We start from the raw sequence: 72,089 nt of genomic DNA on the forward strand, positions 1-72,089 counted from the left end.
CATTACTAAATCCCATTTCTGCTTCCAAGTTGAATGTGAAGGGAGCCCAAAACATTGATATAAGTCATATAGACGAATCAGATGTTAAATCTTCAATTAATAACATGAAACATACACATTCACTTGGGCCAGACTTTCTTCCAGTATTTTTTTTAAAAGGATGTGTTGAATTTTTAAAAATGCCACTAAGTTTTATATTCAACCTATCTTTAGATACTGGTATATTTCCTGATTCCTGGAAAGTCTCAAAAATTTGTCCCATTTTCAAAAGTGGATCAAAGACATCTGTCGAAAATTTCAGGCCAGTGGCAATACTTTCCGCCCCGGCTAAGTTATTCGAATCGATAATTCATAAACATGTGCTGTTTCAAGTAGAGCCTTTCTTAATATCGGAACAGCATGGGTTTAGAAAAGGTCGATCAACAGATACTAACCTACTGGTACTCACAGATTATGTTTCCAAATCTTTAGATAAGGGCTACCAAGTAGATTGCTCATATAATGATTTCTCGAAGGCATTTGATACCGTAAACCATGACATATTATTAAATAAATTGTCAACTATAGGTTTTTCTTTACGGTTTCTAATATTCTTTGCAAGCTATTTTACTGGAAGAAAGCAATTTGTATCTCATGGAATATTCATGTCAAAATTATTCCTTGTCCTCTCAGGCGTTCCACAGGGCTCTAATTTAGGACCGCTCCTCTTTCTAATTTTTATTAACGATATTACAGAAAATATTCTGCATTCCAGGTCACTTCTTTTTGCTGATGACCTAAAACTATTCTTGGAAATTAAAACTTTAGAAGACTGCATTCGACTCCAATCGGACATTAATAGAATTGTTGACTGGAGTAAACGGAATCGGATCGAATTCAATATTTCTAAATGTTTCATTCTTTCTTTCACAAGGGCACGTCATACTTGGTTTTACCGGTATACCATGAATGCCCGAAGTTTAAAACGTGTCTCCACTATGAAAGATCTTGGCATCATGTTTGATAGTAGGCTGACATTTCATGCTCATATCGAAATGACGTGTAGTGCTTCACTGAAAATGCTGGGTTTCGTCCTACGCACTGCGATGAATTTTAGAGACACCCGGGTTCTCCAAGTGCTATACATTGCGTTGGTTAGGAGTAGGCTTGAGAGTGGGTCGGTGGTTTGGAGCCCACATCAGGTGAAGTATTCCCTCATGTTGGAGAGAGTGCAGAAGAAATTTCTGAGATTCCTCTACCTGAGGGAGTATGGCTACTACCCGTGGCTCTATCCTACTGACTTTCTCTTGGGCATGCTCGGTATGAACCATCTACGGGTCAGAAGAGATGTGCATATTGTATCACACTTCTTCAAACTGATTCGTGGATGGTTAGTAAATCCGACTATCATGGAGAGTATTAGTCTCTATGTTCCTGATGGTTATCTCCGTCACCGACAGCATAGACTGTTTTATCTCCCGGCCTGCAGGACTAACTTGCCAATGGTCAAGCCGGTGGGGAGAGCAGTCTTGCTGTTGAACAGAATTAATTCGGATATCGACATATTTAGCATCGGTGAAGCTGCCTTTAAAAGGCAAGCTCTATTGATGCTGGTATAGTTTATACACCGCTAACTATTATGTAATACCATTTTACAAATATACTTAAAAACGAAATAAAATGTAATTTTGTAATGTTTTTACAGGAATAAACAAATTGAATTGAATTGAATTGAAAGGCCTACTGTGTGTGGTTAATACAAAAACATGTTTTTTAAACTTTATTTGTAAAAAAATAAAAATAAATTTAAACATTTTTACTTTTGACGTAATAATACTTTTTGATTCATAAATATCTGGGGTCGGCACTAAACGGACTCATATAAAAAATAAATAGTAAAAAAACGTTTGATTTATTATTTATTGTTGTAATATGCCATCAAAAATTTACAATAAGTTAATTACTAAAAATAAACTCGTATCAAATAAACACTGTATAATTTACAAAAATACATTGTCAAAAAATGTTTGAAGAAAAACCGAATTCAAAAGATTTAGTAAAATTTACACAAGCAGGTCTGTTAAGTTACAAATTATGTGTGTTATTTTAAAAAAGTGAGCAGAAAATTCTTTATGCAGTTCCTTGATCTTCTACGACTCCTTCATCGTTTTCCTCCAGCGGTTGGAACTGAAACCAAGTGAAAATCACAAATAAATTTTGACATGCAAGTACAAGTCGTACTGGCAAAAGTCAGATTATTTAATAAAAAGTGTATTTAAATGAAAAATAGAAAAGCGCAGGAATCAAAGAAAATGCATTTTAACATGTTCTATTACTGGATTGACACTTGTTGAATGGTTTAGCCAAACAAATAAGTAATGATTTAATAGGGTGGGTTCAAACGACACAATTCTGTGTTGGTAAACATAATTGTACTGTTAGTAAGAGGGTTATTAAATCGGCACGCGACGCGAGATGCTCCAAGGGCATTACGCATGTTCTGATAATAATATCAAACGATGACTTAGGTGTCATGCTTACCCAAGTTTCAACAGCCTTTTTTACAAATCTATTTGCTCTCTTATTGTCAAAAAATTGAAAAAACATTGACCAAACAATTAATCAAATGGATCACATACAGTTAAATTGAAGCACGAACTCGTGAGAGTCTGAATATTTTTTTACTGAATCTCATAGTTCTGACGCGTCATCCGTTTTGCAGTCTAGTATTGCGTTGGAGTATCCCATATCGTTGTGATAAGTACCTATCTACATAAAATAGCTCCACCTTTTCGTTTGGGTAAGTAGGTATGTAAGCAAAGGTGATCTTTCTTTTGCAGTGGTTAGACAGCTTAAAAATTATCTGTGAATACATTACATTCGATATTCTCGTTGAGTTCAGAATGTGTTATTGGATGTTCTTATTGATAGGGAATCCGACACTTCCTTGGCTGGTATGAATTGTTCGAAATTTGGTCAAGAACCAAACATTATAGGTACGATTTCATGATTCCAGAGGGTTGCTGCTTAGTACACCTTGCTGCTGATCTCTGATTTAGATTTGAAATGCTGGTGAGTAGGGATAGTCACTTGGTACTCACTTCGGGGATGTGTGGCAGGGGCGTCCTGGCTGATATGTGCCTTGGCGAGGATGGTGCCAGTATCCGCTGCCGCTGCTTCATGAGCCCCTGCCGGTTGTAAATGTAGTCCCTTGTATTGGGCAGGTCACGCAGCACGCAGGACGAGATGGCAGAGCGGTACAGCAGCATGTCCGCCGCCTCGTACCTGCAGACGTGACAGGCTATAAGACGCTAGACACTCACGTCAGGTAGCGGACTCCGCACAGCGGGCTGGCGCGCGCTGGAGGCGGCCAGCAAACGCCGCTTCTCTTCCATCAGCCCCTCTCTGTACTGGTATATGTAGTCGCGCACGTTGGGCAGTCCCGTCATCACGGAGGCCGACAGGGCGGAGCGGTACAGCAGCATGTCCGTCGCCTCGTACCTGGACAAGTGTATCTCAAATAAAATAGTCTGTCGCGGAGCTTCTCTACCTACTAATACACTTTTGACAAAACAATTGCAAATGCACTTAGTTATCATAAATTAATATCATCCATCCATCGAAGCCAGAGTATAGTATACACAGTAAAGAACCGTCCAGATACTATGAAAGTATCCCTCAACCCTGTACATTGTACCAGGTACAAGAAGTGACGTATTATGTTTTTAGAATATTAGTCAGAATGCCAAAGATCTCTTGTTACATTTTTCACCGAGGGAGGGTAGAATCAAATGGTTGCACTTCAACGAGAAATAAACAGATTAGATAGATAATATGTTGCATAATAACCATTGGTTGGTCCTTTCGTCGTAGCACTCGACGTGCGGCGTGGTGGTGACCCCATTGAAGCCACCGATGGCAAAGATCATCTCGTCAATGACTTCGATGGCGAAGTTGCTGCGCTGGTTGTACATGTCGGGCACGGGCGCCCACAAGCCCGTGGCGGGCTCGAACACCTCGCCGGACGCCATGCGCGACACGCCGTTGAAACCACCTATTACGTAAACCTAAAACATGAACAACCTGCTCGGAAAACGATCAAATTTGTTGGGTTCGAAATAGGCCTTAAAAAATTATATGATGAAAACTAAGGGTGTCAACAACAAAAAAATCATTGTATACAGCGAACTTTCGACTTTAATGATTTACTGGTATGTAGAATTTTATGGCGCGTGGTTACCTAGTAAAATAATTAACCTGGCTAATTTTCGCAACCAATTTTGTCCACTTGTAGGGATCCTCATCGAAAGGCGGGTGAAAAATACCACTTGACTGAACTGAACAATCATTTAGGACGGGTTGTTTCGGAGAATTTGAACAATTCATCAAATTTCAACGTTCCTTTTCAAGTTCTGTGAAAGACTAATTCAAGTTCTGTTTTTATATCATTGTAGGCTAGTTGCTTGACAAAACTGAAATAAAAACAGAACTTGAAAAAGTCTTTCACAGAACTTGAAAATGAACGTTGAAATTTGATGAATTGTTCAGATTCTCCGAAACAACCCGACCTTAGTAAAATATTTTGAATCTGTTTGTTGAAAAATTAAAATGAATTGGCGAATGGTAAGTTTTTAGATTTTCACGGCCAAAAGCATTTTTGTTGTTTGTTTTTGGGGTGTTATGCCGTGTTGCGCTAACTCCTTCTTTAGCCGACGTTTCGGACAGCGTTGCAGTGTCCATCATCAGGGCAGATCCGGTAGATCCGAAGATGTGATCGCAACACAGCATAACACCCCAAAAACAAACAATAAGAATTGGCGAATGTTTGCAAATGCACTAGGACTTCACCCACAGTGTGGAAATTACCAACAATAAAAAATTGGCTTTGAAATTTTTTTAAAATTTCATGTAACCCTGATTTACAATTTCATGTAAATCAGGGTTCATAAAGAGAGAGATAAAAATTATGTTTAAATTCATATATTTAACTAATGTAATAATTGAATATAACGATGTACTGACTCAGCTAAAACAATTGGATCAAAACAAGAGCGGAGGTCCTGATAATATTCCACCTGTTTTCTTAAAGAATTGCGCCACTACTCTTGCATATCCACTACATTTTCTTTTCAACCAGTCATTACAAACAGGATACTTTCCTGAAAAATGGAAATACAGCTTCCTCACCCCGATATTTAAAAAAGGAGATAAAAATGAGGTGAGCAATTGTAGACCGATCTGCCTTTTATCAACTATTCCAAAATTGTTTGAGAAACTTCTTTTAAATAAAATCATTCACTGTATCAAGCCAGTAATTTCACCTAACCAACATGGTTTCACTTCAGGAAAATCTACTTTGTCCAATCTTTTAATTTACCAAAATTATATATCGGAATTCATGTCTAAGAAGTTTAAAGTTTATTCAGTCTATACTGATTTCAGCAAAGCATTCGACAAAGTTCATCTCGATCTGTTGTTAAAAAAGCTTCATAAATTAGGAATAGCAGGGTATTTATACATTTGGTTTAACAGTTACTTAAGTAACAGGCAATTGGCCGTTAAAATTGATGGCTTTATTTCTTATAAATTTACTGCTACCAGCGGTGTCCCCCGAGGGTCACATTTAGGACCAATTTTATTTTTGATATTTGTGAACGATGTGCTCACTATATTCCACGATTTCGAAGTTTCAATGTTTGCGGACGACATGAAAATATATAAAGCTATAAGAAATATGAATGACTGTCAAACATTGTCAAATAACTTGTTTAAACTATTTGTTTGGTGACAAGAGAACTATCGACGACTATAGAATAAAAAATCAAATAATTTATGATTACTTCATCGATGATATAGTTCTAACCGCTATAACCGAGGTGAATGATTTAGGTGTAAACTTTGACCAAAAACTGAATTTTATAAACCATATTGAAATTACATCAAATAAAGCTTTGAAAATGTTGGGTTTTGTTATAAGAATTTGCAGCCAATTTAAAAATATTCAAACCTATAAAAAAATCTATAGATATGTCATTGATTAGGAGTCAAATTGAGTACAACTCGACAGTGTGGGCACGTAGTTATGCTAGTCATTCACTCACGATGGAAAGAATTAAAAAAAAATCTTAAAATTTATTAATTTCAGAATGGGCATTACAAGGGAATCCGTCAACTATGATTATCTACTATGTCAACTCAATTTATTAAAATTATCTGAATGTAGAATAGTTAGTGACCTAAAATGTTTACATAAAATCATAAATTCAATAAATGACAGCCCTGAACTATTATACTTGATTTCTTTACATATACCTCCCAAATCAACATCGAGGCATTATCTACCGTACTGTTGTGATAACTCCAACACAAAATCTCAATTCTATACCCCCGTTCGCCGTATAGAAAATTTGGGTAGTGACTATAAAGATATTGTTGATATATTCCACCAAATATAAACAAGTTTATTTCAGAAAGAAGCATATCAAATATAATATAATTTAACTATAGAAACTAAGTAGCTCTGTTTATCTTACCAAAGTTTTGTAATTTTCCATTATATTTTTCCATCTTGCATGGTGGAGTGTCATAGGAGTGTTGTTTCCTATTTATTTCGTTTTGACATTGTTTTTGTTTAAGAGGTTGTGTTTTATTATGTCTTATTTTTTTTTGAAATTTTTTTTTGATTTTACTTTGATTTTGTTGTGTTCTTTGTAAAACAATAAGAAAATAACATGTAAAAGCCCAGCCGGGCGTGAATTTATAAATAAATAAATAAATATTAGAAAAAAAAACTGATAATGAAGTATATAACTGTAAAAATATAAAGTACATAATTCATTGAGTAAATTTTCTATTTTTTTGTTGAAAATTGTTTATTTTAAGTCCAAGTGAATGCCAATTTATGTTTTGTCTCTCTATATCGTGTAGATTGTAGGGACTCTGTATACCTAGGATCCAGCATAATAGGCCGCTACCAAAACTACACTTTTTATTAAAGACCTTAAAAATACACACAGATGAGGATTAGAGTAGGATAAGCGACCTACGCTTCTTTTTAAAAGTTGTAAATTCACAGCTTGACTATTTCGAACTTCTGACTTCTGAGTCTGATCAATTTTACGTATATCTACTCTACATTAGGCATAAATACGTATTTCAATGACACCATTCACAGACAAATTATGTAGCAAACTCGCCAATTCCTCGCCCACATAATTTAGCCAATGAATATACCAATTATACCGAAATTCAAATTTTATGTTTAAAACATCTAAATAAAAAAAACTAAGTTAATAAGTTTAAAAAATATTTTTTGTAACCCATTGTTTATACACACATATTATAACCCTTATGTACAAAACTGTAACCATTTCAATGTACCCAATGTAAAAGCCCCATCCATGGGCGCTTAAAAAGTGTAAATAAATAAAAAACCACCGCAATTATTTTAAATACATAATTATGATTGATTCATAAAAACTAATCTGCGGATTAAGCACGTGACATCTGTTGTAATTAATTGTTAACGATTTTTATCTAAGCTGTTTATCGTTTATCATGGGACGAACTAGGATATCGCTGATGAACTGTTCGGATTGGGACTAAAATGTCGATAACAATGGCATTTTTTATGTAATCGGCAGGCTGATTATTACAACTTGTCTTACTTTTTGGCAGTAAAATTGATAATTTTAACACCGTAGCTCATTATGTTAGACATTGCGAGTTGTGATAGTTGCGTTGACCTACAAATGCCATACCACAACCAAAGCTCACCGTTCGAGTGTTTTTCAGTTACAGACACGCAGATTTTCCGCAAATTGATGGTTAGGTAGGTACTCGTACTTATAACTTAAAGAATTGAACTGCGTGGGTTTTCGATGCCCTTTACACGAAAATTTAGAAAATATCTGCAAAATGAAAATTAGTTCCAAGAATATGGCCTACCAGGCTTATGTACCTAAACTTCCTTCCTGAATTCAGGACTAGCGCAAATGGTACAGGCTAATCATTGAAAAGAGACCTATGTTTACGTTTAGTGGTGGACTGGGTGGATACAAAATAACGATTAATTATCTTTTGAATTTGACTTTTGTTTTCGTGAATGCATGAATGCAAATCTTGGAAATGAAAATGAACCTAATTTCCTATATTTCATCAGCAGAAACTCGGCAAATAGATTCGTTGTAGATGACAATGCACTTTTAGTGGCAATCGGATGAAATTAAAGCAGTTAATATACGAAATAAATGTCGGTCCTACCCGGTCGGCATTTGTGAGGTTGATAGAATTGGCGACTCCATTTCCTGAGTAGAAAGGTTCAATAATCGGCCAAAACAATTTTTTTTGTTAATTTTTAATACACATTTTAAAATCTATGTATTATATAAATATGCATTAAAAAACTTTGTTTTGTTACGGGTTGATTTTTTACGCTTGAAATTTAATACAAAGGCGAAGCTTCCAGGAACATCCTATTTCTTTCAGTTGACCCAACAAATATAAGTAAAAAAAGGTATATACATTACGTAATGTGGACATACAAAGTGTAAGTACGTATACTTAAATCGCGAATAAACCATTCAGGTACTTTTTTTAAAATTTGGTACTTGAGTACTGATGTTGGGTGAAAATAATTATTTTTAATTCAGTTACTTTCGCTACGCACCAAGTATCTTTGGGGATTTGCGTGGTAAGGGGGGACTGTGGGCGGGTGTCTCAAACTAAGTAATTGAAATTGTTGGACAATTTGGAAAGAACTTCATATTAATGGATTTCAGCACGATGAATGAATGTTAATCAATGCTTAGGGTAGTTATAATACCTTTCCGTGGTAGGCGATGCAGGACACCCCGGAGCGGCGGTAGTTCATGGGCGCGATGTTGGTCCACTGGTTAGTGGCTGGATCGTACACCTCCACGCTGCTCATGCAGTCCTGGCCGTTAAAGCCACCGGTTATGTATATCTTGCCTGCAAATTGAGTCAAAACAAGTTATAATTACGGGTTAAGCCGTGGCGTCGTATCATCATAGCAACTGTAAAAAGAAGCTTCCAGCTTCCGTTAAACATAATCACTGACAGGGCATTTATTATAAATAATTATAAAAGTTTTAAACGCTCCGTTCGAACATCTCTCGGTACGCAGTGTATGCTTGTCACGTCACGCCATCCCGTCGCACGCAATCCAAACGGTAGCAAGAGATAAAATTTAATGGGAAATTTATTTCCCTCCCCTGACCGTCACATCGCAAATTTTACGTGTATTTAATACTTGTAATTATCTATTAACCGACTGCGCCCATTTTATTTTAGTTTATCAAATGTACACAACAGACAGTGTAGTCAAGTTAAAATTTATTTATTAATTAACGTTTTTCGGGCCCTTTTTCGGGGCTTTTACATATGAATATTAAGAAATATACATTAATTATTGTACATAACTAAATTGCTTTATTAACAACATTTTATATTTATTTAAAGAAATTGAAGATGTCCACTGACTTGGTACAATTGTTTCCCTCCATTAGTATTCTGGGCAAAGAGGAATACATATGGTAGTTAGTCCTAGAATTTCTGCACTGAAATTAATCCTGACTTCTAGTATTACGTTGTGGAAACCGGAAGCTTATCAATTCTAGCAATACCGGACTATCAACTAAATCATTTAGAATTTCAAATATGGAATAACTTTACTTTTAATACCTTTTCGAAGGTTATAACTATCAATGTATTATTATATAATTGACGAAGAAGATAATGTTAACAAATCTAATTATTTAAATATCACACAACACAGAAAAATAAATAAAGTGGTTAGAGGCGTTTTCCCGGTAAGACAGAGATTCTGGGTTCGGTTCCCATTTGAGACCGTTAACTTTTTTTTTCTTGTTCTTTTTATGTGTCTTGTTCTGTTTCATGTTTCGTTGACATTTATTAGTATTATCTTATTCTTCAATGATAATTTATTTATCTATCGCTCAATACTTCCGGAATAAGGTCATTACAGTAGATGTTATGTCGTCGACACATTCGCACAAGAGGTCGGGAGAAGGTTAAGTTAGTTTTTTGGAAAGGAATATGGAAAGTTTCAGGGTTTCTTATGCCCATATTTTAAACACTCTTTTTTGACAATGGAAATGGTGATACGTCATATCCTTTATGTGACATTAATGTAACATAGAAAGAAATTATTTCGAAATGTAACTTTTTTTGAAAAATAATCAAAGGTCCTCACTTTTTGCCAAATTCGAACATTTTTTTTTCTTTAAATACTCGATTATTCAAATGAGATTTCTTCAAAAGTATCCGAAACCTCTCATATTATAACAGGCAGAATTGGGTAAAAACCATCGTTAGTTAATATACTTACACCTAGATTTTTACAGAAAATTATTGTGTTTTAGAAATAAAAAGTATATTTTTAAAAATTCTTTTTTATTGATAACGATTTAAATTAGTAAAATTTTATTTATTTAAAAAAAAAAAAATTTAATACTATCATTGTTATTCAATAAAAAAGATGAATTTATAGACAAGTTCTGCCTCCTACTAACCATCTATGAATTTATATTATTTCTATATTTGTAACAAAAATAAAACCATTTATCAAAAGATTACGCGACTAAAAACTTTATCACTACGCGCGTAATGAAAATCTTTTGATAAATGGCTTTATTTTTTCTACTAATGCCCTTATTAATTTCCGCGTAGATTGTCGAAAATTATTAGTGGATAGCAATAATAATATTTGGATGATTTGTGTAGCGCCGTTTTTGTTCAAAATCACCTCAAGGGCGCTGTACAAATATGTAATATATGTCTACAATGATCGTTCTTATTACTAACTACAGACAGTCAAACTGCCAGTATTATCAACTTACTTCATCCACCAGTTCGTTGATCAATAATACAAAACTATGTACAATGCATTTGACCAGTGAACGTGATATTGCGTATATTTATTGCGTGCATATATTTATTTATATTATATACAGGACCATACATACCTGGGAGGTCACTTAAGGTTAACACTGTTTTATTGTTTATTAGATAAATTTAGACACAGTTCGCACACATAGGACATAATTGGAAAACATGTAATCAGAAATGCCATTATTAATTTCGGTATTAATTTAATAATATGTATTTATGTTCTTTAATTAGTGTGTTTAGGAGAGAAAAAGCATATTGAATGTTCGGCGGTCCAAGAATACAAGGATTATCATGTGTCATAATAATTCATATTAAATGTGAATCGTCCCTCGGCATGAGATGGATTTATCATCCTAAATATGCATTCATATTAATTGTCCCTCGACATGAGACGGATTTATCATCCTAAATGTGAATCGTCCCTCGGCATAATGCGGATTTATCATCCTAAATATGAATCGTCCCTCGGCATGAGACGGATTTTGAATAATATAAATCCAATAAGAAAAGTGTAATTAGGATGTATTACACGCATTACAATAATGCTACTCTCAGGCAGGTATATTTAATGTAAGGTTATGAAAGCCGAAAAAAAAGTTATTCCTACTTAAGTGTTATAATATTGTACAGTTTAAATTTGACTAACTGTTGTTAATAGTAATTACACAACAGAACGTGTTTACCTGTAAACAAACCTTTTATTATAATAAAATATAATAATGTGTAACTGATTAATTTACTATAACGTTTTAATTTTTATCGAAAAAGTTTTACATAATTTACTACCAATTTACTTTATAGACAGACAACATAACAATAAAGACTTCCACAGAATCCACGCACACCATATAAGAGAGAAATAAAACATTAGACTAAAAAGATTGAACAAATCCAAAACACAGAATCGTTTACACATAAAGGCTTCCAAATTTATACACGGAGAAAAACGAGTTATGCTGATTTATTAAAAATCTCTTCAATTATTAGTAATCCTGTTAAAAACGGGACTGCAAGCCGCTTCCTGATAAAGTGAAGTAAATTCATAATAATATTGGAACACGTGTTCAAACACCTCTGTTTGTCTTAATAATGTACATATATTGAAAAGTGCAAAAATATTAGGATTTTAATGAACTCGTTTTAGTTTATCAGGATATCTATCAATTCATTCATTAATGGCCTACAATCCCGTTTTTGACAGGAATACGAATAATTTAAAGAGATTCTTAATAAATTAGTAATATTTTTATCACGAAGTTTTCTCCGGGTGGCTGAGTTTCTAGTGAAATTAAAAATGTACCTAGAATAAGCAAATAAAAGAAAAAAAATAAATACGTACGTAATATGTATCGGCAATAAGTAAAGCGTAAAAACTAAAATGTGTGTTTATACTACACCACATGAAGTGGTAAATTTAAAATTATAAATATTTAAGTTATAAATACGAGCATAAAAAAGTCATTAAGTAATATAAAAAAACTTAAAACACAAAGATAACAAATTGAATTTAAATATCAATGAAAATAAATAAACCAGTTTAAGTTGTCTATATAAAATCACAAGTGTAGCTATATCAGCCACCATTAATTTATTTACTGTTTTTGTGTTTAATTCGTACAGTTCAATTCGAACAGTTTGAAAATGGCTTTGTAAGTCGAAACAGCAACAAAAACCAAAAAATACTTGTAGTACTTAATAATTATATTATTAAATTTGATTTCAATTAAATTGAAAAAATGAAGTTCTACGAATAAAACACAAAAACAATAAATAAATTAAAGGTGGCTGATAAAACACGGTTTAGGTGAGTTATTCCTGATAAAATTTTGCGCACTTGAACTTTCTGAAATGTTTGCCTTTTTTTACTTTTTTAAGAAAATCCGTACCATAGAGAAGAACACCCTTCCGTTCAAATTTGAATGAAACAAATAATATCATCACTGACTTAGTAAATTTTAGTTCTAGACCATTTAGCACGCGCTCCTTCTCTCTTACACTTGTTTTAAATCGTATATTGCCATCCCATTTGAATTTCATAATTATGGTGAAACAGTTTTTTATTGTAAATTTAAGGGCCAATTGGACAAAATTTTTGATCACAAAACACGCGCACATGACTTTTCTTGTGTTGTTCATTATGCTATTGTCGGTGGCGTGATACGCCTCATGAAACGACGTATAATATGTGTTTTACCTTCAAGCGTGCAAGCGCTGGCGTCGGACCTCTGCGCGTTCATGCTGGAGACGAGCGACCACTGGTTGGTGCGGCGGCAGTAGTGCTCGGCGCTACGCTGGCGGTGGTGGCCGTCGTAGCCGCCCATGGCGTAGAGCACCTCGCCCACCACGGCCACGGATACGTAGCAGCGGCGAGCGTTCATCGGAGCGACCTGCGGGACAATTCTCCTTACTGGGATCAAATGTCTTACTAGGCGCCCTGTTTTACATACATATTTATATTAACATTCATAATTAGTGGCGAATGTGAAATTACGTGTATCTAGGTAGATAATGTTACAAAGAACAGTTTTTTTGTATTGCATTAGATTTTAAAGCAGAATATTGATTCTTCTTGATAAAATTTTGCACACTTGATGTTCTACTTATACAGTATACTTATACTTATACAGTTAGAAAAAAACTGCGTAAAACCAGGGCAAAGCCGAAAACTTCAGTTTAATATTGTAATGTTTGGGTTCATGTAATATTTGATGCAATCTGTTGATTGGTTCAATGATATGTGATAGGTGTTCAAAAGTTTACAAACATATAAATAAAATTGAATAGTGATAATAATAATAAATATTAATTAATGATAATTTTTGGTTTAATATCACTATGGTTTGTTTGATGAAGATCTGGTCTTTGCTGATGATTGGGATTCTAAGAGGTGTGCATTTTTGGTTTATTATCACTATAGTTTGTTTGCTGAAGATCTGGTTTTGCTGATGATTGAGATTGTAAGAGGTGTGCATTTTTGGTTTAATATCACTATGGTTTATTTGCTGAAGATATGGTGTTTGCTGATGATTGGGATTATAAGAGGTGTGCATTTTTGGTTTAATATCACTATGGTTTATTTGCTGAAGATCTGGTGTTTGCTGATGATTGGGATTATAAGAGGTGTGCATATTTGGTTTAATATCACTATGGTTTGTTTGCTGAAGATTTGATTGGAAGTGGTTGTGCGGCGGATTTAGCAGTTCGAGTTATAATTTTATCCTTTAGTTATAACGACTATTTTTTTTTGTATATGTGAGTTTTCATTGTACTTGTAGAAGAAGATGATAGTTGGTTTTTAAACTTGGGTATTTATGAGACTTATTGCAATGTTCTTCGCAATTCTGACCTCGCTTCTGTAAATATAAAGCATGAGGGCACCGCTTCGACAACGGACTCGTACCAGTACTTCGTTTACCCGAAGTCAGGGAAGGGATCCGGTTACACACTTGTTCCTGGGGGTGAAAGATAATAATGCACCCATCTGTTGGAAACATCGCCTTATGGGGTCTGCTCACCCTCATATTGCTGGTTAACAGGTTATTATTTTCTGATTTCCGTGGTGTCAGTTGACATTTTTTTAGAATGACCATGAATGAACGGCAGGATAATATTTCCAAGTTTAGTAGTAAGTAGTAATACTACAACCAATTATAGTGCCTTGTCACTTTTTTCTTGCATGTAAAGTTTGAAAAAAACGAAGCAAATTTTCAATATTTGTACTATAAACCAATAAAGCTCGGCGCTCAAAGTTCTCATAAAAAACTACATCCAAAAATCCCATCAACTACCACTGTCTTCAAACCATCTATATTATTTGATTCATATTTTTAATATAACATCTATAATTTCGGCAATATATATATTTTTATTTTTATTTTGAATATCTATTTATGTGAGACTTCTTATCATTTTTACTAATGTATCTTATTTGATTATATGCTTTTGTTGTAACATTTAATATTTTTTCTTTTTTCGTTGTATTATGTTTCCTTTATTGTTTTAATTTTGTAGAATCTATAATAACTGTGATACTCTACTATTAAACTTTGTAGTGTGTAAAAGCCCATTAGGGCGTGTAATAATAATAATAATAATAGCGGTTAGAGTCTACTACTTTAACTAGATATTATAATCTTCACAAGTAAAAAGGTTTCTCTTTAAATAATAATAATTACACATATCTAACCTCCTTCCAAGACTTGCCAACGGCATCAAAGCACCGGCAGGAGTTGAAGTAATCAGTGCCGTCGAAGCCTCCGATGACGTAGATGCAGTTCCCAATGACGGCGGTTCCGTGGTACGCTCGGGGTCCTGCAGGGTCCACTTCCTCTACCTTTAATAAATCAACAACATCCTAACATATACAACACCTTCAATTGTTGAAGAAAATAACATATTTAGTAAAATAATATACATTATTAAGTTAAAAAATTATGAAGTAACATTAACACAACTTATAGTCGACAAACATAAAGATTTTTTATTTTGTGGAAATCAACGTACCTACATGAAGATCAGGAAAACATGATGTAACACCCATACAACAACCTACAGTCCGCCTCGGGACAAGAATACCTAGTGAAGCGTACTGTGAATATAATACTTTACTATATATATTTTTAAACAGTCATTAATAAAAAAATAAAAAATTACCACCTTTCGCAGACATAACAAAACATGTATTTTCTCAAAACTTATAAACGTTATCAAATATTTTCGTTTATCATGATCTAATCTAGAAGTGCGCGAGATGTCCCAAATGATGTCTCCTTTCCACAAAAAAGTTCACAATTGAAATTCTTCAAAAGCAAATATTCTTTTCGCTGAAGCCACGGCCGACACTAAATAATGTTACGTTTATAAAGTTGTTGATCAAGTAATCAACATCATTGTAGATGGTGGATTTGTGAAGATGGACACTGTCCAAAACGTCGGCTAAAGAAGGAGGAAGCAAAACACGGCGAAAAATAAATCACCAGAAAGCTTTGTAGTTGAATAAAATTAGGTTAGGTCACCGAACAAAAAATCAGTGCGTTAGTTTATATCAGATTAGATTAGAATAGATTTCATAATTTTAGGTTACATTAGGCTATGTCAGGTAAGGTGAGGTTAAAATAGGTTGGGTTGGATTATGTTAGGTTGGGTTAGGTTAGGTTAGGCTAATAAACAGCGTACCTTGATCCACCGATCAGCCCTCGTATCATAGGTCTCGATGAAGGCGGTGGGCGAGCCCCCGCTCCAGCCCCCTATGGCGAACAACACTTCGTGCGGAACGCGCGGGCGAGCCAGCTGCGGGGTGGCAACTTCTCCGTCGCGCTGTCCGATTGTCTCCAGGTCGTACATGAACTTCAGCGTCTCGATGATGATGGGGCGCGAGCACTCGTTGCCCGCCACGTAGGGGTGGTTCTTGACGCGCTCGAGAAACACCTGCAAGGAGAAATGAAACTGTGATGCGTGCTCCAAGATCTATCTGCAATACTACCAGATAAGACTGCCGAGGCGAGAACCATCGCTGTATCCGGAATTATGTTCCGGAGATCTGGAATCACTACATTGCTATCTATCTATGTAAATAAAAAAGTAAATATTCGTTTGTTCAAAATCTTAAATCTTCACCGATTGCTTTGAAATTTTGACACAACGTAGCATTCAAATAGGCGTGTATTTTTATTTACCTGTATTACATAGATGTCACCTGTGACGGGTAAAAACATGCTTTTTTGTGTCTAACGTAAAAGCGACACGCGATACTTTTTCTCTATCATCACAGACAGACTAAAACACAGCAACGCGCGGCTGCGTACAGGTAGTTCATAATAAATATACCAATCCTAAGAGAAAGTCCAGTTATATTCAATTTTTCAATTAAGTCCTAAACCCTGTATCTAAATTTCGCCAATAAACAATTAGATAATGTTAATTAAGTGTTAATCTCAAGTGACCTACCAGGTAAGTATTGTACTGTATATTTTCTCCATAAATAGTTAAGTAATAACACTGTAGAAATGTATTATAAGTTTGTACAGCGCCCTTGAGGTGTTTTTGCACAAAAACGGCGCTATAAAAGTCATCCAGTTATTATTATTTATTATTATTAATAAAAGCAATGACTGGGTGATACAATGAGTTTCTCCCCTAAAAAGCAATGACTGGATGATACAATGAGTTTCTCCCCTAAAAAGAAAGTCAATATTTTTTACAAATGTATCATATGGAGCTTGAGGACATAACTTTTAGAATTTTTGAAAAGAACAGAATAGTACCGAAGATATTTGCGAGATTTGATATATTTGTTGATATTTGCGGACGGCCGAAAAGTTTGTGTCATCACGCTACATCCGCAGCGGTAATGAAACATTGTCATTCCAATTATCATTTGTACCATTCCATACGTTTTATCCAAGTTCAGTTTGAAAGCTCATAACTTCGTCATTTTGGAGATATCGAAAATCTAAATTTATTGTGGTTAATGACTCTTTAAACATAATACTTATTCATCAACAACAAAAAATAGGAGTTGACCTAGTTATTAATAGTTAAGAGGTGGCACTCGAGCTCACTTGTCTCAGATGTGTCGCAGAACATGAAGGTATTCTTCCAATCTCTGGAATGGAACACGGATAAGTAAAGGTTTATTATCAACATGATTCTATATTTCTGGGTGGAATTTGTCATCCTGTACAGATGTTCCCTAATTTCGTCTTCAGTTCTCTGGTCTTCCCATCCTGCTCCGATATACTTTCATGCTGTCATTCTAATATTTCCTCGTTTTACCTCTGGTTCACTTTCATTGATTGTGACTTTTGGATGTCTCTCATCTGGCATCTAACACTACAAAGCCTTGGACAGAGCATTAGTACGATTTAGCATGAATGACACTGAAGCCAAATCTATGGTGAGGGAAAATCGCATAGGATCCATCTTGTATGACATACTTTTGAAATGTGTTGTATGCAAGGTGGTATAAAATGAACCATTTAAAAATAATAATATTATTATAAGCCATAATTAGTCGCCTGTGATATCAATACAAATTCACTAAAATGTATGCAATGTACATAATCGGAAAAGTACTGTGAATGAAGTACTAGTACATATTGAATTATTTAGCGGGTTGGAAATAAGCCGACGTGGCTTAGTGGTCCAGAGCGTCTGACCGGACATCAGAAGGTGGGGGTTCAATTCCCGTCGGCGGCATTTATTTTTACTCGGGAAAAATTTTCAATTTGTATTGATATCACAGGCGTCTAATTATTGCTTATATTAATTTATTATCCTATTATTGTAGAAAGCAATCACTTTGTGGTTTAACATATTTAATAAAATAAAATACTTTTCAATATCGTGGTTTTAAAACAAAAAAGTATTTTATTTTATATATTTATTATCCTTTGTGCTATGCGCTAAAAACCTTGTCTTATAAACATTCGTTTTTCAAAAAACTTAAATAATGTAATTATATTGTTTATACAATTATAACGGTTTATTTTGTTGGACAGGGTATAGAAAATGTCATTAAAAAAATTAAGTAGGTAAAGACAATTTTCATGCATCTTCCTCCTCACCCCGCGGCTTCAAATTGTTCTCGAATTAGGTTCATGATCTGGCGTCCATTCGGTATGGCCACCAGCTCATTAGAGAATCCTTCGATAGCTTCATGCTCAATTACTCCACCTAACGAGGTAGCTACATTGTGATTGTTGTCATAGTACCTGCGTGTCCAGCAGCCCCAGTCTGATGTTGGCCATGAGCCCCACGAGGTGGTGCCGGCGCGTGGTCGGGTCATGCTGCACCCAGCGCAGTGCCGCGTCCCACACGGCCTCCTCGGTGCGCGCGTTCAGCTCGTCCTCGGCCAGTAGCGCGCGCACTTCTTCGGCGGGCAGCTTCACAAACTGCGGACAGGTTGTGCCCACCTCTACGAAATGCCGCAGCGCATGGTGTCGTGCGTCCTTCTCCAGCTCCTTGCAGGAATACTGCCTGAGATAAAATTATTATTACCAAATTGAAAATTCTCTTTCACAAGGTTTTACTAAGGAATGGTTTTTAATTATTATTTATTGTAATTTTATATAATATGCACAACATAATACATACCAAAATTATTATAAATAGGGGTTGCGTGTGAATTCGTGTTGCCATTAAGCTTGGCTGGTCGCTATTAATTTCTACTAGACGTATATAGCCTGTTTTTAGGAAATCATTTTTTACTGGGTACCAAAATATTGAGTTAAGTTGTAGTCTTTTTTTAAAATTATATATTTTTTTAGATTTATTAGATCTTAGAAAAAAGATAAAGATGAAATTTTAAAAAAGGAGAACAAAAATGGAACGAAAGAAATTAAATTACGTTTTAAGTCATGTTTGCACATAAATTATTACACATTGTATATACAACGAAAAATAAAATAAAATATAATAAAATCATTATATATATATATATTTACCAAATATCAGGTACCTGGTTTACACTGTTCAATACTACTCACTTACCAAATTTAACTTATCTCATACAGTGTAAATCCTTATATATTATATGTTACCAGGTTAATTCGGTAAATTCCGAATATAATAATGCTACCAGGTTACTTTTTCTACATTGTCACAAGTACAAACCACAACAACAAAAATTTTCTCTTATACTGTAAATCCGAATGTAATATATGTTACCGTGTTAATCTTTAATCCACTAATACTGTAAAATATTTTTTTTCTTCATTACACAACTTAGTTGAAGAGAAAAATGAAATTTTTTGTTACATAAATTATGTACATTTCTTAAGGAATAATATGAACTTCACCTGTCAATTTGTCTGTCCTGGAACGGGAAACTTTCCTAGTTGGACAGGCAAAGCTTCCTAATATGTAATTTGTACTATCTTTAAATAAAATTAAAAAAATAAAAGCATTTTTTCGGACTCCTTTCTTCCATGTCAATAATACATTTGGTATTTTTTGCCAAAAGATGATATGCGCAGTTTGTTACCTCGGGGGACAGTTTGTTGTATATATTTGGTCCAATACAGGTGTGTATTTGTTACACTGTGGTAGGACTCACTGGGATTGTCATATGTAAGATTAATGAAGAGGGTTACAAAGCATGGTCTTGTACCCCAAAAATAAATCACTAAATCTCAAATCATAGGTAAGAAGATAGTTTATATGCACCGTATATACTATAATAATTCATGCTTTTACCTTCAACAGTATATCATGCGTGGAAAAACCTTAATAATATTACCCATGCATCAATAATCGAAATTATTATATTTAAGAATAATAATTTAATATTTATTTATTTAACTAAGTAATCGCAAAGAGAACCTTGCAAACAGCATCGTGCTCAGGCAGTTGTCCGGCCTGAGCGCCGCCCTCAGGTAGTCGCAGCACAACTGCAGCACGTCCAGGAAGCAGAGGTAATCGGCGGCAGCCAGCAGTCCGTGCACGTTGGCCTGCGTGATGGTCACCTTGCGCACGTAGGCATACTCGATCAGCAGCTGGAGCATCTCCGAGCTCACCCCCTCGATGGTCACATCGCTCTTCTCGCGCGAGTGGAGGGTGGTCGTGAACAGGGCCCTGAAAGAAAATAACGATATTATATACTGTTTTGACACGTCGCTCTTCTTGGGTGTGTGGAGGGTGATCGTGAACAAGGCCCTAAGAAAAGAACGATATTATACACTGTCTTGACACGTCGCTCTTCTTGCGTGTGTGGAAGGTGATCGTGAACAGGGCCCTAAGAAAAGAACGATATTATATACTGTCTTGACACGTCGCTCTTCTTGCGTGTGATCGTGAACAGGACCCTCAAAGAAAATATCGATATTATACGCTGTCTTGTCCAGTCGCACTTCACGCGCATGTGGAGTAAACAATAAATTAAATAATAAATACACTTTGTAAAACACCACTTTTACAAAGTGTATTTTTCATTTAATATACATATAATGTCACATCACAAAGTGTTTGCTTCCTTCGATAAAATAAATTTAATATATATGTTGTGTAAAATAACTGAAAGGTATAGACCTAGAGGCGGAAGTGAATAATCTTGTTCATGTTTGCTGAAAATGCGGTATTTATTTCACGCTATTTAAGATCTGCAGCATCTCGTGTTTGATGAATGAAGCGTGTGCTAATGCAAGTCCAAAGTCATGGTATTTGAAAATATTTGCTTTCCAAAAGGTGAGCAATGGAGCAAGAACGTGGAAGATATGCTGCTTCCCATGGTGTTCAAATAGCGAACTAGTACTGCAGCACGATGCGCTGATAATAGAATACATGTATTGGATACTTACAAGAAGTAGGAGCTGGACGCAGAGAGAATGGCGCGGTGCACGGGAAATGCGAGCCCATCCTGCGCGCGTACCATGGCGTCGCAGAGCAGTCGATCCTCTCTGAGCCGCTGTAGTGCCTGCAGGGACTGTACGGCCATGCAGCCCGCGCCCGCGGACACCTTCACGTCGGCCCCGCCAGCGCCGCCCCCGCCCTCCGAGCAGGGGCCAGCGCTCGCGCGCTCCGGGCCCGCCAGCTCGGCGCTCTCCTCGGGCTCGCCCATGCCCCCCCGCCTCTTGCGTCCGCGACGCCTGCAACCAACAACGCTGACAACTGAAAACTGAAAGCTGGATACAGAAGACTAAAAACTAACGCCTGAAAAAGATAATGGAAAATGGAAATGAAAACTGACAACCGAGAACATTATCTGAAAACCGTTACTGAAAACAGACAACCGGAACTGACAGCTGTAACTGAAAACTGAAACTGAAAACTGTCATTGAAAACTTTAACTTAAAATTGTAACGGAAAACTGCTACTTAAAACTTTATTTGAAAACTGTTACTGAAAACGACAACTGAAACCCACAACTGTAACTCACAACTGTAACTCACAGCTGTAACTGAAAACTGAAACTGAAAACAGAAACCGGAAAATATAACTTAAAACTGTATCCAAAAACTGACAGCGGTAACTGTCGACTGTAACTGAAAATTGAAACTGAGTACTGAAACTGAAAACTATTTCTGAAAACTGTAACTGAAAACCAAAAATTAAAACCGTAAGCGACTAGTAGATACATTTAAAGAAATTTCGCTTTTTCAGCCCTTCAAAAAATATGTCATTTAAAGAGGATTTATCTTATAGTACTGTATTGTAAATTGTTTTCAATTATCTTATTCTGATTCAAAAAAATTACGTAAATAAAATAAAGTAATATATGAAAAACAGAAAAGCATGACCTCAAGTAGAATAAAATGTCATGAGAAAAAGGACACATAAAAGAGTATACTTTTTCCTACTTTATTTGCAAAGGAAGAAACACATTATAATACACAACATTAAGCGACAACGCAATATGTCCACAGCTGTGATCTCAATCGCACACCATTATCATACACGTTTATTTAATTAATAAAGACTTTGAAATAAAACAGAAGTCGAATTCCAGATCCCAAATATTACGACCAAACATGACACTCGGTTCCCAGAACTATGTCATGAGAAGTAAGTTACGTGAACTTCTGAGAAAAACAAATCAAAACATAAAATTTAAACGCATCTGTGAAATAATAATAATCAAAGGCGAGGAGTTTACAAGAGTAGGTATATTTATCCAAACATAATTATTACGATACACGTGTTGCTGTTTTCATTTATTAAAATGGTGATTTATGAATTTCAGCGTTGCCCAAGCGAGCTGGGACCGCGTTTATATTACGTCGCAATCATACTTGACGTGAATTTAGGTGGGAAAAAGTCCGTGGGGCCAAATGAATCATTTTATTCATTAATCACCACGAACTATGAGAAACTTATTGGAGCATGGTGTAAAGGCATGCCGATGATAGGTCCGTTGTAAATTGTAACCTTTGTCTTAATTCTCATTGACGACGTGTTTTACAGAACGAGAGATTCTAATGTAGCTCTTAGAGGCAGGATAATAGTTCAATCAATCATTCATATTGTTATCACAAATATCAAAACATGAAGAATAACACACAATTTTTTAAAGATACAAGATTAAACATATTTATTTCTAATTATCAGGATGATAATATTTTCAAACAATGCCGTTTGCAACTGTGCGTAGTAAAAAATTTTTGTATAAAAGTGGTGTTTACTAAGTTATTGTTTTTTTTAATAATTTACTTAAGTTATGCATATTTGTGAATGCTGTGTTCATTGTAATTGGGGTCACGTTCATTGTAGGAGGGAGGAACCTGAAAAGATCTGTGTTGTAGGAGGAACGCACTTGAAAAGACCTGTGTTTTAGGATGGTGGTACTTGAAAAGACCTGTGTTGTAGGCGGGAGGCACTTCAAAAGATCTGTGTTGCAGGAGGAACGCACTTGAAAAGACCTGTGTTTTAGGATGGTGGTACTTGAAAAGACCTGTGTAGTAGGCGGGAGGCACTTCAAAAGATCTGTGTTGCAGGAGGAACGCACTTGAAAAGACCTGTGTTTTAGGATGGTGGTACTTGAAAAGACCTGTGTAGTAGGCGGGAGGCACTTCAAAAATCTGTGTTGTAGGAGGGAGGTACTTGAAAAGACCTGTCTTTGGGAAGGAGGATTCAACATCTCATCTCTTCAAGTCTGCATTCGACTCCGATCTTCAAGTAAAACAACCTTAGCGTTCCCACCTGACGTTTATGTTTTAAAGTTTGTAATATGTGCTTAAACATATGTAAGTTTTCAAAGAATTGCTCATTTTTCAGATATTAATCAAAATAACAAAAAATCAATACATATCTACTATGTTACTTAATTAAAAAAATAATAATATAAACAAAATAATTGTTTGGATGACACTTACGTATCGGTAACTATATTGTTTCAGATATGACAAAACAAATTTCCGTGAATAAACTTAATAATACAAATTAATGTAATTTGTTAAATAAGTATACTAATTTGCATCTAGGGTTAAACGACAGACATGTGATTTTTTGAACACGTGATAATTTTATACAAACTCTAATATTTGCCAAAAAAGTTATACAAAATACGTTTATAAAAATGTCCTAACAATTGATAAACGCCTAACACCCGGTACATATTTTGTACGAAGTAAAATTTTGATTTTCGAAAATATTTAATTTTTATAAATGTACAGGTACCGCAAGAGGTACTTAAAAATAATGCAAGTTTAGTTATTACGCAAGTAAAATAATACAAATTTTAATATTCTTAAATACTTACACAAATTTCTAAGTGAAGTTTTAACTGATATCTGATATTTTTTTTTTTTTTTTATTGTGTTTATTTCTTGCTAGAGCAATCCCGATGAGTTACAGAACTCATTTAAGGCAGGAGGAACTTACAATTCATATGTAGGAGGTAGTAGGTACAATTTTACAACGGTATTTTGATATCAAATATAAGTTTCACATTCAATACAGCATAAAAATTAAAAATTAAAATAATGACACGTTAAGTAGAACAAACAACAATAGAAAACAAGTACAGAAAGAAAAAAAAACATGGATAAGACACAACAAGAAACATATTTTTTCACAGTTAGAATTTTCATTTTTAAATGTAGTTAAAAAATATTCTTTTAAAGCATTGCTTTGCTATTTTTTATTATGGTGGATGTGTTTGTACATATCTGGAAGCGAATTATATAGTGTATAGGCAATATAGTTCAGTGATTTTAACCCATATTTTGTAGTGTGTGTTTGAGGAATGCGGATTTTATTGTTATTTCGAGTATTGTGGTTGTGGATGTCTTGATTGTAAAATGGCTTGATGTTGGTGTGAATTGATTTTTGGGTAATTTGTAGGATGGTTCTTGTGATTTCATATTTAGGAAGGATTGTAATTGGAAGGATACCAGAAACTGAAAAGATGTCCCTAACATGAGTGTCCCATGGAAGTTCAAACACATTTCTGAGAGCTCGGTTTTGAATCACCTGCAGGTCAGCTATCAATTTCTTTGAGGCAAAACCCCAGATACAGCAGAGATAGGAAAGGTGTGAATGTACCATGGCATAGTATACTGAAGTTAGTAAAGGAATGGGTAGTAATCCTTGAAGCCTATATAGTACACAAGTTATAGGGGTAATTTTCTCTTTTATATGATTTATATGGAGATCCCACGAGAGTTGGGAATCTACGATCAGACCCAAATATTTTGTGTTCATTTTCTTTTCGAGGCAGTTGTCTCCAATTTTAATATCGAGGCTGAAATTTTTCTTGTTACCTTTTTGTTTTTCTTGTTATTTATTATTGTAGTGTTTAATTTCGGAGAACAGCATATTTATTTTTAATTAAAAATTTATTACGTTATTATTAAGTTCTGCAAGCATTTTAGTTTTTATAAAAACAGGGAAAAAAATAACATTGCAGATATTTATAGCTATTTGTTCCACATTATTTCAGGAAAATTCTCCAAATAAGGCTTCAAAATCGAAAAATCAGGCAATCGAAAGACAATTGGTTGTGGTAAAACATTGCTGCAGTAGGCCACCAACAAGCAGGGGCGTCAACAGCTTCCAAGCTTAGGAGGGAGGGGCAGCTTACATCATGTATAGAGCTTACAGGGAAGGAACAAGGAAGTAGTCAGAATAAACCCATTGCTCGGAGCTATGAACGGGGCCGTCTTGCACTGTACCAAGAATGCACGGATTGCAAAATGGCCACTCTCACATTTAAAATCTTAAATAGAAGAGCTGACGACTGCTAACGAAAAAATATTATAAAGGTATGTTTATACGATAACTTTCTAAAAAAAAATTTATGATAGCATTTTAATTTGGCCCTAATTTTATTTTTCTAGTTCCCAAGTAACAGAGGTATATAAATATAATTTTATTAATTTCCTTTAAAAAATAATTAACTTTTTATTGAACGGTGCTGTCTTTTATGTAGGTACCACACATTTTATGCCGGCACTGGGCTTTGTCCCATAGCTTAAACAAATCGTTAAAACATAAAAAGATGCCGGGAAATTTTCGATTACCATTAAAATAATAATAAAAATCTCATAAATTACTGCGGATTATATTTTAAATACCCATTTTTATCACCGACTCAGTAATTATGTACACGATATTAATCAACATGATCATAATGTTAAGTTCTCTGTAACGACTTGATATTGGTGACCATTTCCCAGTTAGTATAATACGTTTAATAATCATAATGTAAAGTTCTTTGTAACGACTTTATACTGATGACCATTTCCTTTACCTCTTTACCTGTATTCAGTTAGTATAATAGGTTTATGGTATGTTCAACAAGACAGGTAGGTAGGTACTTTCGCAGATATTGAGGCCAAACAAATAATTCTACATTCATGCATACTAATTTCGGTTGTGTGTCTGTTCGAAACTTAGGAACTCGGATTTGCTTTGAATTTAAGTATCATTTTCAAAATTGGAACTGTAAGGAAGCGATAGAATAGGTAGGAAACTACCTATAATAATATATTCTTAACAGAAAATTTCCACAATTGAAAATATAATAATGATAATGTGTTTTATTATCTTCATTTTTTGTAACAAATAGAGACAATGATATCCTCACTGGGATCTTCCGTGCTGAGGATTTCATTTAGATATTAGTAAAATTTAGTAGTACCTATATATAATATTAAGTAATTGTAAATATATTTAATAGTGTTTTATTCTGAAATAATTATAAATATATTACATGGTGTGTTTTTGTTCAGTTGAGTGGTTTCTGTTTCAGTTTGTATTTGGTGTCAGTATATTATCTATTTCTGATCTCTCTATGTTTTGTATCCTGCTTTTTATTTGAGATTTAAATATTATAATATTGTTGTGAGTTTTGAATGAGAGTGGTATTTTGTTGTAGAGTTAAGTATCAAAGTAAAAGAAGCTTTTTGACCCAAAGGTTGATTTGTTGTTTGTCCATATGTTTTGGCCATGAGATCTACTGTTTGTAATACTTGTACAGGGTTTTCCAATAAGAGGTGTTATTTTTATATTCAATCGTAAAAGATCAATTGTTTCGTTGCTTGTGTGGCACGTAGCGCCGTCTTGTTGAAAGTAAACGTTGTCCAGATCAATACCATCCAATTCCGGCCATAAAAAATCATTAATCATCTCTCGATAGCGATCCATTCACCGCAACTGTTGCTCCAGCCTCATTTTCGAAAAAGTAAGGTCCAATGACTCCGCCGGACCATAAACCGCACCAAAAAGTCACAAGTTGAGGATAGAGAGGCTTTTCAATAATAACTCTTGGGTTTTTCGAGCCCCAAATGCGACAATTTTGCTTGTTGGCGAAGCCACCGAGGTGGAAATGGGCCTCATCACTCAAGATGATTTGCATTTGATTCACTCAAGTGAATTTTTATAATTTCAATGCGTTTTTGAAGCGTGTATCGTTCCATTTTTATTAATGGCGTAGTTTTTACTTGTCAAATGTCAAAAAATAACAGCTTCAAAAGTAACATCTACCGAAATAGCGGGCAAAATAACACCTCTTATTGGAAAATCCTGTATATGTGATATTTCTTATTTCTTGTGTTTTGTATAATATATAAAAATGTATCGCATTTTTTCACTTTGAATTTCTCTAATCTGTTTTTTTTTTTTTTTAAAGAAATACAAACATTCCCGCGTTACGAATAACCCAACAATGTTTGAAAATCTCCTACTACCACCACAGAAAGCCGAAAATGTTGCTTGTGTTGTGATGGAGGACTTAGCCAGCCGAGGAATCGAACACGCGACGCTCGGGTGAGACCCAAGCGCTATGCCCACTCAACCACTGACCGATTTGTTTTTAATATTTAAAATTTTGTTAATTTTGTATTAACATAAGGTAAAAGGGATTTAACAATACGTACTACAAAATAGAACGGAAGAAACCACAGGTTTACTTATTTGACGATCCAAGTGGGAATTTAAGTTACGTAGAAATAACTATACCTACGTAAATAAATAACGATAAAATAGAACGGATGTTTCAGTCAGATTTCAGAGTATACGACAAAATGGAAATCTGTACAGACGAAACTAGGGCAGGTGCACCGAGAAAAAAATTCCTTACTGAGATTCATATTGAATATTGCTAATTTATTGAGAAAATCTTCAAATTATTCGTAATCTGATTAAAAACGGGATTGCAGGCCCTTAACTAATGAATTGATAGGTTTCCTGATAAACTTTTAGTAAAATACCAATGTGTTATCTCTCATTTCGTTATTGTATATTATCAAGGCAAAATTTTAACCCGAAATTTAAAAATTTTAAATTTTTACCAATAATTTGAAGAGATTTTCAATAGATTAGCAATACTAATTTTTCTCCGTGTACGATAAAATGCATCGCAGCGTTTAGTAGAGGAGGTCTTAAGGCCTGACGCAATTATCATATTAATTATCAGACAAATTAACGAGTGGGTAAATTTAAATAATTATTATTTAAGTTAACTTAGTACACTTCCAAGTATCATATCAGCTTAAATTAGCTACCCACATAAATAAATGTCTACAAAAGGTACCCAATAAAAAATAAATTATTAATAATTAGGAGTTATGAGAGAATTTCTTCTCATAGATCTGAATAAACTTTTTTAATGGATTTTTACATTTTTGTTTTAAAATCATTATTCAATTTAAAATTTAGGTCTACAACATGATAACAGTAAAAAATAAAATAAAACCTTTTTTTATGATTTTATTTGAATTGTTTTTTTTAAACATTATTTTTTCATGTTATTCAAGGGAAACTTATAAAATAATTGTTTTTAATATAATAATTTGTTTAGGACGATGTTATTTATTTTAGAGAATTTGGACAATTCTTTGAATTTCAAAGTTAGGATGGGTTGTTTCAGAGTATTTGAACAATTCATCAATTTTCAAAGTTAGAATAGGTTGTTTTAGAGAATTTGATCAATTCATCACTTTTCAAAGTTAGGATGGGTTGTTTCAAAGAATTTGAACAATTCATCAAATTTCGAAGTTGATTTTCTTGTTCTTATTTTTTTATTTTTTTATTTAACGCCCAGAGGGCTTTTACATGGTTGGTAGTATAATTTCAATTTGACAAATACTTTCAAACATAAAAAATAAGAATAAAATTACATTTGATAAAAGCTATGCAACAAGTCATACAAACACATGAAACAAAAACAGAAAATTACAGCTATTTGTTGGTTTACATGATGTGTTTAGGAGTATTGTTGAAATAAATGTTTTAAATGATCCACAAAACTTGCCAAGTTGGTATTGAATATGTCAACCTCACCCAAGTAATGATTTCCCATGGTGTGAAGTCGTTGTATCGGAGAGTGGGCAATGTAGTTACGCTTATGTGTGCTGCTGTAGAATATTGTATTTTGTCGTGTTGTTACTGTGGGTGTATGTATGTTTATAAGTTGCAGGAGTTCACAACAGTCGAATTTAGAGTTAAGTATTTTGAATAAGAACGTTAAATCGTTTATTTTACGTCTATCGTCTAATGTATGTATTTAATAAGAAATTGTATTTTAAGTCTTCGACAGGGATATTTAATGTTTAATGTTCTGTGAAAGTTCTGTTATGATTTAAGTTTTGCGAAATAACTGACCATTAATGATATAATAACAGAACTTAATGAATTGTTCAAATTCTAATAAGCAACCCATCCTGCATTTTCAAGTTCTGTGAAAGTTCTTTTCAAGATCTGTTATTGTTTCAGTTTCGTCAGTAAATGGTTTATAATGATATAATAACAGAACTTGAATAGGTCATTCGAAGAACTCGCAAATGAGTGTTGAAATTTGATGAATTGCTCAAATTCTACGAAACAACCCATCCTTAATCATCTAAAATCATAAGTTAACCTTTAGTACCTACCTACTTATTTTTAAACTATTCATTTTATGTGACATTTAAAAAAATAGAGTTCATAAAATTTTTCCAAAGAAACATCACCATATCAATGATATTTTTTTTCAAATTTCTTTAAGCAAGTAGGTTAAAAGTAGCTATTAATGTAAATTGAATTTTAACGTTGTTTTCGGATTTGTATAGCGCCCTTGAGATTACATTTTAGGCGAAGCTCAACGCCAAAAGACTATTTTTTATTAATCTTTAAAACGAATTGGTGTACATTATGAATACCAAAAAATATGCTTTAGATAAATTGAAGGTTTTCCTATCGTTTCGTTTGAGTAGAATACAAATAAAATAATAAATTTCTCAATAAAAAATATAAATGTAAACTACTAAATTTTTTTTTTCAATATAAATGTATGAACGCGTAAAGGAAACAACTTTTAAAAAATACAGTATCATAGCTAAGATTATCTGTGACAGTTTCACTTGATTAACTTTCTTATAAAACTATTTACAAAATAAATAAAAACCAGTTTTGTGCTTGAAATCAAACGTTTCTAGACTCCGTTTGTCAAGCGATTATAATGCCTATTACCTACAATATAAGGTATACCAAGAATATACACATTTTTGGCTTGTAGCTTCCTCTTAAGGATGATAAATTACGTGGTCGGGAAAGGTGTCTCCGTTCTGAATAAAGTTGACGTTATTTTTGAGGTTATGTTCAATTGAAAAGATTCATATTTTTAATTAATTAACTAGGCATCAGAATACAACTATCAACTATGAATAAAAGATTATATTTTCAAATTGTATTTTGAAATATTTCACTGTGACTGGAAAAAAATATCCACCTGCTAAGTTAATTCAAGTAGCTTATCGGCAGGGGCATAGAAAAAAAGAGTTATAAAAAGTTGGTAAGGAAACGAGATATTATACATAAGTCAATACAAGAATGTTAAAGGTTATAAGCATCTCAAATCACAATGAATATATAATTAAGGAATTTAAAAAAAATATATTATCAAATAAAATGTTTCGATTTATATGCCAATATACAAAATGAAAAAAAAAACAATGAAATTGAACGTAAAAATAACGCAATATATTTTAATTATTATTTGTATGTAGGCACTATGCGCTACCCACTTTTGTAGTTGTAATAAAAAAATAATTGATTTATGAACGATGATGTTTCCGCTACCGTTATTTATGTAGCTTTTTGCGCATTATTGCGGAAATGTTGAAAATAAAAATCAATTACACCCATAACAAAACACGTTAATGGCGGCCCCAGCAGTCAGTAAGACAAGGCCTTTGTGGACCTTTTTTTCTTTCTGGTTCTGGGCCCAACTTCCTCGTCAATTGACTTCTGGCTTTGTGAGTTTTGTGATGCGTCTCGGTGTTTTTGTGTTAAAACCCTCCGATGTGAATAATAGTGGTATACTCAAGTATAAGTTAGTATATTATACTGCCTACACTCTGGTATAATGCTTACACTTCGAGGCGTGTTTTCTAAGGAAGCTTACAATATATCACTTGAGGGGGAGTGGCACCTCGACAGATTCGGGAAATTAACAAAAAACTTAACACGTAAACGCTATTCAAAAATTAATATTTCATAAAATGTCGTCCTCATATTCATACTCATGTTACTATGATAAAGCTTTTTGTATGAGTATGATAGTACTTACCTATACCCAATAATATTAATAATAAACAGATTATTTGTATAAGAAATGGCTTTTAATAGAAAACATGCTTTAAGGGTGGTTTACATTATTTATAATAAATTATTATAAGCAATAATTAGTCGCTTGAAATATTCATAAAAATTGAAAATATCTCCCGAGTAAAAATAAATGCCGCCGACGGGATTATTTTTACTCGGGAGATATTTTTAATTTGTATGGATATTTCAAGAGACTAATTATTGCTTATAATAATTTGTTATCCTTTGTGCTGAGCATAAAAACCTTGTCTTATAAATATTAGTTTATCATTAAAAAAAAACATTAATTATTGTAAGTATACCGGAAAGTCCAATTATGTCCAATTTTACAATTAAGTCTGTGCGTGCGAACCGTATCTAAATTTCGCTAATAAACAATGAAACAGAGGTAATCTCAAGTGACCTACCAGGTAAGTATGGTACTGAATATTATCTTCATATATATTGTTAGTAATAACAAAAATCATAGTAGAAATGTATTATATATTTGTACAGCGCCCTTGAGGTGATTTTGCACAAAAACGGCGCTATACAAATCATCGAAATATTGTTATTAAAATGATCAAAAGGCAGCAAAAACTTCTTTCTTTTAACATATTTATAACTAAAGGCTTTTGACTAATGGTAATAAAATTACCTAGTAATAGAAAACAATAACCATTTTCTAATATATTTCTCTAAAATAAATACATTTTTAAAATCCAACTAACCGGCTAATTGACAGCCTCCGTGGTGTAGGGGTAAGGCTCTCGACTAACAAGCCGGAGGTCGCGGGTTCAAATCCCGGCGTTCACAATTATTAATATGTGTTAATTCACAATTTAATCATTTCAAATTAATGAATAGGCAGGAAGATACTCTTAGTTTCACCCTGGTGTAAGACCACCATTCAATTGAAACGTTGCGGGAAATGGATTTAGCCATGTTTGGTGATGAATAGCAGGTAATCCACCACAATTCTCTTCCTTATCTCCTCCCCCTCCCCAATATCTTCAGCCTCAAAACGTACCCCAATCGAGGATGCCGCAGTCAGCAGTTTAGACTCTTGTGTCGTATTCTCATAAAAAATGGCAGTTTACATTATTTTATTGTTAGTTAAATCATCGAAGGGCATTAAATCCTATAAATTAATATTTAAAAAAAATATACTTTTTTGAAAAAGCAATAGGAATAACTATTAATAAAATAACAATATCCATTTTCTAATACGTCCATATAAAATAATCAAATCTTTACAATTTAATTAATTAAACGGTTTTTCCCTTAATGGTTGGCACTGTAGGAGAAGAGAGTAGACCACCAGACAGATAACTCTGTTCCGGCCATTGATGTATAGTTCCTCTTTTTGGCCTCCAACTCACCTCCAACTCTCCCATCGGTGTAAATAAAACTACCGATTAAGGTCTACGCGCACAGCTTATCGCGTACTTATAGTGGAACAAGTTTCGACGAGATATTAATTAGTACGCAGCATATGATTCCGGCACACACTCCTTGCTTTATTCACATTTTTACTTGTGTCTAATAATCTTGTTGTGGTAACATCAACAGCAGTTAGCCTCTATCTCGATTCATTCTATCAAATTACACATAAAAACTTAGACCAACCAAACTATGTATACATTTAAAAACTTATTTATGAAAAATTCAATTATTCAAATTATAAAAGAAAAAGATAAATACTCATTCATAACTTAAAATCGAACCAGACTGAAATATATATTTGCATGCCCTAAACTACACACTTCTAAAGCCCAGCCTTCTTTGCCCAGAACCATTATACCCACCAAGGAAAACATTTCTTCATTAAATTACCAGAAGAAATCATAAGCATTAATGATAAAAATCAAATAATTAAGTAACTCTATAAAAAATATTTTGGGGAAATCATTAACAAAAAAACTGATTCCCCTAGTTTCACTTGAAAATCTCACAAATTATCCTACAATTCTCTATATTTTTTCTTCTTTCCAAATACAACAATTTGTATAGATTTTAATTTCGTAATTATTTTTTACTTTGTAACCATAACCTTAATGTATCATAAATATTTAATTTAAAATATGCTAATTATTTCACCAAATAATCCATTATATAACTATACCATTATTTTTTCGCAAATGTACATTCCTCTTCCATCCACAAGCAAATGCTTTTAATGGAAGAGTAGTATAAATAGAAAACAGAAGCTATGTAAAACCTGAATTTTAATATTATGTTCAAAAGTTTAATTAATAAAAATAAATCAAAATATTTATAAGACTAGGTGTTTTGATTTCGGTAGCTAATCAATTAAAGTTACTAATTTGATTACTGTTTTATGCTTTTGTAAATCATGATCCCTGAACAAATAAACGCTTCTCAGAAGCAACAAGTCGATTCGCCTCAACATTGAGGTGCGAATATGATAGACCGAATAATTGGTATTGCGCGATGCATTTTTGCTGCCGTAAAAATGCACAAATTGCAGAACCCTTTCCAAATTTCCCTCCTCCCCTTCCCATCCGCAGTCAGGCGATCCTCTGTCCCAATCCGCCCTGATAATAAACACACAAACGTAGGATAACCATAAAATCAACGTTCAGATATGCGATAAGAGCACCTTAATGACTGGCGTTTGTTGCCAAGAGAAGAAAGACGTAAGGGGTGCGGAACGTTGGTTACTTAAGGCGTTTTGTTGAGTCGGTAATGGCGCAAGAATCAGGGCTGTTGACGGAGAAAGGGCGTAAGCGCACGCGTTGAGCGGGGACTTACGCCGAAGCGGTTCGAGACGGCTCGAAGCAAGGAGAGTGAGCAGAGACGGAGTGTTGTTCGAGAGCGAGACTGGGTAGGTTAGGTACTGGTATTGGGTGTAGTGTAGATGCATAGCACCTGCCCGTGGTTCCCACAGTCCGGAGCGGATGTGCCGTATTATGGGGGCCTACAGTCCTATACAGTCTACAGTCCTACAGCCTACAGCCTACAGCCCACCACTGAAAGGTCTGAGACGCATGACACTCGGGTTGCAGCCACTATGTTGTTTTTCTTTTTTTATAAGTAGTTTTAAGAATTTATGTAGGTACCGGCGTGCAGTTTTATGTATTGGTGCTTTCTTACGCGGTAATTTAAGTATGCTTGTGATAAACACGATTCAGTCAGGGGCGATGAGGCGACCACTTATATTGCTGGGTTTCTTTCATTATATATTGTTTACTCACGATGTTTGAATTGCGGATTGATGTGTTGTTTACTGAAATATTACGCTGATTATTATTAAACAATATATGACAAATTAATTTAGCGAGGTGAAATATCACCAATTGAGTAGGTACCTAAAAAAAAATCATCAATAATTTTAATGCATCATTTTATTTTCGTAATACGTCAGCATTTTGTATTATTCAATCTTTTTATTTTTTGAGCCGTGTCCTACATTTCTATCGAGAAGTAAGGAGCGTTCAAATAAATTTTAATTTTTTATAGAATTTTTTTTTTTTATTAAAATAAGATACTCACATATAATAGCGTTAAAACTCGGGTGAAGTCGCGTAGCGTAGTTAATATTAAATACGATACAAATATGAATATAAGATGCCAAGTAAGTACTTCATAATATTTGATTAGTAAATAACATTGAAACGTTTTATTTCCATACGGATTATGAAGTGATCTCATTTTCCTTGAAATCATTGCGCAAGCGATAAAACGATCATTTCCAAGAATTCATATTTGAAAAACAAACATTTAAACCCCAATTCAGAATCGAACCGTTAATTAATCATTATAACTTTATTTATATTTCCTTAAATTCCTGCATTTCCTTTAACCTTCAGAGGAGTTCCTCAAGAACTAATAATGTCACAGTTCCGTTTGACAATTGAAACACTTGTGCGGTATCACGTATCAAATAAAAAATACACATATTTATATATATGTAAAAATCGGTCTTGGGTCTCATTATAAACGTCAGCTGTAGTCGTCACCACGACTTGTTCAAGATGTCACACGGCAGAACAGATGTTTTATCACAGCGTCGACAAGTGAACGAAATTTTCAAAAGAGTAGATATTATTAGTATATTTAATTCATTCTTTTTCAAATTACCTTACAACTTTTTTTTACATATCTATCTATCTATCTCCCCAAATGTCAAGAATGCCATAAAAAAATCTTGTACTGTAATTGGATGATTAGTCTTTCATACAATAATTTAAATAAACATTCAAAAAAATTAAATTTCGTCGGTTAAGAGTGACCAATTAACGTTTTAACCCAATTGAGTTTTTAATAACCGAGTGATATTTACAATGTCCTAAAATGACAAATCGTTGAAAAAACGGTGAAACGATAATATGAACATGTATTAAATATGTTTTTATTTCATGTGGATTCTAAAATACAAACATATTAATTCTTTAGCTCTTAAGCGACAATATACGAGTATTTTTATTATATTTAGTATTTTATTTAAGTTCCAGCGCCCTGTGCATCAATTCTTCTTAAATTTAATATAATTTAATCAATCTGGCGGTCCGGCCCCTGTCGCGCCGGGCCGCGCTAATGGAGAAGTAGTAGTTTGTTCATTCATCCCGCCCCCCGCCATACCGCCCCCCGCCCGACCGTCCCCCGCCTGCCCGCCGCACCGCCCCCCGGCCCCTACATACCGTGGGAACGCGAGATCGGCTCGTGTCCCACACGGGCCACATTAACCACTTGTGGCTCACAGCCAGACCATGCCATTCCGACCCACTGATAACACAAACGACGCGACGGCAGATATAATATATAATAAATATTACATTATATTTTCTTATAAATTGTCAAGTCGTTTTGGGACCGAGTGTTTTCTCTTCTGATTATCAGAGTATTAAACTTTTGGTTACATACAATTCACATTTTTAGAGCGCCTTTGAGATGATTATTCACAAAAATGGCGCCAAAAAAATTATCCATTTTAAATGAAGATTTCTATAGAGTTTCTTTTTCTTCATGGAACTTTGTGAGAATTGTTGAAATTAGGTAGGTACTCTTCTGAAGGATGCACGTAGGCTTTTGTTTAGTCATAAGTCAAGTAATTAGCGTGATAAGATAATACGCGAAAAGCGTTTGTCATTGCAGCATGCTTATCTTTCAATTTGTTTGTTGGTAACATTTGAGTACAATAAATGTAGTAATAATAGTTTTTTATAGTATTATAGTGTTCTGGATCTGAGTCGCTGGCAGACCATTGTGTGATACAATCCGGTGTAACGGACGTGGCATATCTTTAGTGTTAGTGGTGTTTGTCATGATAAAATGTGACGATAAGTAGTAGAATGCGCGTGCCTCATGCCCCATGCCCCAAGCACGATGCCTCATGCCCCATACCTCATACCCACCGCTCCAGTAGGTACCGTAAATTCATCTCTACGATACAATAGCCTTAATCTTTACCTTTAGGGTGGCGGACAATAGCCAGGAGCAGCGTCCTCAGAGCCTCATCCTTCGTCCTTCCTTACAAAGTTGGCGATTGTCGCTATTATGCCCCCTGCGCTGGCTGCACAAAGGAATAGACGTGGTATTGGACACACGTGTCCCTTTATACCTTCTTCTGGTACTGGATATCACAGCCAGTTCTTGGAGACTCCGTGAGAAAGTTATTCAATTGATTTCTGATCACAAAAGCTTGTTTTTTCAGCAGTCGTTATAGAATTACATACAATTCTTGCAATGCCAAAACTTTAAGCGATATTCTAAAGGTTAACTACAAGAATTCTTTCAATAATGGCATCTTTTAATCAATTAAGTAGGTAATAAAAACAAATCTTTTTATAATGACATAATCATAAGCATTAATAAGTTAGATATGTGCGTTGTTGTGGGTCTTGTCCCAGCGCTGGATTATTATTAATTATTATTATTTGAGGTCCTAAGGCCAAAAGGAAAAAGTGGTCCCTGGTAATTATTGGTCCGTGAAACACGGCCATTAATATTCGGGTGATAATGGATAATTGAAAAGAACACGAGACACGGCAGAGCTACCGCGGTTCTGGCACTCGGGCTCCCCACTTGCCAGCTCTCTTCCTCGCTTGCTTCAGCGCCGACACAACTCTTTTTTTTCTTTTTTTGGTAAGCTCGCAAAAAAAGCATGTCGCTACAAGCTCCTCGTGCTCTGCGCGGTTCGAACCGCCTAATCGCATCTCAGAGTCGGCCTGGGCCTAGGGCCTAGGGGCCCTGGCCGTAATAACTTTATATCACTCCGTTTCCACCAATAAACCTATCATTAAATCTGAATGAGATATGATGATTTCATAGATGACGTGAACGCCGAACGTGACTCAAGGAGTTTCAACAATATGGTCCTGCCACCGAAAGGTACGTTCTAACCTCTCTTTTTGTAACATGCGTCATTTAGGTTGAAGAAGGAGAGGTTAAAAATGAGCTATTAGCGGTAAGCACCTACGACTACACGAGTCCTGTCACTGAAAGCTCCGTTGTTACCTCTTTTTCTAGTATCATCCATGTGCCATTTATGAGAAAGGGTGAGAGATCATGTAGGATGATATCTAACCTACCTATGCCTAACTCGAGTCCTGCCACTGGGATCTCCATTGTAAGCTCTCTTTCTGTTACTTGCGTCATTTCTGAGAAAGAGTGAGAAGTCACAACAGCTCAGCGATTTACAGAAGGATAAACGCACCGCCATAAAATAACGAATATCTAAACTAACGTGTAAAAACCCCTGGCATTTTAATGATATTTTGGGTGAACGTACCTCAATAAAAAAATAAACTTTTTCACACAGTGGAGACTACCGAAGAACCTGGCAATAACTCACGAGAGATGCGTGGGAGGAGCGGAGGACGCGGGCCATTCTATTATGATTAGGTATATTATATCTAACCTAACCAAAGATGCCCCACCTTAGAATTTTAAGGCTGTGATTTTGAACCACTTTAAATGTCGTAGGAATACGATATAAATTTTAATAATAACACGTTGTATTACCTATGTAACCCTTCATAAAAACACCTTACTTTCAAACATACTGTTTTAGGTTAAACACCATATTTTATAAACATTGAGTAGCTACATCCCTCTACACATTATTGTTTCATTGTTGGTACCTAATTAATGATTTTTTGTTGTTGATATATTTATGCAATATTTGTGATTTTATTACTTATTTTTTATTATTTATCACGACCTTTATGTGTCGTGGTTCCGTAAAAGATAAAATAAATCATTAATAAGGTAAATCGGTAGGTAGATAAAAAAAAACGCCATAAATTTTCCGGTTTTGACCAGTATCAACTAAATATTATTGTAAAAATATATAATTTATAGTTAGAATGAATGATTTTCTAACAAATACGACGCTATACAAAATTTCCAAATTATTACAATTAAAAACGACATAGCTAATATTATACAGTACTGCTCAAAAGTATGTATTTATTTATGTTGGTTTAATATGGACCAATAAATAATTCGATTTTACTGTAATTATTTAAAAATACAAATTTGGTCCTACCTACTATATAAATATGATGACATAAAAAAAGATTTTTTCGGATTCATATTTTAAATTATACAGGAATACGACTAATTTGTGAACCAACGTAAATTAGTCCTTTTTATTTTATATTTAAGCCCATCATAATGCGTTTTTTATAATTAAAAAATGTATATTTCATCATTTTTCCAATATAAAACGTGTACTTAGTAGATGGGAAAAAATATTATTATTTTTTAAATACATTCACAGAAATAAATCGTTAAAGTTGCCCCGAAAACCATGAAAAATCGATTCTTTTATTGACCTATATTTTATAATTTAAAACGAAATAAAAATACTTCTAAGCAGTAATGTATATTTGCGATTTCCTTTATTTAAAAAAAATATCATTCATTTTGATTTGGTATTTTGGACTCAAATCCAAAATGGATCTTTCCATAAAAATGCCAGGCAGACGTTCCTCCAATTGTAAAAAGGTTTTTTAAATAAGTTGATCATGTTTTGATCATTTTCATTATTATTGTGATCTAGTTTTAGTATCATTATATCATTTTATGAAATTTTCCTACGCACATACTTAAGGGAATCTCCACAGAAGTACTACATAAATAAAAGATTTCTGTAATATTCATTTATCATCATTTATTGAACATCATAAAAACAATCACAAATAAGATGAACAAAACAAACACGCAATTAATAATAATAACTATTTAAACATAATCGTAACGTTACATCACACTTTAAGAAAATACATCACGTACCTACTTAAAGATAAATTCTTAAACTTATTAAAGCTTTTAAATCAGCATTATTGAGAATAGGAATTATAATAACTAATATCATTACATTTCAATCAAAATTGTATTGTCGATTATAGAAACTAGAACGGATTTTTTAGTTATCAAATGTTCATAAGTATGCACATCGATTTATGATGGGATGATACACATATAATATGTACCAAATTAACTATCAATAGAAAGGCAGATTAGTAAATTCGAAATAGAATTGTAACAATAGATGTCAACGCACATAGGAACAAGGCACTCATCAGAACGTTAAAGTGCATTGAATATCTACCTGTTATCTGTAAGTGGTAATAAGTAGTTTGTTTTGTTTAATTATGGCTTTAATTAAGTTTGTATGTAATTCGATAAGACAGGGAGATAGAGAAAGAGACAATACAAAATACACGCAATTTAAAGCTGTTTACCTCCAACAATTAAAATATATCACTTAATTTAATTAAAGCTCAAGGAAAGGAAGACTGATGTTATCATTATCACCGAGTGGGGTCGGTGAGTCACCGTCACCCGTCACCGAGACCCGTCACGTCACCAGGGTCGCCAGGCCTGAGCATCTTCTGCGTCCATCGGGTCCTGGAACTGCTGTTGTTTGTACCGCAAATAATATGCTTCTGCCGCGCTGACGTCACTGTCATCTAGCTGCCTGTCTCTCGGACTAATTTCTTGCTGAACCTTATTAGCTGGCCGGGGTTCATTTCCTACATGTTTGGCATAACCCTGCGCGTATGAATCCTCGCTCGTGTCATAGTCGGGGTTGTTTTGTGGGATCCTGATCATTACTTTCTTGGGGTGAATACTTTTGTAGTCTGCTTGGTGCTTTGTCGCCTTGAATGTTCCCTCAACGGGTTTCGGCGATCTTTGTTGGTTTTGCGATTCGTTACAAACTTTTTTGCTTGTAATAGGTATAGCGCTCAGGTTAATCGCTTCTTCGCTCGTACTCGGAGTGAGAATTTGCTGCATTACTCGGAGATTGGGTTCCCGGTGGGAGACGCTCATGTTTCTGACGTCTTTAGAGAGGGAAAACTGGTGGGTTTCATCTCTGTGGGAATGATTCGAGCTCGGGTAATTCAGAGGACGAATATGATTAGGTGGCGGAGTGGGATAATCGTTCCGAGATTGTTTTGGTGGCGGGTCTTGCGTGTCGGACTCTCTGTGCTGGCGTTCCAGAATGTGTTCCCGAATTTTTTGCATTATTAGATTCTTAGTTTCTGAGTTTTGCGGGCCTCTCATATCGAATCTCTCTTTGATCTCGGGGGTGCGTTGCCGCTCCGCTCGTTTGATGGGATTCTCTGTGTGGGTATTTCGGGGAACGCATTCGGTGTTTACAGTCATCAGCAATCCTGTCATGGATTCTGGGTTTCTGGCAATGACTGGACGGGAGTTGAAGGGGGCTACGTCACAAGTGAGGGACTGTTCAATGGGAACACTGGGAGAGTCCTCCTTCCAGCTAGGATGCTGTCTATCCAGGTACTCTACGGGAGAGATAACGGGTCGGGAGTGGCGCTGTTCTGTGTAGTAATTAGGGGAATAGCCTCTGCTGGAAGTGCTGGGACTCAGGGAGGAGTCTGACGGTACTGGCGAAGCGAGGGCTGGGATCCCGATGGGTCCTTCATTCATCTGCGCGCTGAGGTGCCTGACGAGTTGTTGGGTGATGTTAGCATCAATGCCAGGTGACGAGAGGATGAACTGGTATGCCTCGGAAGCACAGTGGCCGAAGCCGGCCTGGAAGCGCTCCACCTCGGCCCTGGGGTCGCGGGGGGCCCTCTGCTTGCTGAGATGGCGCACTGTGAGTTCTAAGATGTCTGCTTTCTCCAGTTTGCTGATGTTTTCCCTTTCAACCTGTGAATGGAAGGAACACAGATTAGTTACGAATCTAGAAGCTACGTGTAAAAATGATGGGCGGCAATAAGTTATAATCTATTAGAGTTTGTTGTGTGTAAAAGAGGTCTTACCTCTAGTGCACCCACCATGAGGTCCTTGAGCTCGTCCAGGCAGCGGTTGATGCGCGCTCGTCTCCTTCGCTCCAATAGCGGCTTGGTCACCTTCCTGTAGCGCGCCGTGCGGGACACACTCCCCGGGGACTCCTGCCCCTGCCCTCCCATCGTGGCCATCGGATCCTGCGTCCTTCTTACGGTGCACTAACTAGTTTGGACTTTACCTGTAAGAAAGACAATTTATTAAACATTTTTCTCGGAACGCGCGCCGACGGATTGTTGGGATCAGCCCCGTCGGTGTTTTATAATACAATACAATTAAAAAAGATTTGACAAAAACAATCAAACATATTATTATAAATACTAATCTGTAGGTATACGTGACAAAGTACAGTTTGTGGAATTTATCATTTTCGCCAGACATAGTATACCTATGCAACATTTTTACAAATCGACGATCATTTTAAAATAACTAAAACGTGAAATTTAAAAAAAATGTTAATACAGATTTATTTTTACATTAGTTTGACGAGAAAATATAATTTTGAAAAAATATTATGTAGGTACCTACATGTTAATAGTTATTCGTATTTTATGAAAATCTGTTGCAAATGTTACTGGAAGCAATACACATAGTTTAATAAGGAACTATACAATGTAAAAACAATAAAATATATTGTGTTTCTACTTAATCTATTAAATGCATAAATAAAATATAAGTGTCAAAAACACGTGACATATTATAAAATATGGTCTGTTGACATGTGTAAAAACATTGTTATGCTAAAGGGATGTTAGATTTTCGGGAAAATTAAAAAAAAAAACACTATTTTAAAAACATAAACAAAACAAACAAATGTCATAAAAATTTAAATATTTATAAAAGTAAATAAATACTTACGTAAAATGGAGATTGGTATGTTTTATCCAAATCACTAAACACACGTGATTAGAACTGAACTTAGAGTATAGTGTTAGAAGTAGAGTGTAGCTACCGGCTATACATAATAATAGTAGAGTTCGAGTGACTTTGCCTAGAGTAGCAGAGAGCGGAACGACTAGCGGGCCCTAAGCGACTTGCTAACGCGACAACCGGTCTTTCAATACTGCCTGGCTGCCTGTTTACTGCAGGCCGCACGAGCCTCGTAGCCTGTAGCCTGTAGCCTGTAGCCACGAGTATAGAGTGTGTAGAGCGGTAGAGCCTGCTATAATAGGTGCTAGTAGCCGCTTGCCGCCTGCTGTCTGCTGTCTGGTGTCGGCTCCTAGCACTATTCGTGTTCCGCCTTAACCCTCTGCGTGCGCGAGGCAGCTGCCCCTCTCCGTATTATTAGTCATTTCTTAAGGTTTGCTATTTAAGGGGGAAACTAAATAAATATGTAAGTTTAGTTTATTCGGAATACGTTATGATTTTTGAGTAAGTAATGTATTTATTATGCTAGCGTCAACTATGTTTACAGCGGAATAGACGCACTTAATGTGGATTGTTTGCTCCGATTTTATTTGATTATTATTCTTCACCTAGGAAACTAATATTTCTATATTTTCATTACCTTATTTAGGAAAATCAATGGTTATAATATTTTATGATGAATAGTAAAATATGAGTACCTAATTATTCAATCAATATAAGGTTTTGGCTTATTTCTAATTTAGTGAGAATAGAAGATAAAATACTTGCATTAGCCTATGGGAATGGTGACAGGAAGGCGAAGGAAATTGATATAGTCTATGTTGGGTGAATTTCAGGTAATGTGTTAAGTAAGTATCATTCACTGTATGAAGTGTTAAAAATTTATAAATGTGTTTTGTGCATAAAAATTGAATTTTCCACTTAATTTTTTTTATTGGATTAATAAAAAACTTATTATTGACATAGTAAAATCAATCATTAAAAAAACAGATTAAAAATATACTCGTTGATTAGCTAACATAAAACCACATAATATATTTAAAAATATATAAATACATAAAAAATATTAAGAAAACAAAACTGAAAGCAAAATGACATAATGACAGTGAGAAATATAACTTAAACATCCTACACACTCTTTAAGATATTTAAAATATTTGATTGAACTGATCGTGCAACTAAATAAATAATAATAATAATAATTGGATGACTTGTATAGCGCCGTTTTTGTGCAAATTCACCTCAAGGGCGCTGAACAACTACTTAAAATTTTGTGAAAATATACTTAAAGCTAGTTTTTTTAATTCTAAAATAAACATAAAATCTTAATTGAATTTATTATTGAAACATTGAAATAGGGGCTTTTGTGTTTTAGAATTATACATAATCTTCAACAAAGTTTTTTTTTCTAGCAGTTTCTCTCAGTTTCTCTTGCAGATAAGGAAACAGATGAAACATAGAAAAAGATGGCGCTGTTTTTTTTATTTTTAAAAAGCATGTTTGTACCTGTCACAAGTGTCATATATATATATATATATATTATAGGTATATGAAAACACACGCGTATTCGAATGCAACATTGTGTCGAAATTTCAAACCATTCGGTGAAGAACGTTTTTATTTATATATATTGTAATACTATGCACGAAAAATTAAATTTTAACCCATATTGCGCGGCTGGATTTATTGGCAATGTAGAAAAATGATGATTATCTTGAGGTGTACTGGTGTGTGCAGTGTGTAGAAATGGGTTTTTAAAAATTTAACACACTGTTCTTGATAATTAAGCAATAATTATCACTAATAAAAGTAATAATAATATAATAGTAATAAAAAATAAACGATTATTTAGAACAACCAGCTTTATAAAAAAATATTACTAAAACGTTTTTTTCGATCTTTTGCGCAACTTATTATTTTCGGTAGATTTAAAAAATTTTAAACATCTCGACATATCCATAGAACAAATGTTTCTAGACAGTAGGTACATATATTCAACCAATATTAACATGTTCACATCCCGCAACTCCAATATTGGTTCTTCCAATGTGAAAAGCTTAGTTTTTCAAAGGGAAATTTTAAAATACTTTAATTTACTTTGTTGTTTTGTACAGCGCCTTTGTGGCTACGTTTCCCTGTAGTAACGCTATTAAGTTTTGTTTTTTTTTTATAAAATACGTAATATAATTTTTAGAATAAAAAAATTGATCAAACGTTTAAAAAATTTCTTTTTTGTTAAATATTTTTACACTTTTCCCGAAAAACCGCTGAAAATATTTAAATAAAATAACTCATATTTAAAAAAAATAAAAATATAACCAATGATTTTATTTTTTACCAACAAATAATTATAAAAAAAAACTTTAAAAAATATATATTTATTGAATGATTTTCGCGTTAAAAGGGTTAAAAAGATTCTAGCATCTCTCTTGCTCTCGTACAATTTCCTCGTTGGGGGCGGTTCTACACTCGGGGCAATACTAGGCTGCGTTACACAAACACAATATATTTACGTTAGGAACTTTATGGCTTACCTATGAGCTTGGGTTGGTACTTACCTTCCACTGACGCCCTTTCTTATGTGGTACGTATCTACTAAATCAAGGGGGATTGCCCCTAATTATGATAACAATCGGTCATTGATCCTTACGATCAGTTATGATAACTTTACTATATATACCTATATCAAGTGGGTACTAAATAGTTTTACGTAACTATATTATTTTATCATAGAAACTGAAAAAATAGTACATTACTGTAATTAAGAACATAGTGTCGTTTTCACAAGATGGTGAAAGTAAAAGTTACTATTATTTTGAAAAATGAGTATTGCTAATTTATTATGAATTTCTTAAAATTATTGGTTATCCCGTTAAAAACGGGATTGCAGGCCGTTTCTTGATAAACTTCTAGTAAATGCACAATATGTATATCGGAACACGAGTTCGTTCACCTGCATTTACCTTGATAATATATTATGACGAAATTCGAAAATATTAGGATTTATATCAAGACATGTATGATAATACATTCGAATTTTACTAAAAGTTTATCAGGAAACCTATCAATTCATTCGTTAAGGGCCTGCAATCCCGTTTTTAATCAGCTTACGAATAATTTGAAGAGATTCTAAATAAATTACTAATACTCATTAATCTGAATGAGTATTACTATGAAATCACCCACTTCCATATTCGTATTATCTTTATGTAAAACATCGGCTTACTCGAATATTTCTGACCTACCAATTAACAAATGAAATGCATTTATAAATGTGCAAGTCACAGTTCCATCGAAAAATTACATTATTATTAATCCGCTTATTATCAAAGTACCTACGCATGTAACAGAAAGAGATGTTTAATTATTACCGTATCTAGATTTCTCTAATAAACAATAAACAGTGGTAATCTAAAGTCATTTTATCAACTGAATTTTTTATGACAATACTTACCTACCAGGTAAGCATGGTACTGTATATTATCTGCCTGTATAAAATGTAAATAAATAATAATAATAATACATATGTACATTCTAGCATCACATTCATCAATCATATGGCTTTGTATTGGTGATCTACGAACCGGTGGCGGTGGATGCAATCTGTTAGCCATAAATTGATTGACTAGTCTATAATAAGTAAGAGATATATAATTGTAATATATTTGTACAGCGCTTTTGAGGTGATTTTGCAAAAAAACCGCGCAATACAAATATTATTATTATTACGTTGTACAAACTTAACGCGGAGTACATTTGACATCACATATTGTTCGACTAATCACGGAGCGTACACACAGTACAGCTTTTAAATCATTTTGAAGTAACGATTTATTATTTCCGAGAGTAAATTTATTAGTTAAAGAAAAAATATATTTTCAGATACCTATAACCTGGGATATAATATATTCAGCGCGCAGAAGATGTGAAAACGTCTTAAAACCTTCATACAAAAAACCACTGCTTCTCAAATAACAAATCCTCAGAAGAGATAAGATATATATCTATACTAAGAAAGATTTCAACATTTGGAAATGTTTAGGTAGGTAATCAGTTTCAAGAAAAGTACATAGGTTATGAAACTATATAACTTCTTTGGGAAAACGGACACACCCTATATACTTCTTTCTTTGCTCTAAATTATTGAAAAAAGAGGTTATCTCGAAAAAATTGCATGTCTATGAAAATGTGAGTTAATAACAACGGTGAAAATATTTAATGAAATTTCAAAGTTAATAATGGTTATGTTTGTAATTGTATCTCGCGACGTCACCAGTAGTACAAATCAATTGATATGTTGGACCGTATTGTAAACGAAACGTGACAAAGAGATTTTTTTTTAAAGGAAGACAACCATTCCCGGGTTACGAATAACCTGAAAATATTTGAAAATCTCCTACTTACCACCTATATCACTTTTTTAAGGTGTGTTAAATAGTCACTGTGTTGAGTTATCATGGAACCCACTTAAATATATCAGCCACATAGCGAGAAAACAATAATGATGTTTAATGTGTAACCAAAAAAACACATCCAATACATTTGAAAAGCGCATAAAATAAAATAAAAATTCGTAATTCAAACACAAATGAATCCTAGACATTTCCAGGTAGGTACTTATTAGTACTTATTCCTTTACATATAGGTATAATACATTTCTACAAATGTACACATGTTATTATTCTTATTTATTTATATTTTATAAATGAATGTGTTAAGTTAACAATTGCTGTGGATCTAATTCGCATGTATGATCTAAAAAAACATGTTCAATTATTTGGTTCTATAATTACTCACCTAATTAACAGAATTATTGACCCAAGTCACATTCCAGTTGAACTAAAATGCAGCATCATAAGGCCCATTTTTAAAAATGGAAATCACACCGTAATAAATAATTATAGGCCCATTTCCTTATTAACCGCATTAGAAAAATATATACCTATAAATTTGGATAGATATTTAAATAATTTGGGCATTATTGATGAATGTCAGTATGGCTTCCAAAAACAAAAAAAGCTGTGATAAACTGCTCGAAAAATTTTCCAATTATATAAATTCAGAGCTTAACTCAAAAAAACATGTACTAGTATTATTTATTGATTTCTCAAAAGCTTTCGATACACTCAGCCATACACAATTAATCAAGGTACTCGAAATCATAGGAATCCGTGGTAAACTCCTATCATTTTTCAAAAACTATTTAACAAATAGAAAAATGTATGTAAAGATTTTTAATGCAATGAGTAATTATAGATTTATTAAATCAGGAGTGCCACAAGGGTCAATTTTAGGACCAAAATTATACATTATGTATGTAATTCAGGCTTGCAACCTCAACACAGGCTTGTCCTAGTGAGGTTAAAAATTATAACTTAAAAAAAAGATACAATGTAAAGAAACGATAAATAAATAAATAAATTGCCATGTCTTAACTTTTTAAAATAGCCCGTAGATTCATTTTTGCTGATGATACTGCACTAGTTGTCTCTAATGAAAACCCTGAAATAGCTATTCAAGAATTACAAATAGACTTTAACGAGCTACTTAAATGGTCTCATGATGTAGGACTAATTATTAATGTCAAAAAAACTAAATGCATGTAAACAAGATCACCGAGCTTGAAAATGTTGAACTTACCTAAAATAACTGCACATAATTTTGAATGTATACATAAAAAATGAATAATATTTGCTGCTGTGAAAAAATTGATTTTACAAACGAATATACTTACCTTGGCATAATCGTAAACAATAACTTTAAATGGGACAAAAGTGTGACCAAAATTTGTAACCAGCTCTGATGTTTGGCGAGTAATTTTTATAAATTGAAATTTGTATTGCCTCGATGCACTCTCAAACTTATATATCATTCTATGGTCGAATCATACTTAGATATGGAATTCGAACTTGGGGACACTCGAGTAATATTAATATTAAATACATTCAAAATTTACAAACTGCTATAATTAAAAAAAAAAGTTAAACCTAGCATTTACAAACAAAGAAACAACTCAAAATTACTGTATGGCTCTGAGGGCCTACATCCAATTAAAGGGCTTCTCTGGTTTATTATAATTATGGATAATGCGGGAGAAAATGCGTGCAAAAAGTCATTGGTGCATAGTCACAAAACAAAATTTACTGAAAAAAAAAGGCCTACAAATTCCACTAATATCAAATAAGTATGGTAGCAGAACACTTGACTATTTGATACCTGTGATTTATAACAAATTTAACGAAAACTTTAACTTAAAAAATAATGAGGAACCCTGCCCTAAACTGACAAAAAAGTGGTTGATAAATGAACAAATCGTCTATCTATCCTAAACATTATATTTGGTATTAATATTTTTACTTAAGCTAATGTGTATTATGTTATAACATTAAATGGTAGAACCTACAGACAAGCTGATTGTCACAGCTTTGTGGGAATACCCATATCTTATATTTTATTAAATGTAATTATATTCAATTTAATAAATAATTTTTTTTTTTTTTTTTAAATAACATATCGCTAATCTCTATTATTATTTTGAATTGGTTTGAAAATATGTATATTTTGGATTCGCGCTGTTTTTGTAAAGCATGTTTTTACCTGCCACAGGTGACATCTACGAGTATATAATATAGTGAGTCGAAATTTCAAAGTCATCAGTCAAGAACTTTCAGACATTTAAGATTTTTTTAACAAACGAATATTTACAGATTTATTTATATAGATAGATAGCTAATTACCCAAAGGTTGTCGGACCCTGTGGAACTATGGCATTCCCAACTAGAGTAGGTACCTAAGTGAAGATATCAAAAGGGGTGGAAAATTAGTTATAACTCCCACAAAGACGTGAAATGGTACATGGTTTTCCCAATAGAGGTACCGATATGTTATGGGAGAAGGGAGTGGAATTTGAATTATTACATTCACAAAGACACAGAAAAAGCGAAGCAGGCGAAGTATTTTCTACGTCGGAGGGCAAACCAATAAATAAGTTTTTTGAAATGTTAGCATCCAAGAAATATTTACCATGTACTATATTTTATTTAAAATTAGTAAATTATATGTTTATTGTTAACTCCTGCAACTTATAAATATACATACACCCACAGTAACAACACGACAAAATACAATATTCTACAGCAGCACACATAAGCGTAACTAAATTGCCCACTCTCCGATACAATGACTTCACACCATGGGAAATCATTACTTGGGTGATGTTGACATATTCAATACCAACTTGGCAAGTTTTGTGGATCATTTAAAACATTTATTTCAACAATACTCCTAAACACATCATGTAAACCTACAAATAGCTGTAATTTTCTGTTTTTGTTTCATGTGTTTGTATGACTTGTTGCATAGCTTTTATCAAATGTAATTTTATTCTTATTTTTTATGTTTAAAAGTATCTGTCAAATTAAAATTATACTACCAACCATGTAAAAGCCCTCTGGGCGTTAAATAAATAAAAAATAAATAATGAATAGTAAGATTGTCGAGAGTGGGTATTGTCAAACCCCTTATAATCAATATCTACCTTATGTATATTTTAAAATTGATAAATTACTTTCAAAACATTTTTCGGTTCATTTTCTAGGACAACAGTGCTGATGTCGACATTTTTGAGCGTCGAAAACCTCCGAATTGTGCGTTTTTAAAAATCATCTTTCTAATTTTCCCTCCATAGCTAGCATGAAAGAGACATCTATCGGAATATGTTGTCTTTTCAACAGCGCCTTCGTAGGAAGTTCACTACCCATTACTAAACTGTTTTAGAAAGTTAAAAAAATAAGACGATATTCTACGTATTGTGGTTTAAATCAAATGTGCTTGACTTGCCAACGACCATACCATGTTGAACACACCGGTTCTCGTCCGATCACCGAAGTTAAGCAACATTGGGCGCGGTCAGTACTTGGATGGGTGACCGCTTGGGAACACCACGTGCCGTTGGCCCTCTTTTTTGTATTCTTCATCCACCTTAACACCGCGTGCCGTTGGCCCTCTTTTTTGTATTCTTCATCCACCTTAGGAAACATTTTCGTTTTTTTTTTATATTTTGTCTCTATACATAATATTTTTAATGCGGACAAAACCAAGGATATTGTGCTGGATAAAGTCGTGTGGCTTTCCATACTTTCAGCCTCCCAATGCGTGAAAATGGCCCTACGGTTGGTCACAAGATTGTTTACGACGTACTCCGCGATAATTTTGCTATTCATTTCAGACTGCCACGGTACTTTTCAAGACAAAATCTATTTTAATATAAAAGGTGCATAAATTTTTTTTTACGTATGCAAGAATCAAAAATAAGTCATTAAGCATACTATATTCACAAACTGTATTTTAAGATGGAGTTGATTAAATCACCGTAACCATTGTTGTATCTATTTTATTTGGAAAACAACAGTTATAATATTGCTGGTTTATAGATGTACATGTGTAATTTGCCTGAGAAATTAATTATAGATTTCATTACTATATACTAACACATTATGTAAGCAATAATTATACTGTACAGCTACTATATTTTTATTTAAAATTACAACAAGAGTTACCCCATAATGTATGTACTTTGGTTTATGTGGGATAAGAATACATTTTTAACAGAGATTTTATATTTATTTTCGTTGCAATCGAAGATATCTACTTCAGAGAGAATGTATATTATGTTGAACACAATCTAAGCATTTTGATTCGAATTCGTGAACAATGTTTTTCATTAAAAATGAGTATCACAAATGAGTGTGCCGCGTGGATATTTTCAATTCAATTCAATTAACTAATTAAAGTAAGGTAAAATTGTAAACGATTTTATAAAATAATATCTGCAAACTGTTTACGTACACTCAATGAATCAAATTTTGGAAAACACAGTTGCAACAAGATAATTAATTATAAGATCGATCGTGCGATTTGTAAGAAATGTATTTCATGATTAAATTCAATTTTATTTACATATTATATTATATATTTTATTATATTATAATATGTAATGCATAAATGAAACCCACATAGTCGATGAAAACTCTTAATTCATGCATACGCAAAGTACAGTTGTTTGGTATCACAATGTTTGTGAAGCCTTTTGCATTTCTTGTATTTGATCCAGGTATTTTAACTGCCTTGTTTATCTGATAGTGTTACATTTATATTGTCCGATACTAAAGCTCTCACTTAAGATATTATTGATATTCTTACAATTACATTTTTTTTCTTTTTGTATTTTTATATTTTCTTACACTTTATACATTGAACATGTAACTTTATACCTTTGTTAATAGGACACTTTGTGCCGTATATTTTATAAATAAATAAATATCTACCTAATGTGTATTTTTAAATTGATAAATTTACTCTCGAAACATTTTTCCGTTCATTTTCTAGGATAACAGTACTCCTAACCCTCCGCATTGTTCGTTTTTCAAAATCATCTTTCTAATTTTCCCACCATAGCTAGAATGAAAGAGACATCTATCGGAATATGTTGTCTTTTCAACAACGCCTTCGTAGGAAGTTCACTACCCATTACTAAACTGTTTTAGAAAGTTAAAAAAATATAACGATATTCTACGTATTGTGATTTAGATCGAATGTACGAAACTCGCCAACGACCATACCATGTTGAACACACCGGTTCTCGTCCGATCACCGAAGTTAAGCAACATTGGGCGCGGTCAGTACTTGGATGGGTGACCGCTTGGGAACACCGCGTGCCGTTGGCCCTACTTTTTTTATTTTTGTATTTTTTATCCAAAATGTCCGTAATTTTTAGTTTTTTATGATTTGTTTTCTATATAATATTTTTAATGCGGACAAAACCAAGGATATTGTGCCGGGATAAAGCAAAACCTCCTAGATCACAAGGCCGGGACACTCATTCGAAGCAGCCTAACTTGTATGGGATTTTACAAAAAGTTTCGTTTTTTTAATTTTTATATTTATTCTTATCTACATCTACAATTTAAAAAACGAAATAAAAATACATTATTTAGAGGTTCTCATACAAGTAAGGAGGCTGATTTGATTCAGTGTCACGGCCTTGTGATCTAGGAGGTTTTGGATAAAGTCGTATAGCTTTTTATCCTTTCCGCCTACCAATGCTTGAAAATGGCCCTACGGTAAGTCACAAGTACTCGATACTTTAGTTATTCATTTCAAACTTCCACGGTAGTTTTCGAGACAATTTAGAACCTAACGTACGAGTGAAACTGCCATCTGTTTCATTAAATGGGAAGCTTTAATGTGTTAATCATTGAATAAAGAATAATAATTTTTCTTGTGTCCATTGTTGATGAATATAAAAGCGGAAAAACTTTTACCGAAAATCGCTAGATGGCGTAGATATATATGTTTTAGTTACTGCCATCTATCAATGTATTATTAAAGCTTAAACTTTTGACGAAAAGAAAGCGTTTTGGCTGAGTAAAAGTGTTTTATAAATATCAACAGATGGTGCTAAATCGTCTATTGTTTACTGAAAAAGTTTTCTTTAATTTCGATTGAGTGGGTAGTTGCGACGAATTTCACAGATGGCAGTGATATTAGCTACTAGACATTCATTGACTACAGCTTTTAGCTTCGGGCTTTTGGAGGGGCCCCACAACTTTCCAATGATGTCAAACGATGTACAAGGAAACTGACAAGTCGTTTTTTTAAAAATAATATGACAAAAGTTATTCTAAAAAAGAAAACTAAAAATTACAAACGTTTTGTATAAAAAAATACAAAAATAAAAACGGCAAAAAAGAAAACTAAAAATTACAAACGTTTTGGATAAAAAATACAAAAATAAAAAAAGTAGGGCCAACGGCACGCGGTGTTCCCAAGCGGTCACCCATCCAAGTACTGACCGCGCCCAATGTTGCTTAACTTCGGTGATCGGACGAGAACCGGTGTGTTCAACATGGTATGGTCGTTGGCGAGTTTCGTGCATTTGATCTAAATCACAATACGTAGAATATCGTCATATTTTTTTAACTTTCTAAAACAGTTTAGTAATGGGTAGTGAACTTCCTACGAAGGCGTTGTTGAAAAGACAACATATTCCGATAGATGTCTCTTTCATTCTAGCTATGGTGGGAAAATTAGAAAGATGATTTTGAAAAACGAACAATGCGGAGGGTTAGGAGTACTGTTCTCCTAGAAAATGAACGGAAAAATGTTTCGAGAGTAAATTTATCAATTTAAAAATACACATAAGGTAGATATTGATTATAAAGGGGTATTTTGACCATACCTACTCTCGATAACCTAACTATTCACTATAATAAATGTATAATTTACTCATTTTAAATAAAATAAATTACTAGAAAATATTGTTGGGATAATAACATTCCAAAAAACGTATTTATTGGTTTGCCCTTCAACAGGCAATATGAATTAACAGTTTAATACGTATACAAAATTTCGATTCTTACATTTTATTAAAATTAAAATTACAACTCAATTGCAAAATATTGCATAATATTACTCCATTATTATTTTTATTGTAATAAAAATTAATCTTCTGTGAATTGTAATAGAAAATGAAATTATTTTTATTTTTCAAATTTTTTTTCTACAATTAAATGAATTTTATAGTAAATGAATTTTCTAATATCAATTGAATTTCATTTTCTAACTTGTTTTCAATTTCCAATTCAATTGTAAAAATCCGTTCGGTTTCAAACTCCACTTGAATTTCAAATTATAATTCTATTCGAAATTCCATTAGAAATATTCTACATTCTACCTACCCATTAATCCAGTGTGACGTATTTTTATGTCTACATAATTTTATTAAAAATCACCAAACAAACCAATAGTTAACTGAGTTTAAAGTACACAATTCTTCTAAATTGTAGACCGCGCGTCAAACCAGTGAATTTTTATCGCGTGAAGTGGCTGTTTTAGTGTTTTTTTACCTACATTTCTAAACTACCTCGAAGTGTCAAACTGCCCTGAAGTGTTATTTCTACTTATTGGAAAAATCATCGGTTGTGACGCTAAAGTGATTAACGAGTACTATCTTATAATATTATTAGCCAATTAAACATCACTTTTCACGTAACGACTGTGTCAAACAATACTACCATGAATACAAAGTGCATTATTTGCGAAAAAGACATTGACACTCCATCGGATTTTATTTGCTGTAGTGTCTGTGAAAAAAGCTACCATCTTGGCTGTGCTGACATTACTGAAACGACACGCCGTAGTGCAAGGAGTTTGCAGTGGAAATGCAAAAAATGTATTAAAAACATTAAAAATATCAAATCAAAGCAGGCGAATAATGAAATAACATTGAACAACGAAAAAGAACCGCCATCTATCGCCATACAAGCAAAACAGTTTTCTCAAGTGCCAAAACCTAAACTCGCAATTCAAAAAAACACAGAAAACTTACCAACCTCAAATATAGATGGAGCTAATGGTCCAATAACCTCTCAACTATTTTTAAAAGAGCTCACTGAATTCAGAACAACCATAATGAGATTCGTGGAAGACAAATTTGATTCATATGTAAATAAATATGAAGCTCTAATCTCACAAAATAACGAAATAATAAAAACTATCCAATTTATGACAGATCAACAAGAAGACTTAAAAAAAACAGATAAATGTTATCGAAAAAGCACAAGAAATAGTGAAAATTGAATTAATTGCACAAAAAAATCATAATAATATACTACTCAATACTATTTCTAAACAAGAGGAAAAAATTGATAAATTGGAGTATTTAAGCCAAATCTGTAACATCGAGATAAGAGGTGTCCCGGAGTCTGACATTGAAAATAATGCAGAAGTTCTCAAAAAAATCTGTAATATCATCAACTACGAAAATACCGACGTGCATTCTTTAATAACAAAAATAAACAGGATGGGACCGAAGTTCTCCGACAAAAATCCAAGATTTATCGTGGCGACATTCAATACCATAAGATCGCGGGACGAGTTCCTATCCAAATTCAAATCTTACAAGAAATCCACTTCCAATGTGACAAACAAAATAAATACAAGGGACCTAGGATTATCGCAAACCGCCAATCACATTTATATATCAGACCAATTAACTCTGAAAGGAAAATTTTTGCTATCACAAACAAAAAAAATTGCTAGAGACCATAATTATAAACATGCTTGGTCCAGAGGAGGGCGCATTCTTTTGAGGAAATCTGATACATCCAAGACAATTCCAATAAATAATATTGCTGATTTGGACAGTGAAAAACGTCAATTACTGTGACTAATGATACAAATTACTGTGCTGCTATACCACTCCACTATATTAGACATTAATGTTTGTTTTATAATATGTTTTTCTCCGTTATTCAATAATAGTGAATATGTATTCTTACTTTCCCTGATGGATAATTTAGACAAGATAAAACATACTCATAATAATATACTCGCTCTCTACCTAATATTATTATTATCTAGATCGACTGTTTTTTATTTTTGTTTTATGAGTCATAACACCACCATGATATTGCACACGAGATATAAATTGTTTTCCTATAATCTATCAAGCATGTACATTAATGTTTGTTTTACAATATGCTTTTATCAGTTATTTTATGACACTACATATGTATGCTTACTTTCCCTATTGGCTACTTTCGACAAGAAAACATATACTCAAAATAATGTACTCTCTCTCTACTTATAATTATTATTATTATCTAGATCGACTGTTTTTTATTTTTGTTTTATGAGTCATAACACCACCATGATATTTATTGTACACGAGATATAAATTATTCTTCTTTAATCTATCAAGTATATACATTAATGTTTGTATTATAGTATGCTTTTTCCCGTTATTTTATAATACTACATAATATATGTATTCTTACTTACCCAATTGGCTACTTTCGATAAGAAAAAACATACTCAATATAATGTACTCGCTCTCTACTTATCATTATTGTTATTATATAGATCGATTGTTTTTTATTTTTGTTTTATGAGTCATAATACCACATAATGAGATATATTATCACACACTTACTTTCATATATTTTTGGTTCCTTGGAACGGGCAATTTGCCTAGTTAGGAACCAATAATTTCGACCTGATAAGGTACAATAATCTATAATCAATAAAATTATTTTAATTATATCTTGTATCATATTGTACTGTGTGTAAATCTAAAGGAATAAATAAATAAATAAAAATTTCAAATTCCAATGCAATCCCAAATTCCGATTCAATTAGAAATTCAAATTCGAATATAATATCAAATTACATATCAGTTTCAAAACCATGTACCGGTGATTCAAACCAATATTGTAATTGTATGTCTTTCTTGAAAGAATTAAAAAAAAACTATTTATTCATATTCATATTCCGTGTGTATCTATAGACGCAAACAAACAATTCTCAAATCATAACGAGCGTAAGTGTTTTTTCCTAAAATAATTAAATTATCTATGACCGAGCAGTTTTCGAATAATTTAAAAATTAATCGCTAAAATTCGAAGCTGAGGAATTGTGTGAAAAATCACGATACACTACTGCAGTGAATATCACTCCATATTCGAGTATTTAAAACAACAAAAGTTTAAAAAAATATTTGAGAAAAATAACAGGAGTATTCCAAATCTATTTAGTATCTATTGATTTGTATCACTGTAGGTGTGCACAAATACATTCAAACGTGCGCTCCCGATTCAGATGATTTGCCTGTTGTATAATGTTCAATATTTTTAAATTAAACTGGAATTTGGAATTCAGTTAGAACACTAAACCAAATGGATTTTTTTCGTGTTATCGTGTGAATTGGGGTACCTATCGTTTGAATAATTACAATAAAAGCACATGGAAACGGTTTTCTAGGTAGAAGGGCAAACCAATAAATGATTTCGAATTAAATTTTTCGGAATGTTTGTATTCCAACAATATTTAGATGGAAAACCTGTAGTATTTTTTTAAATTGTAATCTTTTACTATTGTTTAAAACGGAAACCTTTAAAATATGACATTTAGTAACTGAGTGGACAAATGCGTCGGATTTCCACCCAGGCGTTGTAAGTTCAATCATCAAGGGTGTTCGAAACATAACTAAGTGGTTAAATCACTACGCTATGCGAAAAATGCAAACTTGGGTTCGACAATAAACGAGGATTACTCCAAGTCTACCGCACCGATTTGACTGAAAGTTTGAATTTAAGCTATGCTTTGTAGTCTGATGAGGAATCAATAGTGAAATCAAGTCGAATAAGTAGGTACCTAACATTTTAATTATCTAGTGTAAAACTGTAAATTGTTTAAATTGAGAGCTTTTTTCTGATTTCGTTCACCCAAAAGTGTGAATAAAAAAGAGGTTTCAAGTACCTACCTACTTTAGGTTTTTTCTTCTAATCTGTTATTTTATATGTATCAGTATTTAACTAAAAGTGGTATGTAGGGCTGTTCTATATTCACGGAAACCAGTCATTCTAAAATGTAGAAATAACACAATTTTAACCGCCATTGTGAAGCTTGGGATTGTTTTAAACGTGAAATATAATCTTCAATATTGCATCCAAAATAAAACCTAACCATTTACTTTAGTAGAAGAAGAAGATAAGCATTAAAGCAGTTTTCTTTGGTTAGGTTTTGTTAGGTTATTAAAATAAACGATGCTTCACCATTCTCTATAATTAACCATTCTCTATAATTAACCATTTCAATACCAGAGTTCTTCCTGAGGAACATGAAGAAAAAATTGACATCTCTCGATTTTGTGAAACAAATAGCCCCGTATTTTGCATACGGCTTGTGAAGGATATTTCTTATGTCTATTTTTCCTGTCAGGTTACAAGCTTTTTTCCAGCGACAAATACCGTAAATAAAATGATAGATCTCGTTTTGGCTGTTTTGCTTGGGTTCGGATTCATTATTATTTCAATGTTTTTTATGTTATCTTTATATTTATGCATGTTACGCTGTAGAATAATATTTTTGTTTAATCAAAATTTATTTTGTATGATAGGTTTTTTTTTCGTTACTAACTAAAAGTAACCCTTTGAGGGCTAAAAATATAAACAAAAACAAATTAGAAAAAAATTTAAATTAGTTAGGAAAAAAAACTATATACCAACATTTTTCAAATAATTGTTTAACGTGTTATAAGCATAAATTTATATGTGCCAGCAAAAGTGCGGTGCCGAAACGGTTTATTTAGTAAATGCAACAAGAAAGTGTAACAATGAAAAATATTTATTATTTGGATAGGATGTCTGAAAAATTCTTGAATTTTAAAAATTATTTATTAAATAAACTCATTTATCAAAGAGCTATATTATAAATATATATTCGCCTTCCCTAAACCTTCTTTTACACCCTTTATCTTGCCTACCCCCCCCCCCCCTAGCCTCCCCATCAAAATTGATGTCTTCTCTCCCTCTTTTATGTTACCTATAAATACACTGTAACTCTGTATATATTTATTATATTTTTATATAACCCTGATAAAGGTTCAGGCTGAAACGAAATCGGTTGGTTTTTATATCAAAGATATAATGTACGTAGTCGTTGGAAATCATAAGGTAAAAGAATACAATATTATTACAGCACAATAATGGAAAACAAGAAAATTAAAGAATAGTAGATATAATAAAATAGCAATACATTTTTTGACATTACACAGGAGGCCCTGAGGAAAATAATTCCCTAAGGGCCTATGTCATCTATGGGGATGCTGTTTGGAGGGTGTTTTTAGGAAGGAAGTTCTGGGATAGAAAAGGGTTCAAGGGGTGGGTAGGAATCTGGGGATCAGTGTGTCCAGGAGTGAATGACATGTGAGTTCCATCCCTCCCACGTCAAAGGTCTCCCTTAACCAGATCCCTCTTCCGATCCGGCCTACCACGCAGTTGGACAGACGTATCCGCCGCCAAGACTCCTACAAACCTCACCCCATGAACCCGGGCACCCCTGCCAAGTCACCAAGTCACGTAGCGAACCACTTGGGGTGACCTATGGCAGAGATGTCGGTTATTCAACAAATTCGAAATTAAAATGGTAAATTATATAATATTTACTTATTGGGAAGGTTAGGCTAGGTTGTATGTGAATGTAAAACTTTGCAAGTATTTTGAGTAGATAGAAAAGAAACAATCGTACTGAATCCGGATATAGAAAAAATATCGTTTAGTACAGTTTTACACTAGATAGACGATATCACGTAAAACCTATATGTTCGTTTTACAAATCATCGTTTTCTTTTTTGCTTGAAAGTAATAGTTATAAGTATAAGTTATAATGTTTTATTGTGCATTCATTCTTCGTAAATTTCCAGATTTTGCACACCTTGAGATTGAACAGAACACTCAAAATGCACATTTCGTTCATGATTTATTTACCCCGTGGTACCTCGCACATCTTTGTTATCGTAGCGTAAAACATGAAAAATCCTCTCTTTTTAGCCATAGCCCGGATTTATGCGATTATTTCAAGGAATCTACTTCAGATCTCTAGCCGACCCGCCTCGGGATTTGGCAAGGATTGTATTATTTGAGACGCTGAATACTTCTTCTCAAGTCAGCGGCCAGGTGTGTCCAGTAAATAACTCGCGGAATTACGGCGGACACTTACTGTCATAACTCCAAACACCTATGGGGAGATGTAACAGAAACCCTTTTACTGCTTTCTTACGAGTGGTATGTAGGTACATATTGTATTTTGGCCGCGGAAGGGAGTTGCATAAAGATAATTTTGACACGTTTTTAAACAATGCGTACTTGGGAACATACCAAATTGAATGATGTTCCATAAAACTCGGGAAAGTGTACAAGGTGTCCGATCTGAGGTAAAGTGCAGTAACTTCGGGAAGAATTGATTCTATATGATAATACCTGGATAGTTGGTGGACGCGGTGGACTCTCCAGCTGGTCCAGTTTCTTCACCACCTAGGATTCTTGCTGCAGAGTCTCCATCTTCTATCTTCGTGTCATCTGTTCCTGTACTTACTTCACTTTATTTTTGTAATACCTGCATCAACTGTAAAGCGCCCCTGAGGTGATATCTTACAAAAGCGGCGCTATACAAATTGTGCAATAAATAAAAACCTAGGTGATAGTTTTTTAAAATGACGAAAACTAAAAAAAAAAACTTCGAAAAATATGGCTTTCGTTGAATAATAAATTTCCTATAACGATTTAAAATTATAACATTTTTGTTATGCCCCCAAAACGTTATGTTCGTGCGCAGAGCGTTTGTGACAAAGATATTAGAAGAACGAGATATGCTATGTTGGCCGCCGGACCGTAGCCGGAGTACTACCTAATTAGGGTACTTTGAACGGTATCGGGACGTGTACGCACAGAAATCTGTTCTATGTATTAGTGCGGATACCTTAGCGCAAGCGAAGGTGTGCAGTAGTATTGGTGAACAAAACCGGCGACACTCGGCAAAACAATTCCACTCAGTACGAACTGCGCATAGCATATCTCGTTCTTCTAATATCTTTGGTTTGTGACTCCACAACGGCCAACGTTTATAGAAGCAGTCCCTCGTCACCGGTCAGTAGTGTTACTTACGTCATAACCAAATTCGAAACGTTTAGAAAATTTGCGAGTTTAGATAATTTTTAAGGAAAATATTAAATTTTACACATTTACACAATTTTAATAGTTTCCCCCTTTTGCGAAAATACCGCATTGTTTATATTAACAATGTTAAAACTCTTGTTGTTTGCTGCTTCCTTAGTTATTCAGATCAGTCTAGAGATCGGTCGATCGGTCATTTGACAATCGGTTGCTCGCGACCCTCAGAGTAGGTAGATACCCGCTCTTTGATCGGTTACTTTTACACATGGAAAGTAGATTAGTAGAGTAAGTCGAAAGTACCCGTCGTACGCGAGACCCGTGTACAACGAGTACCCGTCAGCCGATCTTTGATCGGGTACTTTCGTTTGACGTTGGTAGGTAGTAGGTAAACGATAGCTTTTTTTAAATTTCAATATTTCAGGTATTTATTTTCTCTATTTGTTGGTCGCGAGATCGATATTCGAGATATCCGGTTTACAAAATTCATTCAACTGTGGTCGCTCACCACATCGGCACCCATCAAGGATGTTGACAATCTAATCTTTATTGAAAAAGAAACTTAATCGCTCACTGGTGGTTCGTGAGCGGGTTACAATGAGTGGGTACTTCACTCCCATCACATATTTATCGGTTAAGTTCGACCATACACCACAGATTTTTAGTAGGTATGATTTTTTGGTGACAGAAAACCATTTCAGGTAGGTAACTATTTTGAACAAAATTATTTATATTTTACTTGTACTATCAACTATCATTTTGGTAGTCCTCTCGAAGTTACTGCACTTTACTTCCGAACATCCTGTACATAGAGGGGGTTTGAAGTAAACGGGACAAAGTAATGCGAGGATTGATGGAACATCTTCTTTGAAGTGTCTTCGCTTCGGTGGAATGTCTTACTCGGTACTGGGACTGGGCAATGAAGAACCGAGGATAACGATAGTTCCTCCCATAAAAGTCTTCGGTTCTGAAACTGCCCCGAGGGCATTTTCAATCTTTATCAGGTATTCACATGGTATTTCCAAGATAAAGTTACATGAAAGATAAGATTCAAGAGTACTGTGTAATTTTGTTGTGAGGGGCATTTCTTAAAGCCAGTTGATAAGTTAAGTAATATGTTCACGAGGGACGGGAAGGCTGGTAAGGAGGATAATAGAAATGTGAGTAAAGGATATTCTAAAATTTCAATCTAACAATAAAACCACCTAAGAGTAATTCCACAATAAAACTCCATATCGAATTCGGCCACCTATAAATGCATGTTCTGTACAATATAAAACTGAGCACAAAGTCATCCCTCAAATCCCACAATGCAGTTGGCTCATATAACGGCCAATAAGAGAGCCTGAACAACGCGCGTCACAAGACATAGAAATGAACTTAACAATCCGACTTGGTGTAAACATATTGTACAATCTTCTAAAGTCGTATGCGAAACCAGAGCGTTCATTTCATGACTAAGGTGTTGTCGTAATTTCAATAAAAATTCATCACCAAACCAATACTAACGACAACTTCTACTTGCTGAATAAGGATTTGGTCAATGCGGTAACAAGTTGTCAAGGAAAGCTAGTTGTCCACAGTGAGATTCTGTTTCGCCAATATGTAGTGAGGAAATCAATCGTGAGAAGAAGAACAAATTGATATTTCATAAAGTAGAAATAAGATCCGTTAGGTTTACTTATGTAAGAGCAAAAAAAAGTTTTTGGTAACTACATAGGTATTTTTTACAGTAACTCCACACAGGAGGCCCCGAGGAAAATAGTTTCCATGCGCTAATTTTTGGTTCCGCGTCTAAGGAAAGAAATAAGTGGAAGATCTGTGAAGGAAAGGTAGGAGATGTGGGTAGGAATTTGGGGATAAGTTTATCCAGGAGTGACTCTCACGATCCGGCCCGCCACTGACCCGGACAAACCTCTCACGTGAACACGAGCACCCCTGCAAAGACACCAAACATAGCGAACCAGTTGGGGTGATCTATGGCAAAGGGATTAGCCATTGAATAGTTTCAAATTATTGTAAACATGGTAAGGTAAAGCCGTAATTCGGTTTTAGCCCATCGTCCCACGGGTCGGTAAGCAATTGACACAACCCAAATTAAGTTCGCTATTAATACTAGTTAGATAGTGATCAGAATTGTAGAAACTGCAACTTTTCTGCACAAGGTCTTACACCATTGATAGGAGAAATGAGTGTGATGGTGGGTAATTAAATGGAAAAATAAGCCTGGGATGTACTCAAGAGTATGCAGAAAATTATAGGTTTAAGTAAGGGATGAGACAAAAATTATATGCACTCCACCCTCCCCCTAATTATCTCTACGAAAAAAAATGTCATGATGGTCAATTAGTAAAATAATTCTATAGTCGGCTTTTTGAATATGTGTTGAACGTGTATTTTATTAAATGCTTTCATAAATTTCGTTAAAGTAGCTGTCGGTAAGTAGTTAATTCTTTTCATTTTCCATTAAAATATGAATAATTACTAGGCAGGTACCTACTTATCTTTTGAAAACACGCCGTTGAAAATATTAAAATTAACTATACGTATTCTCGCACTAATTACTATTCGCCACAATAATAATTCATATAGTGTTTAAGTACCTTTGGGAAGCATTAACGTGACCCGCCATTATATTTAAATAACTTGACAGAAGGTGACCTGCAATAATTATTCTTAAATAAGTTGACGTTGGAGAGACAGTGCGTAATACGGAGTACAGAATGACTGGCCTGTGAAATTATACTCCTTATAAGGAGGCAGGTAGCTCGGAGGGAGTGAATTCATTCTCACCCCTGTAATCTAGTTCTGCGCCGCGTTTCACATTACCTACCTTTATTACACGCGAAGAGTGTGGAGCCGAGAGAGGTCTACACCCGGTCTGTAATCGTATGCACGCCTAGTTCAGATTTTACGGCACTTGTTATTATTTTTTCATGCACCTTCCATCGTCTGTTAATATTTTTACCTTCACTTTGTTTTCACGTCTTGTATTATTATTATAATACCAAGTAGGTACTTGCGGCCGTTTTAATCAATCAATGTTAGGCTTAAACGTACCCACACCCTTTAGATAGGTATTCAAATACACTAAGCTGGAAACTACCCGATTTGGTCGAGGTTTCGAATTGTATAATTTTTCATGTCACCAAGGAACATTCATCGTCATTGCGGAACATTCAATGTCATTAAAAAAAGTATAACAGTACAGAGGTAAAAATCGCCACAGACGATTTTATTTTTTAAAGTTACATGTTTGCAAAGGGAAGGTCACCATACGTTTTGTATTATTAGGAGCAACCGGTTAGTAGCGTGGTAATTTATTTTTTTTATTCTTAACACATTTTAAATATTCTGGGTCTTTTTAAAGTCAGGGATTGCTGTATTTCTAAATTTAAAAAAAAAATACAGTTTGTGGCAAGCCTACGCACGACGGAAGTGAAACTTTTAGTATTCTTCTCTCTCTCTTTTCATTTCATATTATTATTATTCAGAATGCTGTACATTATAGTTTTAAAAAGCATAAATTTATTTATAGGCGTGTTGTTAACAAATGAACGTTTAACTAGATTCCTAATATTGACATATTTATAAGTAGCATATGATAAAAAAATTTAAAGTTATAAAAATATGGGATTCGAACCCGGGTCCTGCATAACGAGTGTCGAACGCTCTGCCTCTAGACCGCGAGGAGAGGTATCTCGCGCGACGAGAACCGCGTATACAACGTGTACTCCTCAATTGACTTGTATAATATCACATAACGTCTCTTTAACGCTTTATATAGGGTCGAATCGAAGATATATCGGCAGTGTGAAGTAATATCTGTCGTTTTTCAAAATATTTCCGTATATTTGTCCGTTTTGGAAAAGATCTATGGTGTTTTAACAGTCTCATACCCGTATGGAGTCTGAATTTGAAAAAATTTTCTAAATTTTGAAAAACTCACTTACGGCTGTGTTTTTTACTAAAAAAAAATTGTCATGCACGTCTGCGAGGGTAATTAGTCGCGTTATCGGCCTTGATTAGTAATAATGATTCAAACTAAAAATAATTAATCAAAACACCGAGCGACTCTACCGGCTCGATTTGTAAGCTATATTTCGACCAAAATATCATATAGGTACCGACCGTTACTTCTAGCCAATTACTCTAGCTAACACCTGCCGGTCTAGAGTCTCACTAAATGGATTTAGACATTTCGGGAGACTCTCGGTTAAAATTAACAAATTTATGTAATTTTTTACTACATTATAACAAATCATGTAGATATCTTCTTATATGTATGCCTGACAAAGTCGCAGCACGAGAGCATTTTATCACTTTTCCTCGTATTAAAAAAATCACAAAATGAAAAAAAAATTAGTTAAAGCGGGGATCGAACCTCGGTTCTTCACGAAGACAGTCGGGCGATCTGCCTCTAGACCGCGAAGCTGAGCTTGGAGAGTGACCTAAACTAGGTATATAATATTAGCTAGGCTCCTATAGCGAAATGATCACGGTTTTTCGTGACGGTCATGAGTCGGTTTTACTCCGGTCCTCGAAAATGCATGACGTGCGTAAAGAAGTTTCACTTCAAAAACTCTTTTTTAGGTGCTTATAAATTATATTAAGATTTTAAAAATATTTTCACACCGAAAAATATGCTTGTCAATCAATCATTACAGAATCACAAATTGAACGGTTCATATGCAAGATTCTTATTATGATGAACAAACGACTTTATTGATTTCATTAGAAAATTAGTTTGTTTTTTTAAATTCCTCTAACCCACGATTCATCACCTTACCGCCCCCTTGGAGCCTTTCACCGCCCCCTTTTGCCATAGAGGACACCAGCGCCCCCCCCTGGATCTCATTAACGCCCCCGTTGGAAATCACTGATCTAAATTAACGTTCCTGTGAACGCAAAAAAAATAATTAAAAATAACGCTTTACACAATACAATAACAATATTATGCAAATCACAGTTTTTAATCGCCCTTTATTGTAAAACTAGCTGACGTGTACCCGGCGTTTTGGGTGTTATCCTTAGACGATAGACACACATAATATACCATCGCGAACTTTTCTGTAGGCCTTTCTAAGATATATAATTCCGTAGTACTTTATTTTGATCTCATACGGTTTAGCCAGCCAGCGTTAGTGATGTAGTGCACAAACATATAATTTTTCGACTCAATTATACGACTTTTCTTTACTTTCTATAAATATAATATGCATGTATCATATATTTAAATCTTCCGGAAAAAAGTTTCTGAATGATTGTGAAAACCCTATCAAAATCCGTTTTGTAGTTTAGAAGAAGTAAGCGCACAAACAGACAGACGCTGATAGCAACTTTATTTTTTACTATTTAGAGATTTAACTGATAGTCTTACCAGGCAAATTTGCAAATCCAAGGACTGCGTGTAGGTATATACAAAAAGTGTAAAGTCAGTTCATATTATGCAAAGGAAATTGTTAATAATACCTTTTAATTTTGCTAATACAAGGTCACGGGGGGTGCATTGTTTCTTCCGAATGTTGTGGGTTGCGCCCTGGTTTTCTAACACGTTAGGGATATTCAGAAATATCTATAGCCGATATCCTTGAATATTAAACTTAATTTTACTTAAATAATAAGACAAAACTGTTCGGTTTTTCGATGTTTTGACAGGTTGGGTGATAAGGGACTGCGCCCTGCCTCAGCCGCTTTGGTATTTAGTAAGAAACAATATAGATTGATGCACTTTGTCGCTGTTACAGTTCCGTCCCAGGAATGCAATTAATACCTGTCCCAATAAATAACTCACGTGTCTGATGAGGTTTTGACACTTGTATAATTTTGAGTTACGAGTGCAATGGGGGGCGGGGCGAGTGTTTTGTTTGACTCCGATAGTAGACCTAAAACATGTGATTTATAGGCTTTTGTTTTGGAATGGATTGACAACATTTTTGCAACAGAATGAAAAATTGTTTGCTCAACCGAAAATAAGTAAAATATAGTATAAAAAATATTACCGCATAATTAAAGCAACATGATTACATACTTACAGAAAGATAACAATGAGCAAACTTTAATACGATAAAAAATTGTATTTTTTTTCACAAATAGAATTTATCAATTTCAACGAGATTTGTTATTATTACTGAAATATTATATTATATCGCATTAGTAAGTTTTGCTTAATAAATCTATTATCCTACCTAGTATAATTTATTTACTTCGTTAAGTTTATTGCCCAAACTAGCAATAATTTAGTTACCCTTCAGGCGTCTGGTATATTGAATGTTTTATTTCTTTAGATTTTATATTCTAAAGGTGCAGTCAAAAAATCGGAAAATTTGTGCTTTTCGATAAAATCCATCTAAATGGGATACTTCTGAATGTGTGTGATAACTAAAAAATGTTTGTGAAAGGTGATAAGTTTTCAAATTTTGTTATTAAAAATAAACATATAGTTTAAAATTTTAAAATGAAAAAAAAGTTTTAACAATGGCTTAATTTACGTTTTGTTGTCTAAACACTGAAGAAAAATAACAGATAACGAAACAAATATTGTTCAGATAAATGTACTGTAAATAATACTGTCATGTTAATTTTCTTGTCGATTCATATAAATATAATTAATAAAAAAATCACACTGTTTCATAAATATTTCTCAAATTGCCGTCGGAACCTTTGGTTTCATAGAGATGTATATTATAATTATTTTGTGGTCAATTTCTATCTAAATATATAAAAATATAAATGTTCGTTTGATCAAAATCTTAAATCTCCGAAAGTTCTTCATCGATTGCTTTGAAATTTTGACGCGTGTGTTTTTATATACCTATATTATATAGATGTCACCTGTGACAGCTTTTACATGTAAAAATGTACTTTTTTGAAAAACAGTGCCATCTGTTGGAAGTAAAAGCCACAGATGGCACTGTTTATCTATCTGCACAGACTGACTGAGCCACAGAAACGCGTGGCAGGGTACAGCTAGTATTTGAATATAAAGTTTGATGTTTTTTCTTTCGAACGCAGCTTAGTTCATATTTCTAACTATGTCGGTAAGGGAGATACAACGATTTCTATGAGACCATATGAGCTGTTCCGAAAAAAAAACAAATTGACTCGACGGTTAATATCTGTTGAGTTACAAACAGTGGATAGTAAAAAAATGTAAAATAAGATATTCCAAAAATGCCCTAGTTATCGATAAGCTGACGGTCTCATTACCTGTGGCATTTTCTAAGAACACCGTTTCAATTGAAGGATGGTAACTTGGTTTGCAATTTGCATCCTAGCTTCACAAATAGGCACTGTTTTTCGATAAGAAGTGAGAAGACTACTGGAACTTACTAACGGAGGACACTGTATATATTTTATTACATAATGAAGCTAGATATTTTTAATTATTTATAATAATAATAAGAATACATCCCCTTGAAGATCAAAAAGCTATGAATTATTATAATCAGATGTATTCAACATTCATTACATAAACAGTATTATTCATATTCCTTTCCAAAGAACCTACTTAACCTTCTCCCTTCTCCCAACCTCTTGTGCGAATGTGTGAACTATAATATAATATCTACCGCAATGGCAAGATACCGGACATAAGTTTAGCGATAGTAGTGAAAAACGAGTATTGCTTGTATATTGAAAACGGGATTACTGGCCGTTACCAATTAAACTTTTAGTACATTCCTCGTATATCTGAACACATGTTCATGCACTGCATTTCCTGATAATATACAGTAATAAAATAAAGTATTAGAATTTTATAACACATTTGTGTTTTACTGAAACTTTATTAGGAAACCATCTATTCATTCGTTAAAGACCTGTTTTTATCCGGACTATGGATAATTTCAAGAGATTCGTAATAAATTATCAACATACCGATATAAAAAACAGTAACTTTCCTCCGTGTATCCTGAACTTTTCTAAATTTCTCGAATCTCTTGTTTTCACTTTACTTCACTTGACCCAAACTTTATTTTGTGTTGTTGTTTACTTGCTTATTCTTATATATTGTTGTTATTGGACGATTGATATTTATTCTCTGTTAATTCTTTGTAATTTTTAATGTTAACCCCTGTCAGTTGTGTACAATATAAATAAAAGTTAAATAATGTTTCAGTTTCTTCAACCAAATGTTGCTCATACCTATGAAATATCAAGTAAGAACCTCAACATGATATAGGAATGGCAACACTGAAGGCGGCCGCAGTAAAAACAGCGGGGCCCAAAGTGCAGATCATTTTTCTGACCCAATGAGGCAACCGGGAGAGCCCTGGGCCCCTGCCCTTGGCAGCAGGCTATGGGGGCCGGGAGCTGGGGGATGTGAACAGGAGATATGGGCACCATATTACAGCCTCTCACCTCCCTATCTTCATATCTCAACATTAATTAAAAACACACGTTCAAAAATTCATTAAGCAACTCATTAAAATACACATTTATCACCATGAAGATTTTTTAACAATAACCCAATGAGATCTCTATGGAAATACATTGATCTGTTTGTCAGGACCAAACTCATTATTTTTTTATCACCTACTTCAATTGGCAATGAATAATTACAAAAAGGTTTTAATAATTACCTTTATTTATGGTGAAGTACTCAATGGGGATTTCCTTAGAAGAAGAAAAAATCGAATTTTAAGCGAATAAGGAATGATTAATAATTTCGGAAATTACTATCAGATTAATAATAACTGAATAATATCAGAAATTACTGCTGGTTAAAATTAAGTCAGGAATATACGTCCCTTAGAATCCTGTATACCTAATATCTCTACTGTCGACAGTAATTAATTGACCGTAATTATAATTATTATTGAGTCTCATTTAAAAATGTTGATAATGATTTAAACAAAAAAATTAAACATAATATGTGCTTTGAGGTGTTCACGGCCAAAAGTATTATAGTGATTTATTTTTGAGATACTATGCCGTGTTGCGCTACCTCCTTTTTAAGACAGAATTACAGTGTCCATAACACACCTGACACCACTTATGTAGGAGGTAGCGCAACACGGCATAATACACCAAAAATAAATCACTATGAAAAAAAATATTACTTAAAGTAGTGGTACCTATTTGTTTATTTTTACGTAATAATTCTTTTAATTTTTCAATTATTTTAACAAGTACAAATGTACTGTAATAAGTTGCTCTCATTAATTGGACACTTGTCCGATTTTAGGGGTGGCACATTACTGAGGGGGTACTGTACAATGGAGCCGAAACATTTAATGTAGGTTAACTTAATTTATTATAAATTATATTTATACAAGATATTGAAGAAGAACATAATATGACTAATAAATCTAAACGATACATGAAACAGAACAAAACACAGAAAAATAAAACGATAGCGGTCACTAAACTAGGAATTGAACCAAGGATCTCTTGTCTTACTGGTACAGGTAAGATTAATAAAAATTATTTCCAAATTAATTTTTACTTATTCTCATACCATTTAACTATATAACTCCTCAATCTGGTCCCCCATTTTAAAATACATTTAGATTCTCTCGAAAAAATTCAACATAAATTCATATGATTTATTTATTTTAAACGGGTATTCCAATTGAAAGCGTAAACTGTAATTACTTGATGAAAGAATTCAATTTATTAAAACTCTCAGATCGAAGAATTATATAAGATTTAATATTAATGTTCAAAATTGTAAATGGTAGTATAGACAGCCCTGATTTAATTAACGTCTTAGAATTTCACATACCTACGAGAGCTACTCGTTCCAAATCCAGTTTAAAGGTAACAAAACCAGGACTGAGTATTTAAAACACTCGCTTGTACCTATATTACATTAAGTTAGTAAGAGATACGCAGATCTATTTAACTGCACGGAAGGAAGATACAAGTAGACCATACTATCACATCTTTTCAATCAATATTAATTTAATCCTAGTCAATTTATTCTATTTATTTATTTATTGGACAATTTTTATAGCGCCGCTTTTCTGAGATATCACCTCAGGGGCGCTACCATTATATTCTGTATGTACTTGTATCTCCTACTTTTAGACCTTCATATTATACTTTCTGTCGTCATTTTATATTATGTCGTCATTATATTGTGTATGTACTTGTATCTCCTACTTTTAGACCTTCATTTTATACTTTCTGTCGTCATTATATATTGTGTATGTACTTGTATCTCCTACTTTTAGACCTTCATTTTATACATTCTGTCGTCATTTTATATAATGTCGTCATTATATTCTGTATATACTTGTATCTCCTACTTTTAGACCTTCATTTTGTATTAATTTTATACTTTCTGTCGTCATTTTAAATGTCGTCATTATATTCTGTATGTACTTGTATCTCTTACTTTTAGACCTTCATTTTGTATTGTTTTATACTTTCTGTCGTCATTTTATGATCAAATGCCACACTTTAAAGTTATTTTTTAAATTATTTCTATTATTTGATTATGCTTGTATACTGTAACATGAAATTATTGTTTATGGTATATTTACATTGTGGATATAAAATAAATAAATAAATCTCATGCATCTAAGATTCAGATATTCCAAATTAAGTTTAAATGCATCTTTTGGTGCGTGAGAAAAAACATATACTTACTTATCATAATTAATATGATTCTGAAATGTACAGATAGATTTTTTAAGATTCATTTATTAGAGGAAAAATACGTCTCTAAGATTGAGGACCGGTATTTCAGTTTATTCAGAAATATTATCTGTCGGATTAGATTTTTTGGGTTCCTACCAGAGAGCAACTTGATTGAATTTAATTTGATGAATTCAAACGTATACCTGTATGTGTCACAAGCCGAGCTTAAAAGTCAACTGAAATACCGGCCCTAAGTTTGCCGAGCTTTCTCCTTTCTTTCTGTTGGTGCCTGATAACTAGAAAGCGGTTGATATCAGTCATATGATTTACAAACGAAATTTTAATTGAGACATTTGCAATTGTAATATTTCACACGTGATTATATTTGAATAAGTACCTGCCTAGGTACTAACTTGATTGCCACCTAAATTT

At 33.7% G+C, this 72,089-nt stretch overlaps 2 protein-coding genes and 3 non-coding genes across 6 annotated transcripts; 2 read left to right on the forward strand and 3 right to left on the reverse strand.

Moving 5' to 3' along the window:
* Positions 1-2,109: 2,109 nt before the first annotated feature.
* Positions 2,110-32,807, reverse strand: LOC149426916 (uncharacterized). The gene is made up of 12 exons (XM_089631461.1): positions 32,793-32,807; positions 23,191-23,459; positions 21,207-21,494; positions 20,233-20,484; positions 18,624-18,888; positions 16,087-16,338; positions 15,098-15,244; positions 13,106-13,298; positions 8,804-8,949; positions 3,829-4,046; positions 3,303-3,480; positions 2,110-2,166 (listed from the first exon to the last, which is right to left on the reverse strand). The coding sequence occupies exons 1-12, from the start codon at positions 32,805-32,807 to the stop codon at positions 2,110-2,112; spliced, it is 2,280 nt and encodes a 759-aa protein (XP_089487587.1).
* Positions 32,808-39,599: 6,792 nt separating this feature from the next.
* On the reverse strand, positions 39,600-42,750 carry LOC149426917 (uncharacterized). 2 transcript variants are annotated; one of them, XM_089639136.1, is made up of 3 exons: positions 42,553-42,750; positions 41,685-41,875; positions 39,600-41,556 (listed from the first exon to the last, which is right to left on the reverse strand). In XM_089639136.1, the coding sequence occupies exons 2-3, from the start codon at positions 41,826-41,828 to the stop codon at positions 40,246-40,248; spliced, it is 1,455 nt and encodes a 484-aa protein (XP_089495262.1). In that variant the 5' UTR covers positions 41,829-41,875; positions 42,553-42,750; the 3' UTR covers positions 39,600-40,245. The 2 variants fall into 2 exon arrangements, with proteins under 2 accessions (XP_089495262.1, XP_089495255.1); XM_089639129.1 differs by having other exon boundaries at positions 41,670-41,875.
* A 7,648-nt stretch (positions 42,751-50,398) lies between these two features.
* LOC149426918 (5S ribosomal RNA) lies at positions 50,399-50,517 on the forward strand. The gene has a single exon (XR_016303290.1). It is a non-coding gene; the product is annotated as a 5S ribosomal RNA (ribosomal RNA).
* Positions 50,518-52,167: 1,650 nt separating this feature from the next.
* Positions 52,168-52,286, forward strand: LOC149426919 (5S ribosomal RNA). Its single transcript, XR_016303319.1, has one exon. It is a non-coding gene; the product is annotated as a 5S ribosomal RNA (ribosomal RNA).
* Positions 52,287-53,365: 1,079 nt separating this feature from the next.
* Positions 53,366-53,484, reverse strand: LOC149426920 (5S ribosomal RNA). Its single transcript, XR_016303320.1, has one exon. It is a non-coding gene; the product is annotated as a 5S ribosomal RNA (ribosomal RNA).
* Positions 53,485-72,089: the final 18,605 nt, after the last annotated feature.

The sequence above is a fragment of the Hesperophylax consimilis genome, chromosome 1 (genome assembly GCF_061612785.1).
Source record: "Hesperophylax consimilis isolate HC1 chromosome 1, BYU_Hcon_1.0, whole genome shotgun sequence".
In the NCBI taxonomy this organism is placed as follows: Eukaryota; Metazoa; Arthropoda; class Insecta; order Trichoptera; family Limnephilidae; genus Hesperophylax; species Hesperophylax consimilis.

Excerpts from the sequence above, each read along its gene's own strand:
- LOC149426917 (XM_089639129.1), bottom strand. The coding sequence starts at position 41,828 with ATGGCCACGATGGGAGGGCAGGGGCAGGAGTCCCCGGGGAGTGTGTCC. Across the intron at positions 41,557-41,669 it reads TCATGGTGGGTGCACTAGAG|GTTGAAAGGGAAAACATCAG; the intron begins GTAAGACCTCTT and ends TTCCATTCACAG.
- LOC149426916 (XM_089631461.1), bottom strand. Across the intron at positions 20,485-21,206 it reads GCGTCCAGCTCCTACTTCTT|GGCCCTGTTCACGACCACCC; the intron begins GTAAGTATCCAA and ends ATTTTCTTTCAG. Across the intron at positions 2,167-3,302 it reads TGCGGAGTCCGCTACCTGAC|TTCCAACCGCTGGAGGAAAA; the intron begins GTGAGTGTCTAG and ends ACTTGGTTTCAG.